General features: G+C 30.4%; 5 protein-coding genes and 1 long non-coding RNA gene across 10 annotated transcripts; all 6 read left to right on the forward strand.

Annotated features, from left to right (window-relative positions):
• The first annotated feature begins 9,636 nt into the window (after positions 1 to 9,636).
• Positions 9,637 to 16,286, forward strand: LOC137828579 (uncharacterized). Its single transcript, XM_068635210.1, has 14 exons — positions 9,637 to 10,276; positions 10,822 to 10,933; positions 12,789 to 12,901; positions 12,981 to 13,103; positions 13,194 to 13,366; positions 13,525 to 13,600; positions 14,320 to 14,406; positions 14,602 to 14,682; positions 14,775 to 14,807; positions 15,069 to 15,122; positions 15,228 to 15,269; positions 15,670 to 15,748; positions 15,834 to 15,904; positions 15,990 to 16,286. Exons 1-14 carry the CDS (start codon positions 10,073 to 10,075, stop codon positions 16,086 to 16,088), a joined length of 1,347 nt encoding a protein of 448 aa, XP_068491311.1. The 5' UTR covers positions 9,637 to 10,072; the 3' UTR covers positions 16,089 to 16,286.
• A 1,929-nt stretch (positions 16,287 to 18,215) lies between these two features.
• LOC137827920 (organelle RRM domain-containing protein 1, chloroplastic) lies at positions 18,216 to 35,592 on the forward strand. Of its 3 annotated transcripts, XR_011083799.1 has the most exons (11): positions 18,216 to 18,626; positions 18,705 to 18,802; positions 18,980 to 19,220; positions 19,309 to 19,406; positions 19,483 to 19,548; positions 19,851 to 19,940; positions 20,295 to 20,363; positions 20,456 to 20,562; positions 20,707 to 20,852; positions 21,338 to 21,485; positions 35,413 to 35,592. XR_011083799.1 is itself a non-coding variant. In XM_068634295.1 (9 exons), the coding sequence occupies exons 1-9, from the start codon at positions 18,313 to 18,315 to the stop codon at positions 20,791 to 20,793; spliced, it is 1,170 nt and encodes a 389-aa protein (XP_068490396.1). In that variant the 5' UTR covers positions 18,216 to 18,312; the 3' UTR covers positions 20,794 to 21,105. The 3 variants fall into 3 exon arrangements, 1 of the variants encoding a protein (XP_068490396.1); XR_011083798.1 differs by lacking the exon at positions 35,413 to 35,592 and having other exon boundaries at positions 21,338 to 21,814; XM_068634295.1 differs by lacking the exons at positions 21,338 to 21,485; positions 35,413 to 35,592 and having other exon boundaries at positions 20,707 to 21,105.
• A 575-nt stretch (positions 35,593 to 36,167) lies between these two features.
• LOC137827921 (uncharacterized) lies at positions 36,168 to 37,357 on the forward strand. Of its 2 annotated transcripts, none has more exons than XM_068634296.1 (3): positions 36,168 to 36,322; positions 36,404 to 37,023; positions 37,109 to 37,357. In XM_068634296.1, exons 2-3 carry the CDS (start codon positions 36,550 to 36,552, stop codon positions 37,307 to 37,309), a joined length of 675 nt encoding a protein of 224 aa, XP_068490397.1. In that variant the 5' UTR covers positions 36,168 to 36,322; positions 36,404 to 36,549; the 3' UTR covers positions 37,310 to 37,357. The 2 variants fall into 2 exon arrangements, with proteins under 2 accessions (XP_068490397.1, XP_068490398.1); XM_068634297.1 differs by having other exon boundaries at positions 36,404 to 36,945.
• A 76-nt stretch (positions 37,358 to 37,433) lies between these two features.
• On the forward strand, positions 37,434 to 38,098 carry LOC137827922 (uncharacterized). Its single transcript, XR_011083800.1, has 4 exons — positions 37,434 to 37,589; positions 37,668 to 37,771; positions 37,845 to 37,914; positions 37,985 to 38,098. It is a non-coding gene; the product is annotated as an uncharacterized lncRNA (long non-coding RNA).
• A 4,600-nt stretch (positions 38,099 to 42,698) lies between these two features.
• On the forward strand, positions 42,699 to 44,772 carry LOC137828113 (GDSL esterase/lipase At5g03610-like). The gene is made up of 5 exons (XM_068634557.1): positions 42,699 to 42,826; positions 42,930 to 43,124; positions 43,442 to 43,704; positions 43,802 to 44,111; positions 44,438 to 44,772. Exons 1-5 carry the CDS (start codon positions 42,766 to 42,768, stop codon positions 44,647 to 44,649), a joined length of 1,041 nt encoding a protein of 346 aa, XP_068490658.1. The 5' UTR covers positions 42,699 to 42,765; the 3' UTR covers positions 44,650 to 44,772.
• Positions 44,773 to 52,064: 7,292 nt separating this feature from the next.
• Positions 52,065 to 53,930, forward strand: LOC137828279 (GDSL esterase/lipase At5g03610-like). 2 transcript variants are annotated; one of them, XM_068634773.1, is made up of 6 exons: positions 52,065 to 52,222; positions 52,342 to 52,416; positions 52,502 to 52,675; positions 52,783 to 53,051; positions 53,152 to 53,461; positions 53,702 to 53,930. In XM_068634773.1, the coding sequence occupies exons 2-6, from the start codon at positions 52,356 to 52,358 to the stop codon at positions 53,923 to 53,925; spliced, it is 1,038 nt and encodes a 345-aa protein (XP_068490874.1). In that variant the 5' UTR covers positions 52,065 to 52,222; positions 52,342 to 52,355; the 3' UTR covers positions 53,926 to 53,930. The 2 variants fall into 2 exon arrangements, with proteins under 2 accessions (XP_068490874.1, XP_068490875.1); XM_068634774.1 differs by having other exon boundaries at positions 52,081 to 52,222; positions 53,705 to 53,930.
• Positions 53,931 to 72,089: the final 18,159 nt, after the last annotated feature.

Genomic DNA, 72,089 nt, shown 5'->3' on the forward strand with positions numbered 1-72,089 from the left:
GCCAACCTCGTGACTTTAAGGAGTGGCCGAGGCCGATAGGAGGTGCGGACGAGCTAGAGATTCTCTCGCTCTTTGATGCACTCCTGAGGAAGCTTCCCACCAGAAGGCTGATCAATGCTTATACCGAGTCGACACGATGGGCGACCGTTAAGGGTATGAGTCTTTACTTTTTTTATCGGTCGGTCTTGGTAGTTCACCTTCTAATTCTTGTTATTTTTTGCAGAAATCATGATGGAAGAATCCCTAGTTGGTGCCGACGTCTTGGATGCTTAGAGAAAACAGGCGACCAAGCAAAAGGGACGTCGAAGTATTGACACGCTGCCTACCATGAAGGGCACGGATTCCCGTGCTGACAAGGCCTCGACCGACCCTTCAAGAAAGTCCAAGAAAAGGTCAAGGGAGGGTGGTAACATCGCTACCACCACATGTTCCCCTAGCTCCTTGCCGACATCGCCTCCTCGTCGGGATGCGGTCGAGGTGGAATCGCGCTCTCCCAAGCGCGTGCTGAAGGCGGTTGACCCCCGAGACCGGGCATACGGTCGAGGTCTCTATGTCGCCCCTGGCCCTTCTGGGGTGACATGCTGTTCACTCAAGCAGTGTGCCTGGCGCTTCCCGAGGCCACCCGGGAGGTCATCCGAGTCGTCCCCTCATCGAACTTACTGAGGGGCGACTTTGAAATGCTTTGTTGTTCGATGGTGATGATCCAGCTGGGTTGTCAGGAACGAGACCGCCATGCCGAGGAGATATCCCGGTTGGATCATCAGTTGATCGAGGCGTTCGGCCACCTGAAACAATCTTTGGCTGCCAACTCCGATCTCTCAAAGAGGTTGGACCGGAGGTGGCCGAGAAGAAGAAGGCTCAACATGAGGTTGTTGAGGCTGGACGTTGCCTGGCAGAGGTGGAAGCCGAAATGGCGAGGGTGGTGGCTGAAAACACCCAACTGAAGAAAATGGTCGAGGAGAGGGATAAGAAAATATCATCCTCAACGACCGAGCTGACCACTCTAAAAGCTGCTAAGGACGAGGCCGAAGCAGAACTGGGTCGCAACTTCGATCATACTGACAAGTTGCTGAAGCAGAGCTTCCTTCGGGCCGTCCGTCAAGCTCATGTGCTTTATGGAGGGTCGCTGACCTCTGGTGCCTTCGATCTTGATCACAAAGTGTACCAAGGTCAGATCATGCCTATTGCCGAGATAAAGGCTCTAGTGAAGAAGCAAGTTGGGTCAACCGAAGGCAAGGGAGACGAAGACAATGAAGATTAGTTTCGCCTTCGACCAGGTTGTGGCCTCTTATTTTGTATTCTCTCTCCTCCGAGGTCGGGGTGTGGCCTCTCCCTCTTGCTCGTATTAATATATCAGTCTTTTTCCTTATATTTTGTATTCGGTCTTAATGAATTTAAATAAATTTTTCACAAGTTAAAAGTGTCGGTCTCCATTTGATTGGGCGGTCGACCTTCAATGCGAGTCTTTAATTTGAACAAGTTGAACTGACAGTCGACCTTTAATGTGGTTGTTTATTCAAACAAGTTGAATGGACGATCGTCCTTCATTGCGAATGCTTAATCGAACAAGTTAAATGGGCGATCGACCTTTATTTCAAGGTGTAGGTAGTTGGGACAAAGGGATGTCACAAGTATTGCCCAAGGCCTGAGCAAAGGTTTTCCTATGTCCTTGCGTAGCAACCGCCTTCTTAATTAGAACTAGTTCGTGTTCGAATTATTGGCCTTAAACAAGAGGGGGGAGAGGGTGAATTGTTTATAAAACATTTTCGCAAATATTAAAGGTAGATTAAAAGTCAATGAGGAATCAATGAATTAGAAATCAGTTCAGCCAATTTCAAAACTGTTTTTAATGTGATTGCAGAAAATCAACTGGTTGTTTTTTTGAAACAATCGATTATTTATATCAGCAATATTAAAAATTAAAGCAAAACCTATTTAAAGAGAGTAGGGATAAAGAGATTAACACAAAAAGTTTATACTTATTCACTCTTTACCAAGAGCTACATCCAATCATCAACAACCACTGAGAATTCACTAAGTAATCAAAAACCTTGATTACACAAAACACACCAAAGTGATGATCTTGAACCCTTCAAGAACACACATCACCTTTGGAAAATACACCACAGATTTTAGAACAACCTCTGAAACTGCACAACAACAATTCTTACAGAAATATAGTAGTAAAAAGAGAAAATAATGAGTACACCTAGGTACAAACACATATTAAAGCAAAATGAATACAACACAATCATATTCCCCTCTTAGAAAAGATTCAAATCTTTTAGCAATCTTGGAAAACTGATTTGAATAATTTCTCTTTAATTAATTCAAACCAGGAGTGTAAAATAACTTATTTAAACTCCAATAAGTTGGGCAAAGCATTTAATGCAAGAGCCAAAATAGTTTAAATCATTTAAATTAGATTAAAGCCACTTAACAAAATTTTGTTAAGGTTTTTAGAAAACACAATCGATTGAAAACACGAAACAATCGATCGAATTTGTTTGATAGCAAGGTGAAACAAAGTCAAGTGTTTTCAAATCCTTTTCAAAAAGCTCTAAGTGTAAAACATTCAGTTGAATCGAAATTTCAACATGTTGACTTTTCACTTTCCTTTGAAAACACATATTTTTGAAAAGAATTAAAATCAAACAACCTTGGATCATCAATTAGAATGGATTAACAAATTCAGCTACTATAGACACATACACACAACCAACAACAATGATCTTCATGCATTCCACTTGAATTTGGAGACATCAAAGCACCTTGTTCAACAATTCGTTCTCTTTCAAACAACCCTAAGGTGTAAAGAAACTGGCAGAGGCCTCTGCCATTCTTGAAGTTCCACAAAACTCCAAGAAAAGACCCCATTGACCCTACAGCACCACCGCCATCAACACTTGCACACGTTTCTTTATAAAACTCTTGACTTTACCATAAATTAGATTTGACAACATAAAAAAGGTGGCAACTTTTGTTGTGTGCAATGCATTGAGACCACCTCCAGCAACACGTGCACACGTTTCTTTCTAAAATCTTTGTCTTGACCACAAATTCGATCTGGATGCACAAAAAAAGTGTCAACTTTAGTTGTGTGCAATGCCTTGACACCACCGCCAGCAACACCCTCACACGTTTCTTTATAACCATCTTGACTTTACCACAAATTAGATCTGGCTAGATGAAAAAAGGGTAACTTTTTTTGTATGTACACCACTGCCAATAACACTCACACACGTTTCTTGATAAGAATCTTGACTTTACCACAAATTGTGATAAAAATCTTGACTTTACCACAAATTAGAACTGGTTACATGAAAAAGGTGACAACTTTTTTTGTGTGCAATAGAATTTCCAAGAAAAAGTTTTTTTTTGAAGAACAATTTTATATTAACAATCTTAATTATAAAGCAAGTATGAGAAATAACATTATAATTAATAATATTTTAGATTATTATGTTAATGAAATTTTAATTATCAAGTAAATTTGAAACTTATCATGACTAATAATATTTAAAATGATTATGTGAATAAAAATGTTAGTTATTAGAAAAAGTACAAAAACTTAAACATGATCATAAATAACTTTTAAAAAATTATGTAAATAAACTCTAAGATAATCAATAATTTTCAAAATCATTAAGTGGATCAAAATTTTAATTATCAAGTGAATTTAAGAGTAACATTATTATCAATAATTTTTAAAATTATTATGAAAATGTTAGTTATCTAGGTAAGTCTTAGACTTTACATAATAATTAATAAATTTTAAAATTATATGAATAAAACCATAGTTATTATTAAGAAGTGGACTTTAAGCCTAACTCAACCCCATAAAACCGGCTCAATAAGGTGAGGTTTGCACCCACTTATAAACAATGAAAGGCTCTAATCTCTAGTCGATGTGGGATCTCCAACACACCCCCCTCATGCCGAGACTACCAACTCGTGCGTGAGACTATATATTTTGGGTGGTCCGATAGCGGCCCGATAGCGGGTGGCACGATAGGCCCAACAAATACTCGCTAGGATAGGCTCGAAATGGCTCTGATACCATATTACGAAGTGGACTTTAAGCCTAACTCAACCCCATAAAACCGGCTCAATAAGGTGAGGTTTGCACCCACTTATAAACAATGAAAGACTCTAATCTCTAGTCGATGTGGGATCTCCAACAGTTATCAAATAAATTAAAACGGAAAAAATGATAATTAATAACTTTTAAAATCTATCATGTAAATGTGAGTTTTAATTACCAATAAAAGAGAAAAAATATTATATAAAAGTTGTTATAAAAAAAAACCACCCCAATATTTACACCCTACTTCGAGATGTAGGTAGTTTGAACAAAGGGATGTCACAAATATTGTAAGAGGCCTGAACAAAGATTTTCCTATGTCCTTGCCTAGCAACCGCCTTCTAAATTAGAACCACTTTGTTCTCTTTTAAACAACCCGAAGGTATAAAGAAACATTCAGAGGCCTATGAAATTCTTGAAGTTCCAAAAAACTCCAAGAAAAGACACCCTTGACCCTACAGTAACACCGCTAGTAGCACTCACACGCTTTTCTTTATAAAAATATGGACTTTACCACAAAGTAGATCTGGCAACATAAAAAAAAGGTGGCAACTTTTGTTGTGTGCAATGCCTTGACACCATTGCCAGCAACACGTGCACTCTTTTCTTCGTAAAAATCTTAACTTTACCACAAATTAGATTTGGCTACGCAAAAAAAGTGGCAACTTTTGTTGTGTGCAATGTCTTGACACCACCCCTGGCAGCACCCGCACACGTTTCTTTATAAAAATCTTGACTTGACCACATATTAGGTATGGCTACACAAAAAAAGTGGTAACTTTTGTTGTGTGAAATGCCTTGACACCACCGCTAGCAACACCAAACACGTTTCTTTATATAAATATTGACTTTACCACAAATTAGATCTGGCTACATGAAAAAGGACAACTTTTGTTGTATGCAATGCCTTGACACCACTGTCAACAACACCCACACATGTTTCTTGATATGAATCTTGACTTTACCACAAATTGTGATAAAAATCTTGACTTTACCACAAATTATAACTAACTACATGAAAAAGGTGACAACTTTTTTTGTGTACAATAGAATTTCCAAGAAGAAATTTTTCATTGAAGAACAATTTTTTTATTAACAATTTTAATTATTAAGTAAGTATAAGAAATAACATTATAATTAATAATTTTTTAGATTATTCTGTCAATGAAATTTTAATTATCAAGTAAATTTGAAACTTATCATGACTAATAATTTTAAAAATGATTATGTGAATAAAAATGTTAGCTATTAAAAAAAGTACAAAACTTAAACATGGATCATAAATTCAATATGATAATCAATAATTTTCAAAATCATTAAATGGATCAAAATTTTAATTATCAAGTGAATATGAGAGTAACATTATTATCCATAATTTTTAAAATTATTATGAAAATTTTAGTTATCTAGGTTGGGAAAGTCGAACAAGCTCGAGATTGAAAGTTTCTTGTAGCATTACATTGTAGCTAGCATTAAAAGGTCTATATGTGTCAAACTTGTTTATGCACCTTCTCTTGAAGCTCTGGCTAGAGGAGGAAAAGCAATTTGACCTTTAACTCGTTTTCTGGCTTCTGAGCTCTCTTCAATGTTGATGTATCTAGCCGCTTATTCTCGGAGGGTATCCATGTTGGTCGGAGGATCGACGCACAAAGAGTCTAAGAAAGAGCTTGGTCAAAAACCTAATTTCATATAATGCATTACAACACAATGCAAGTTGGGGATGTTCATGGATGCTTTGACAAACGTAGTCAATATATTATCGTGATGGCTTGGTGTCCCCTTTGAATGACATTTTGAAGAGACATGAAATATGTTACAATGAATTTGCAATCTTGTAAACCAAGTTGTAAACCTGTTCTAGAAGGTCTCAAAAAAGTCGATCGAGAGGGTAGGTAACAAGTACTACCATTTGAGAGTTATTCCTTTCAAGGTTGTTGGGAATAACTGACAATGTATGCGAAGATATTTGGAAAAAATTTTGGCTTGACTGAAATAAGCCTTGACGTGAGCTACCGGGTCCAAGGACCCATCATATTTTTCAAAGTTTGGCCACCGCCATGTCTCTAGTAACTAGACCTGCATTACCTCGAGGGTAAAATGATGAAAATGCGCTAATTCTTGCATGTGTCCCACCCTTAGAGGGAGGTGGTAGTGCTTTGAAAGACAATTGTTGTGGGCACAACCAAACTTCTAAAGTGTGTGATCAAACTCGGGTTCCCAGTTGTAAGGCATAAACTATCCTCGCTAATATGATGTAATTTGGAACTAAAGGAACTAGTGGAACGCTTGCAACCGATCTTCCTTGTATACTCGACAATGCTCTATTGTCGTCGTCATCCGGTTTTGAAGGAAATGTAGGACGAGACTTAACTTCCTACTTTGTGCAGTGTCGTACAGACGACTCTGAGTGATGGGTTGTTCTGTCATGTTGGAGCGAGGTGATTTGTTGGTGAAGAGATCATATTTCATTATGATGTTGCTTCTTAAGAGACTAAATTTCGTCTTGATGTTGGTTCCTCACCAATTCTATGTCCTTTTGTATGTCAGTGATAACTTGATGAACGACTGGTTTGTTCCTTTGGAGGACATTGCCAATGTGGGTATTGAGGAATTCTATAGCGGATGGGTCCATCTTCATGTAAGATGTTGATGTAGTTGTTTGGCTTATGGTGTATACCATAAAAGTTGTGGTATTGGAAGAGTTTTACCAGGGTCTCAAGGTGGACGCTAAAGGTTCTTATCAAGAATTAGTTGGAGTTGTCCAAAGTGGATGCCCGAGTTGTGTAATTGAACCAACTTTTTCATTGATTTAGTGATTGAAATCAAGTGATGGTCCACTTTCAGGAGGCTCTTTGATGCTAAGTCAATAAGAGTTCTAAAGTATAAATGATTGTAATGAGTAAAAATAGTGAAAATTATATATATATATATATATATAACTTGTGTCAGTAACTACCACCGTTATCAGATATTAAATAAGTTCACTAAGGAACATAAATGAATTACTTTCGTTTTAACAAAATAAACAACAACTACAAGAGGTTAATCCATATTAATATGAATAAGTATTAAGTGCTTCATATTTTTCAGTACAAAATCATACAAACATGAACTAATTATTAATCTATTTTGTTACAAAGGACCTACACGTCCCATCCTGATTTAGCGGCCTAATGATGAGTCTGATAAAATTGGACCATACTTACTTTTTTTTTGCCACTTGAAGAAAAACTTAAATGTTAGGGTGTGTTTGTTTCCATTGAGAATTTGAGTTATTCGTTGTTTCTTTACTCTGATTTTGAAAAACAAAGTCAAATTTATGGGGTTTTTTATTCCACAATTTAGGAAGGAGGGAGAATTTTGTGTGTTTGTTTCAAGAGTTTTGAGGGTGGGGGAATGGACGGGGGAGAGGGTGGATGATTTTTTTCATTTGTGGGGATTGATGTATGATTATTGTATTTTGCCAAAATATCTTTGTGCATGCATATTATTACAATATATAAATTAAATATTATATAAATTTATTTATTATTTATAATTTCAAAAATATTTAATTATTCTATTAATAACAACATATAATTATAAATAATAAAAATAATAAAATAAAAATAAATAAATTATAATATCAACAATATATATAATTATATAAAGTAATAAATGAATATAATAATAAATATTATTTTCATAAATTTTAATGTATTTAATAAATTTATTTCAATTTAACACAAAAATATTTTCTATTATATTTTTATTAAAAAATATAAATAATTATGAATATTATATATTAAAAACATTTAATTAATTTCAATTTACACACAAAAAATCATAATTCATTATTTAAATATTTTTTAATAACAAGGATAAATTTGTAAACTTACAATAAATCATCCTCACAAATCCATTCTATCACCCTTGAATCCAAACAATCTCACATATCATCACAGATCCTTTTTAATCCTCACAAATTCACTCTTTCCCCTCTTCAATCCAAAGACAACCTTAATTATGAAAGTTTTATTCTTCGTCTTTTAAAAGAAGTTGAAGCAATTGACATTTCCCCCCTCTCAAGCACGAATTGTCTTAGAAGGTGTGTTTCTTCATAAAATAATAATTATAAAATGGACTTTCTTCTTGAATTTTCTCTAAGTGTAATGCCATATAATGAATACGTTCATAAATTATTTGTGGTCTTTATTTCACTTGGTCGTAATACCTTAAGCTACCTAATAAGCATATACTTAAATAATTAGATAACCAGTTCTTAGAATTTAAATTATTTCGAATACTAATGATTTATGCTGGAAACAAGCATAGGTTAGTAAAGACAAAAAACAAAATATAAATATGTAAAAAATGAAGTCTGCAAGTGGTCAATGAAAATAATAACAAAAAATTACAGTATACAAAATAAACTGAATACAAGGAAAATCAAAACTGTGCATAATACGAATTCTTCATGTTTCGAAATTATAGTCTGTATTTTAGTAAAAAAATGAGTTGCATTACGTCATAGTTTTCGAAATGAAAGGGTGTTTCTTGCTGCGTGTTGCGTGCAAAATGGGAGAGACATTGAGTTTTGTCAACGTACGTTTAAGAGAGCATGTTTCTTGATATATAAATATTTTTTAATTGACTAAGTTAATCTCCTCCATTATTATATTTTTTAAACAAATAACTTCATACGGATTATAAATAAATAAAATCTTATATTTATCAGAAGAAGTATAATAATTTAGTAAAGAACAATACTAAATAGTACTCTTTTTTTTTTTTTTTTTTTCATTTTCTCCGTTTTATAACAATCTTCTTATGATCTTATACAGTATTAATTATTAAGTGTCTTGATTTTTTCAATTTACTAGTAATTATTTTCAAATATTTTGAGAAAAATGAATGAAATATATATAATTTTTTTGGTAGGAAATAAAATATACAAATTAATAATATAAATGCCAAACATAAAATAAAGTAAATATTTAGTCGTTAAGGAACAAGAAACATGTTATCTTTTATATAAAATTAAATTTTGTATAAAGTTGAAAATAGTCAAAGGAATATGTTTAAAAATATATATACTTTTTTTATTTAATCTGGATCACATCAATTCTTTTTTCTTTTAATTTTAGTTCGACTTAATTTAATTAGAGAAGTTTTCAAAATTCAATATGATTTCATTTTAAATTCCAATGATAAAATAGTTATCAATTCTTGATGAAAACATTTTGAGTCCATAAAATATATTTTGTTTGATTACATTTTTAAACTTGAATCATGCATGAGTTAGAACAATAGTTACTTAAAAGTATATTTAATTAACTCTTAAAAGTATATTTAATTAACTCTATTTTCCATAAATATATAAAAATTATGGGTCACATAATACATTTATGAGAATTAAAGTTATGAATATGAGTCACACCATAAATTTACTTTAAATTATGGTGGATCAATCTTTTAAATTTTCCAAACTTGTATTTATTTTAATAAAACAGTTTTTCAATTTTGATTTATTTAACTTTTAATTTTAGTTAGCTGGGTCTCTCCATTGGAATGACCACGACAAAGACTTTTGAAATCAACTGAATGTGTGTTTGTTAGATGCCACCCAACCACCAAGTTTCTTCTTTGTGGAATTCGTGTTCATCATCTCTTTCAATCTATACGATAAGCTTTGTAATTTATATGTTTTATTTCAACAATATTTCGTAAAATTTCAAACACTACTTTTGAAATTACAAAGATGTCGCGATACTACTTTATGACTTTAAATTATTTTCAGAAAAAGTTAATGTGTCAGTCTGTATAATTTTAGATTATTAAAAATGGATTTGATTTTTTATATTTTGTTGTTCAAAGTCTTGAAAATTATAGAAATAGATACAAATGATTTGAGAATATATAGTTGGGATAACGAATGCCAGTTCTCAGTTTTTGACACAACCATCCACTTGGTTGCATGCGGTGTCCCAGAAGAGGGTACAACGTTTGATGTTGCAGAGGTGCACAAACATGGCATGGTTGAGAGGCTTCAGAGAACTGAGGCCTATGCTTCACTTGCTGCTGCCACTTACCATCCATTGGATTGCTGAGGAGATGACAGTTTCTGTTCTTGTTGATGTCACAACCTCTGCTTTGTGCCCTGGAGACTCAACTTGCTCCAAAGCTATTTATATCAACGGGCTTCAACAAACGGTACCAATATCATCTTCATCATGCATCATGCATCATCCCTTGCTCTTTCTGCTTTTTCTTCTGTGTTCTTTTGGGTTGGTGGGGAATTGAACGGATGGGAGTTCCGAGGCCTTGGAATCATGCAATTGAAGAAAATTGGTATGCCATTAAAGTTTGCAAGGTTATCTTGCTGAAATGTTAGTGAGTGGCAATTTGTCTGATGAAGCATTACATAGTTTTATCCCAAGTTTGTGAGAAATGTATGCTGAAATTGTCACCAATCATGAGGTCTCATCACAACCCTATATTTATTGCCATCTTTCTTTGTTGAGCAGAACTGTGACATCTGCTTCACATTTTGACTGTGGCAGATTCGCCTACTTCCTCTATCTATACTCTTGTTTTACCAATAATTTGGTCCGTTTCATTTGACAGATTCTTTATTTTCCCTATACATCGTGCCCTTCTTGACACATTTGCTGTGTGTGTGAGGGGGAAATATAATGGGGAGGTATAATTTCATTTTTAATGGAGTTTTAGATTTAATGATGTAGTTTTTTCTGCAGATTGTTGGAGTTTTCAAGATGGTGGTACTTCCACTTTTGGGTCAGCTTTCAGATGAGCATGGTCGCAAACCCTTGCTCCTTTTTACCATCTCCACGTCTATATTTCCCTTTGGTATGTTCTTTGGCATCCAATGCATTAAGACTTTGAAAATTTACCGCCTCATTATAAAATAATCGGCAAAACCTTTTAGTTTCCTTGTTAAAGAAGTCCTTTATTATGCTCTGCTTTCAATCTCCTTTTGTAGTGTGTTCATAAAATTGATACCAAATTGAACTGACGGGGCTTATTAGAGATTACGTTATATGCTTTGCTTATGTTTAGTCTGTCGAAGTATTGAAAATTATTTGTTATTTTGTATGGTTCTAGAACTTCGTGTATTCTATATTGTCAACTTAATGTTGATTTGTCCACAAATGATCTAATTACAATTTCACCAGTTCATATTCAAAAGACGTACATAAAAATATGTGAACTCAACATTTTGCTCAATCTAACATGTTCGTGATGTCAAGTTGTCCATAACAACATTGTTTACTTCAAACTAGAATTTCAGTAATTGACAGAAAAATTAAATTGAGAGGAAAGTGAATGTTATAAAGGGTGGAGGCCGTAGCACATGAGTTGGTGGATAGAGATGAGGCTTTGAGACAATTGAAGCATCATTTGTTGCTTGCTCAACAGCAGATGAAAAAGTATGCTGATAATAAAAAGGTCTCTTACATTTGAAGTTAGAGAGTGGGTGTTCATTAAATTAAGGCCTAATCGACAACAAACAGTAGCCCAAATAATTATCAAAAGTTGGCCCCAAGGTTCTTTGGCCCGTTCCCCATAATTGGCAAGGTTGGAGTTGTGTCTTACAAGCTACAGTTACCTGATGCAACCAAAATTCATCCTGTGTTTCATATTTCCCAAATAAAGAAAGTTGTGAGAGATTATGATGTAGAATCATCCTTACCATTCGAGTTGGAAGATGAGTTAGACGAGATTGAAGAGCCTGAGGCGATTTTAGCTGCCAGAGTTAGTCACCAGGGCAGGAGCTTAGAGGATACAACTTGGAAAGATGAAGCTCTATTGCCTGATATTAGCCTTAAGGACAAGGTTGTTGTGTCGGGAGGCAATGACAGGACTTCTAGGCATCAACAAGATGCTTATGGGTCTAATATACTTGAGAAAACTGAAAGACTCATAATATGACAGATCTACATTTGGATAAAGAGAGTGGGGCCCAGTAGTGGAGACAATGAGAGTTGGTTAGTGAAGGGGTGAGGTGGCATTAGGGACGTGTAGTGAGGAGTCAGTATTTTGGGGAGAGAGGAGAGTATGGAGAATCAGGTTGGATTATTGTTAAAAATTTGTTAGGAGATTATTCTTATCTCTGGAAGGAATCTTAGATTCTATTTCTTTTCCTTACTTGCAGAGCCACTAAGCTCACTGAGTTTTCGAATTACTAATTGTTGGAGAACTAGATATTAGAGCCTTTCATTGCATATAAATGGGTGCAAACCTCAACCCTATGAGCCGGTTTTATGGGGTTGAGTTAGGCTTAAAGTCCACTTCGTAATATGGTATCAGAGCCATTTTTGAGCCTATCCTAGCGAGTATTTGTTGGGTCCCACGCATGAGCTACTGTCACTCTCGGCGTGAGGGGTGTGTTGGAGAGATTAGAGCCTTTCATTGTATATAAATGGGTGCAAACCTCAACCCTATGAGCCGGTTTTATGGGATTGAGCTGGAAGGTGAAAGATATTAATTAAATGAATATATGTTCTCAACAAGTTGTTTCAAACTTCGGACACATAATTACATCTTGAATAAGAAAAGGAATGTCATTAAACACCAATCTTACATTACCTAAGAGACCTCTTCAGAAAATGCATATAAACTTGTGATGATTTCTCTACTTCCATGTCAGTTTGTTTGTTTATGGATTTTTAATTACTGTCTTCACTGTATATGCTTAATGCAGCTTTACTTGTCTGGCGTCAGTCCGAGGAATTTGTCTATGCCTACTATGTGCTTCGCACAATTTCAAACATAATCAGTCAAGGCAGTATTTTTTGCATTTCTGTTGCATATGTGGTGAGATTTTTTCTTAACTAATTATAAACATAATACTGTAAACGAATTTTATTTGCACCCTGTATACTTTCTCTGTCAGGCAGATGTTGTTAACGAAAGCAAAAGGGCAGCAGTATTTAGTTGGATTAGTGGTCTCCTTTCTGCTTCACATGTTCTAGGGGATTTACTGGCTCGGTTTCTTCCTGAAAAGTACATTTTTGCTGTATGTCTGTGTTGTCAATGTTCAGATCATTCACAAATTTTCCATACTTGTCCTTTTGGAATGAATCTGATTTACAGTTCAACGTTTCAGGTTTCAATAGTACTGTTGATCGTTTGTCCGGTTTATATGAAATTCTTCCTTGTTGAATCCATGATACTGGCTCCGAAAAATGATCGAGAGTCAGGTTGCTGGGCTAAAATTGTTAATGTTCCCCAACAAAGATTCAAATCTATGAGAAGAGCTGCGGAGATAGTAATTTTCAGGTTACCTTTCTTTTTGGATGATAAGCATTATTTCTTTATTGTTACATTTAATTATGTATAGTTTTCTTTTGTGATGTATATATATATATATATATATATATATATATATATATATATAAGCATGAATAGTAAATACTGTGGTGTATTTCAATTTTCAGTCCCACTTTAAGGGGCATGGCTCTTGTCTCCTTCTTTTATGAGTTGGGAATGTCAGGCATAAGCAGTGTTTTGCTGGTATGTTTCAATCCCCAATGTATTGCCAAGCTATTTTATTTATTATTTTGAAGTCCTTATGCTGAGTCCTGGTCATCTTGACACTGTTAGAGATTTCCAAGCCATGATGAACCTTCTTCTCTTAGGTTAACTATTTTTGGGTAGTAGGTTTTTTTACTCAAGAAAACAAAAAATAGGGTATTTTTTACCAAGTTGTTAAGAGAGTGATTAATGACAATTCTATACTTTCAACTTAAACTATAGTTTGAGAGCAAGGTTTAATGTGTCAGTGATTTATGCACATTTCAAGACCAAAAAGATTTTAAGCAAGGGAGTTTGTTCCAGATTTTCCTAATAACCTAAGATTTTGGGATATTGAAAATTCCTTGACAGATAGTGTCTCAAGTACACTTTGCTTACCTTGCATGTGTCAAACTAACATAATTTTACCTTCAGCTTTGTCATTGAGACCGTGTCAATTATTTTCTACTAATAACTGCGTTGTTTTGCTTCTTATGTATATTTCTATTGATCAATCAATTACCTTTCTTTTTGGAGTGTCACCATGGTCTACTTGTTTGCAGGAAACTACAAAGGGTAGCAGATCACATATTGAACAATATATATTGATTAAAATGATGCATTCTATTATTTCAATTCTTAACTTTAGTGCTTGTATATAATTAACAAATTTCTTTTTTCTGACTCAATAGTTTGACAGTCTCACAATTCCTGTGCAGTACTATTTGAAAGCTGTTTTTGGTTTTAACAAAAATCAGTTCTCAGAACTTCTTATGATGGTGGGAATCGGTTCAATCTTCTCTCAGGTATAATATTTCCCAAATGTTTTTCTTCTTTTAATTCCCCCGTACTAAAATTGTACTTTTATCTGTTCAATGATATTCTGCTTGTCTAAAATTGTTTAAGTCAGTGATATTCAATCAGCCTTCTATGAGTGTTTTATAAGCTGATTATGCAAGAGTGCTGATTTTTTTAAGAGCTTACCCTCAGTTGGCTTCCAGATGTTGTTGCTTCCAATACTCAATCCATTGGTTGGAGAAAAAGTTATACTCTGCTCTGCCTTGCTTGCATCAATAGCATATGTAATTTATCTCGTGTTCCTTTGCTTTTCCCTTGCTTCCTGAAAGCAAACTTGCAGATACCATTGTGCTATTCATATTTTATTTCTGTGTAGGCTTGGCTCTATGGATTAGCATGGGCACCTTGGGTACGTAAAATTGGCATCTTTCTATGTGTTGTCTTAGCTTCACTGTTTATTTCATCACTCTTGCACTTCAACTTTATCACCTTATCTACAGTAAGCTTCTTAAATAACTTGGATAAAAAAAGTTATAACTGGGGTCTAGCTTGTGTCCGGTATTTGTTGCAGTATCATACAAATTCACACCACATACATGTCTGGCTAAAACTCTTACTATTTGCAGTTCCTTATTGTCTGTAATACTAAGAAATTAATGCATCAATGCAGGTACCATACTTAAGCGCCTCTTTTGGTATCATCTATGTCCTTGTGAAACCTGCTGTGAGTGGTTGATCTAGTTTCCTCATGTTTGACAAAATTATTCTCATTTTTATTTTACAATCAACTCTATGATCCTGGAATGGCAAATAATTTCTTGTTGTGCAGACTTATGCTATTATTTCAAATGCTACAAGCTCAACCAATCAGGTTTGCTCTCCCTTTCATGCATCCAACTAGTATTGAAATATTCATGAAAGCACAGCCATGCTGGAAATCAATCAACTAAAGCAAAATCTTCCCACTGATGTGTCATCTCCTGCTAAATTCTCTGTGAACGTAATTAGATCTAAAATTAGAAAAACAGTCATAAACTTGTTTTAGCGAACAATGGAAATAATCCCATTTTCACTTAGACATTGTAGCATCTACTAATCCTTTTTTGCCAACTGTGATAGATGAACTTTTCAAGCTAGAGGCAACACTGGTGGAGAGCAATAGTATTCCCATCATATAAAATGTTTATAAAAATATGTTCTTTGAAGATATGATTTTTAACACATTTTATATGATCTTCCTTCTCAGATTTTATGCTCTGACTTCACTGCAGGGAAAAGCACAAACTTTTATTGCTGGGGCGCAATCTATATCTGATTTGTTATCACCTATTGCAATGAGTCCATTGACTTGTGAGTTGAATACTGTCTTTGGTAGATGCTTATTAGGCCATTTGACTACTCTCAATGCTCACAACATACATAAATATTGTTTCAGCATGGTTTTTATCTAGCAATGCTCCCTTTGAATGTAAAGGTTTTAGTATTGTATGTGCTTCCATATGCATGGTAAGCTCTCTAAATTCTGTCTTCTCTTCTCTTGAATTGTACTCTCTTTTCTCTTACTAACTTTGAAATCTTTCAATTTTTGCAGATAATCTCTCTTTGTCTTGCTTGCATCCTGAAGCCAGATAGTAATTGGAGTAATGACATAGAGGGGAGCACAGAAACCCCTCTTCTGAATGACAACTAAGTGATTTATCAATTGACACATGCTTTGGCCAGTCTTGTATCCAAGGCATCCTTGCCTCAATAATTTCTGTTCCAAATAGCTATAATTTTTCTTTATTTTTTCCTTTTAAGCTATGTTGATCTTTAACAACTCATATCATCATTGAAACTGTCATTTTTCCCATAATATAACTATATACAGTGGAACGAGTTTGTGAGATTTGAATGGTACTACATTTACAAAAAAAAATGGATCAACATTTATTTATGATGAAAAAACAATTCTGGAATATTTTGTGCTTTTCCAATTATAATAATATAATATTCTACTTGTGTAAAAAATTTAATATGCTACTTAACAAAGTAGATTTAAGTAGGATCTGAACTTTTCTTTATAGTTATAAGCAAAAACTATACTTTTACTTTCTATATTTATATTTCTATTTTTCAAAAATACTATTATTTAAACTTAATTAAATCCAATTGGATTTGAATACACCATTTTTGGCTAAATCTGAATTTTGATACATTTTTTCAAATAAAAATTGTATTTTTCTTAGATAAATTAGATTTTATGAATATTGTAATTTTATCCAATTGCTATTTGACCTTGATTTTTAAATTTTGACATAATATTTCAATGGTGATGATGGGTATTATCTCATGCAGTTTACTTTCATATTTATCTTTTACTTCAAATTTCCATATTCTAATGCACTGTTGTTAAATGTTTTTGCATTATTAATTAAAAATAATCTTATGCTTGAGTTTTAATTTTATACATTGTTAAATAGTTAAAAATTATTATTATTATTATTATTATTATTATTATTATTATTATTATATATATATCAACTTAATTATACTTAGTTATACGTATTATTATTATTTCAAATATTTTATAAATTTAATTTAAATTTAAAATACTTGTGCAATACATATAATATTACTAGTATATTAATTGCATATTTAGAATTTTTTTTATATAGAAATTTATACTTACCGTCTTAAAATCTTCTTAAATAAAAGTAATATATTACAAAATAAATTATGTTGAGAAGAAAATACTTACATTGTGTGTTTGGGGTCCCGACTTTATTAATAATTGTTTCCTACTATAATAATCTTTATCAATATAATATCATGACTGAAAAAATAACACTTATATTTTTCTAATTTTTAAATAAAAACAATTTTTTTTTGTTTTTAATAAAGTAATTGTCACATTCCTTATTTTATCTAATAATAACACGAACACCATTTATTTATTATCATCTTTGAATTTTTATGTGTCAAATTTTATAAACTTTTATGAAATATTGCTTTCAAATTTTAAGTCAACGTTCATTATTATTATTTTTTTACCTGTAGATTTTGTGTGCATCTAACTTTTAATTAATTTACACACTTATTATAAAAAACAATTGAACTAACATAATTTAAGGTAAAACTGAAAAAAAATATATCATAGTTTTTCTATTAAAAAATATTATATTTATTGATCTTAGTAATAAGCTCTAAATAATATTTAAAAGATCGTTCTATCATCTTAGAGAAACAATGTTATTGTAAATAGAAAAAATGAAAGTTGTTTATATTGTTTCAAACGATGAGTCTTCTTAGTTATGACTTTAGTTTTGAATTATCTAATTTTAAAATAATTATTTAAAGAATAAATAAAAAAAATATTTTTAAATTTTCATAAATTTAACAAAATGAAAACTAAGATTACATGATTAAAAATTAAAAATTGTATATAATACAATGATGAATTAAAAATTAAAAATGTTACTCACTTATAAATTAAGTTTTTCAGGTTTTAAGATTATTTTCTATTATCAATTCAAAATTTCACATAATATATAATTAAAGAATTAAAATTTTAATTTAATATTATCTTAATAATGAGATAATTTATTTTTAGGTGATTTGATGATTCAAAGGGTGGTAGAGTTGACCCATGTGTTTAAATTTGTGTGAACAGTTTTGAGTGTTTAAAAAAATGAGGGTTATTTAATAAAAACTTCAAGGAGGTTTTTATTTTATTTTATTTTTAAATTATGTAAAAAATAATTATTCTTAAAGCAAATATATATTATGTTTCTATATACATTTCTCCTATTTCATGGGATTAACAATGTGAACTATTCAGTAGTAACAATAACTTGGGAAGATAAGCAACTGTTCCCAGTTGTTTCAATTTCACATGAACCAAAACCGTAGGAATATAGGATTGTGACACAAACATGGAACTTCTCTCTGTGTCTGTCACACTCTGCAAATGCCAAACATTTTCCTTTCAGAAACCAAAGACAACCCAAATTCATGAACTTCCAGTAAACTTAAGATTACCCTGCAAAATAAACCATTCCAATCTTTCTTCTTATTCGTGTAATTGGTCTATTACTAGGGTAGCAGCAACAACATACCCTTCCTTCAATTCTACCTCCACACAGAACCGCCATTGGATGGTGGTCATGGACACACCTCCTCAAGGGCTCAATTCAAAGCCAGAAGTCATTGATTATTATGCCAACGTACTACAAACAGTTATCGGCAGGTACTTGTTTAATGGCTTCTGCCCTTTCTCGGACTTTCTTGTTTAGCTGAAAACTGCTTTTGAATTTGGTTTCAACAGTGAGAAAGATGCTCAGATGTGTATATATGATGCTTCATGGGACACCCACTTCGGTTTTTGTTGTGACATTGATGAAGAAATATCCTCCCAGCTGGCCAGTGAGTTTTTCTTCTTCTTTGATTAACCAATTCATTGGTGATGGGATAGTCTTGGGAGCAAGGATAATATATATTCACAATTTCAGATAGGTGTTTGGAGTTTTAGTCATGTGGAAATGATGTCGCATTTATGGTATTTTTAAAATGAATTTGATTCTGATGCATGTATCTTGGTAGGTTTGCCTGGGGTGTTGTTGATTAGGCCTGACCCGGATTTCAACTCTTTGAAAAAGGACTATAGTTTATCTAGGGACCAGGCAGTTCACCCTTCAGGATTACAAACTGTTACCAATATGTTGTTCCCTGCTGGAAATCCTAAGCATTGGCTTGTTAAAATGGATAAACCTGGGGTTGAGGTTGTTACCAAAGCTCAAATTGTCGATTACTATGCTCAAATTTTGACCAAGGTCATGGGAAAGTAAGGGCAGTAAATTCTAATTCTAATTCTTTTGCTATTGTTATTGGATTTCCCCTTTCCCTAAAAGTAATGACAATAATGTCTGCAGTGAGAAGGATGCACAAATGTGTATATATCATGTCTCCTGGAAGACCAACTTCGGTTTTTGCTGTGAACTTGACGAGGATTGTGCTCAAGAGCTAGCTGGTTAGCCTTGTAGAACCTTAACCCAAGTGTCAAAGTTTAAAATACCTCATTAAATCAGTTGCTTGTTGCAGTGCAGGTGTGCCAGGTGTCTTATCAGTTCAGCCAGATAACAGTTTTGAGTCTGAAAATAAGGATTATGCAGGTTAGCTGTTTTGTAGATTCCCCCATATTTTTTTTTGCCTTGGGAACATCTTGTTAATATTACAGTCTTGCTTCAACAGAACTCCTTAGAGTTATGCGAGTGTGATTAGTGTCAAGCTGGTTTCATGCATGTTTAGTAAAACTAAGTTAAACCTTGGAGTAAGGATAAGATTCTTGCCTAATAGATGAGAATCTGGTTTCCTTTCCCCTGATGTTTAATTATGCCCATTCATGGTTGCCTACACTTCAGTATTAATCAGTGTCCATCGTCTCTCTGATTTTCTACTAACTATACATATTCAGGTAGTAACTTAGAAAATAGTTGGAATGTTTCCAACTCTTCTGAAGCAAGTCATGAAGAGCCCTTGAAAACAAAGAAACTTTTTGTGACAGGTATGGCCACAACATTTATTCTAGGTATAAGCCTGTGTTATCCTCTCGCATCTGGCTGTTCATATGATGGCTATTCAACTAAGAATTATATTTGAATTACTGTCAGGAACAAGTAATTTGGCACGTACCTTTACAAAAACTCAGCATGGTACAAAAAAATATTAAAAAAATCAATTTTTTAAAAGCACTTCTATAATAAATAAATATTTTTTAAAAATTATCAGCTGTGAGATGATTCCATGTTTAGTTTAATTGGCCAACCTATTCTTTAATTTGAGCAATTATTTCATGGGAATGTCATTTTTGGTTCTTGCAAGAGATGATACTACTTGGAATTATTTGTCTCTTCAACAGGGCTATCGTTTTATACATCTGAGAAAACCTTGCGTGCAGCATTTGAAGGCTTTGGTGAGCTGGTTGAAGGTAACTCATTTTCATTGCTCATCAATCTTTAGTGTCTCATGACAGAAACAAATTCATCCCAGCTTTTACTTTTAAATGGTAATGCTTGACAGTTAAAGTTATTATGGACAAGATTTCAAAAAGGTCCAAGGGTTATGCATTTGTTGAATACACAACAGAGGAAGCTGCAAGTGCAGCGCTCAAAGAGATGAATGGCAAGGTAGATTCATCTTTCTCACTTTCTTGAAAAGTTTTGTTTTGCTTTGAATCAGTTCCGCCTCATTACTGTCAAGAAATAAGAATGAGTTAATAATTCCGAAATGAAAGAGGCTTGGCGGTTTTAGAAATTTTAATCTACGTGCAGATTATTAATGGCTGGATGATAGTGGTAGATGTTGCCAAGCCTAACCCGCCAAGATACAACAGGAATCGTGCTGGATCGTCAAGTTGACAAGAGAAAAGCTCTATACTATTACCAGCTCTGCTGAATGATTTTAGTTCCCTTGAAAGGTTGTGTTTGTCAATCTTTATGCTTTCAATGCATGATTGTGTAAACTAGACTCATTCATGTTGGAATATCCACGACATGTCTGAATATCATGTAAATATTATATTTATAGGATTAATTAGTCTTCTATCTTAGGAGTTGTTTCTCAATATATTTTTTTTCCAATTTATTTCCTTACATGATTAGCGTAAGGAATCTTTTTATATCAGTTGACTTGTACTTGTGCTAGTAATACTACAGAAGTACTTGGTCTAATCATTAGCATAAACAAGTGGTGGTTATTTTTGTTTTACTTCACATAAAATGACTCCAGTTTCATATTATTGGAGCCTTCATTCTCTCTTACACTCACCACAGGCAAGGGATAACTACAGAAAAGGCTGCCTTGGCAATAGATGTAGCTTATCTGTAGTGCATTTTGCATTCTGTTTTCAGTGCTCACTCATGCCAGTGTTGTTGTTAACTTGCATCTTTTCATAACTTCTAGATAAGGGAGATAAATGCAATGCATACTTCATTCAAGTAGGCTTGCCTGGGAAGCATGTGTAACATCCCTGAATAAGTTACTTCTCTATGGTTTATCCTTCACCTCAGCCTCCATTCTGCTCGAGGAGTTGTCTTTGGTCTGCAAGCAGGTATCTAACAACTCAATCACATGTTCTAGATATGTTTTTAGACAGTAATGCTACACTTGCCCATGTGAGTGAAAATATAGAACTCTTCTGTTGGCTAAGGTTCCTACAGAATGTTAGAGTAAGACTAAAGCGTGCTGCAGTTGGCTAGCAATATTGTAGCCTCTACAGGAATCTGGGTTTCTATTGTTAGGCTTTTGGATGTTAAAGAGTTCAGTAGACAATGACATTTTAAGATAATGTTGGTTCAGATAGGTGTTTTAAGACAATAGTTGCTAAAGTTGTAACATAATATATTATGGAACTTTAGCTGTTTAGCCATTTGGACTAAATTTTAATATTCTATGTAAAACTAGTCATTATTGGAAAATATAATTGGTGTTTTGTTTGAAATATACCAGGAGGTAACCAAAAAGGATTAAAAGGGAAAACAAACTATATATAGCAAAAAGTAGGCATAAGCTAGCAAAAAATTAGAAAGTTAGCTGATAATTGAAAGCAATTAACTAAAAATTGAGATCTGTTAAGATGATTTTTAGATTGTAATTATTTAGTATGTTTATATGCCATTTTTATATAAATTTTATTTTTATTTTATGAATAAAAAAATATGTTTGGATAATTAGAATATATTTTTAATTGATTTTGATCTTTTAAAGACCAATTAATTTAATAATATTTTTTATTTTCAATAATTTCTTATATTTCCATTTTACTATTAATCTTATATTATATCTTAAAATATACACGTCTGTGCATTTCTAAATACCATTTTGTATTAGTATTGAGATAAAATAGATAATGGAAAATAGAATAGTTAAATCATAGCTTATGTAAAAAGGATAGAAAGTAAATTATTTTAATAAATATTTGAAAGATAGAAAATAACAAAATACAAGAAACTAAATGTTTGATAATAAAACACTATTGAAATAATATATTACGAAATATTATGTTATTAAAATAAGTTTGTTAATCAAATACTATGAATTCAGTTAAACATACTTTTAATCAATTATTCAGAAACCAAAGTCAACAATTATCTTTTATTTGTATTAGCTTGTTTTGTAATATTATTTGATGTCTTCATTACAGGTACTAAACCCATCTTAATCATACAGTATTACTTACTAAAAGAAACAAGATAAAAGTTTTCTGAAATAAGTAGATTGTTACATGCTAAGTAGCCTTCAATAATAAATGTTACACTAATTACTTTTTACTTTTCTGAATTGCTTTTAATGTTCAATTTTTATTCATGAGACCAATCCATTTCTTCTATAAGGAGAAAAATAAAATTGGGGTTTATTGAAAGCAATAAACACACCCATAAGATAACTGGTATGTAAAATTTAGATAACATAATTAAAGAAGTTACTAGTCCAACAATTGTTCCAGGCATTTTGCAGAATCAATAACTCATTGTAGACCCTGTCTAAAAATTATGGTATTACAATACTTGGATGTCAGAAATATCATTGGCTATGGTAGACAGAAAACGAGCAGTTACTTGCCTAGTAAATTGCAGAATTTTTTAGGACCACTGAATCTCTCCATGGTGGGACCAACTGAATTCAAAGAATGTCAATTTAGAGAAATTATAGTAATTGAAGATCTAAGAAAACCAGGAATGACAAAACAAACTTCAAACACATATTAGAGGTTATTTCTTGTTGTGGTTGACCTTCCTCTTGACCTTTTGAAAAAATAGGCTTGACAAAACAGGCAGTCCGGCCCATTTTGGCCCAACTCTCCATTGGTCCGCCAAAAATGTGGTGGGCTGAAAATAGTAATCCATCTCGTCATAGAGTGGGTTGGCAGGCTGGTCTGTCACTTTTTAATTTTTTGTAATTTTTTTATTTTAATTTATTTACTTGGTTATAATAATTTATATAATTTTCTGGACAATAAAATACAAGAAAGAATAATAAAATAAAATAAAATTTTAATATTTTAATGAAACAATATTTAATACTTAATAAAATAAATTAAATATCAACAATATTTCAATGAATTAAATTATGTATAAAGAAATTAATGCAAATAAAGTTATATATAAAATATTGATCACTACCAATTTTTATTTAAAAAATATGAGATTTCTTTTTAAAAGTGTAAAAAATAAAAAGGGCGGGCTGGTGGACCAGTTCACCCCGTCTCGCTTATGACCTGCCAGGTTGGTGGTTAGACAGGTTGGGCCAATATGAGTTAGCAGGTTTAAAAAGTGAATCCGTCCCACCTAAATTATGTCAGACCTGTTTTGTCGTCCCTATTTTTGAAAGTTGCTCATCTATTTTGATTGTCAGTTCCATTGTTACTATTGATGTTGATTTCTATTGTGTTGACATTGATTTGAATTGGAGCTATTGGTTTTGATTTAGATTAAATTTAATCTATTATTATTTTATAATGAATTATTATTATCTTATCATTGAAGTTGTTTTATTCCTTATATGATATTAAATCATGATGTTTAATTACTTGGATGTGTGACTTAATTATTCCAAGTGGACTCATGTTATACATTTTTCAAAAAAATATCTTAGTTTCTTGTAAAGATAATTTGATAAAAATTATGTGTAGTAATTAATGATTATTACACGTGATCCTATTAACTTAATGTATTATTATGTCAACTATAGATTGTTGAAGATTTGACTACAACAAGTGTAGATGATGCATATGTTGTAAGGAAATTTAAGATCAAAATAAGAGAGGTTGAAGTCTAATTATTGTGGTTACGATACGACATTTTTACAACCAATCTCTCTTATTTTGATATTCAATTGCTTCCCATGCAAAATATGCAACATCTACACTTGTTATAGTCAAATCTTTCAACAAAATGCAGTTGATATAATACATTCAATTAGTAGGATTACATGTTGTTGGAGATCCCACATCGACTAGAGATGAGAATATTTCATTGTATATAAGTGGGTGCAAACCTCACCCCATGAGCCGATTTTATGGGGTTGAGTTAGGCTTAAAGTCCACTTCGTAATATGGTATCATAGCCATTTAAAACCTATCCTAGCAAGTGTTTATTAGGTTTATTAGACCACCTGCTATCAGGCCGTTATCGGACCACCCATAATATGTTATCCCGGGGGACTGCAAATCCTTTTTCCCCAGTTCAAATCCGGGTGTCGCTTGATCGATAAGACACTTGAAATGAAAGATTATATTACGTTTTTACGAGCTGCCACTCTCGGCGTGAAGGGGTGTGTTGGAAGGAATAATAAAGACTAGAGATGAGAATATTTCATTGTATATAAGTGGGTGCAAACCTCACCCCATGAGCTGGTTTTATGGGGTTGAGTTAGGCTTAAAGTTCACTTCGTAATACATGTAAAAATAATTAATTATTGCAAACAATCCTTATCAAATTATCATTAAAAGAAGCTAAGATGATTTTCCTGCAAATGGTAACATCAATGATTGAGGCAACACATTGATTAGATCACTACATTTTGCAGGATATTTCAGTACATGTTCTAAAGCTCAAACATGTAATTACAATAGTGTACCGAGTCAACTATAATATAATGCTTTGAAGTACAAGTGTCGAACCCACAAGGAATAGATTTTGGTAAAATTTTATAGTTCAACACTCACTAAGTATCTAAACATGGTAATATTGAGATTAAAAAAGTGACTTTGCATATTGAATTAAAGAATAATAAAGCATTTAACACAGTTCTCACAACCCTTCTTGTTCTTGATTTTAAATCATGTAACAAAAGTATCCACCTTATTAATTCTCAATTTACTTCTCTTGTGATAGTCATATCAACTTCTTGGGGCAATCTCTGATCACCTTCATCCCAAGAATTTTCTTTGCAGGACCTAAGTCTTTCATGGAAAAAGACTTGCTTAAAGCATTCTTCAAACCAACAATCTTGGTTTTACTTTAACATATCATTGACATATAATAGTAGGATAACAAAGTTTCCATCTTCATACCTCTTGATGCACACACAATGGTCAGCAGTTGTCTTCTTGAAACTGTGTTTGGTCATGAAAGATTCAAACTTCTTATACCATTGTCTAGGTGCTTGCTTCAGACCATACAAACTCTTCTTCAGATGACACACCAAGTGTTCCTTGCTTGGTTCTTCATAACCTTCGGGCTGCTCCATATAGATTTCTTCTTTGACGTCTCCATGTAGGAAAGTTGTTTTGACATCAAGTTGTTCAAATTCTAGGTCTAGGCTAGCTGCTATACCCAATGCTACTCTTATGGAGGAATACTTCACCACTGGTGAGAATATCTCATAAAAACCATCTCCTTTCACCCTTTCACAACAATTTGATCTTTCTACCTTGGTCTCAAGCTTCCCTCTTCAGTTTTAAGCCTATACACCCATTTGTTTTTCAAGGATTTTCTTCCTTTAGGTAGCTCCACCAGATCATAAGTATGGTTCTCGTGTAAAGAGTTCATCTCTTCTTCCATGACTTTGATCCACTCCCCTTTCTCAATTGATTCCATAGCCTCTGAGAAGTTTTGAGGTTCACCATTATCTGTCAAAGTAATATAATCTTCTTTAGGATACTTTGATGGTGGCTTTCTTCTTATTTCAGAGCACTCAATTCAACTTGCATTTGTTGGTCTAAAGGATCAGGTTCTTGTTGTATTTGAGGGTCTAACATTATTTAATCATGATCTGGTTGTTCATTAGTCTAGTCAGGAACTGGGTGAGCAGGATCTGTCTGTTGGTCTATTTGATTAGGATCTATTTTTTTAGGAATCTCTCCCCCTGAATCAATGCAATATCTGGACTTGCACTGATTTTTCTCTTGAATATCTTTGATCGTTTGTTCCTTAAAGAACACAACATCTCTGCTTCTAACAATTTTCTTCTTTATAGGATCCCACAATCTATACCCAAATTCATCCTTTAGGGACCTAAGGTATATGCACTCATTGACCTCAACATTTATCTTTTTTCTTTCATCCTTTGGAATATGACAAAGGCTCTGCATCCAAATACTCTCAGATGATTGAAGGATGTCTTCTTCTTGTACCAAACTTCCTCTGGAATCTTTCCATCTAGAGGTATTGAAGGTGTAAGGTTTATGAGATCAACTGTAGTCTTTATTGCTTCATCCTAGAAAGACTTGGGGAGGTTTGCACCTTGTAACATGCATTTGACTTTCTCTTCAATAGTACGATTCATCCTTTCGGCTACTCCATTCAGTTGAGGAGTCTTTGGTGGTGTCTTTATCATTCTAATGTCATACATCTTGCAATAGGCTTCAAAAGGACCACAATACTCTCCACCATTGTCGGCTTTCAGACACTTAAGCTTTTTTCCAGTCCCACACTCTATTAGAGCATGAAATTTTTTAGATGCTGACAGTACCTGATCTTTGGTTTTCAATAAGTGCACCCATACTCTTCTTGAGTGATCATCAATAAATGTAACAAAGTAGTAGGCCCCATCAAGAGATTTTTCAGATGGTGCACAAACATTTGTATGTACAAGTTCAAGTACCTCTTGTCTCCTTAAGGGATCGCTTGATCTATGAAAACTAACTCTGCATTGTTTATCATAAATACAATCAGTACAGGATTCCAAGATTTGAGCCTTTATATTTAGCAAGTGGTTTTTGGCGAGCATCGGGAGTGCTTTCTCACTCATATGCCCCAATCATCTGTGCCAAACATCTTTGGAGTTTGTAGCAACACTTACTTTTCCAGAAAAAATTCTTCCTTGCATAATGTAAAGGGATCCTTCCTCTAAACCTCTGGCAATGACTAGGTTCCCTTTTTCTAGTTTTCACTTTCCAGTACCAAAATGGCTTATAAAATCAACATCATCCAACTTACCCGTTGAGATAAGGTTGAGACGCATTTCTGGAACATGCTTCACTTCCTTCAATTCAAGTTTGTTTCGTGTGTCTATTAGTAACACGATATCACCAATACCTACAATCTTGCTTGTAACATGGTTTCCCATTTTCACAGTACCATAGTCACCTTTCTTGTAATTTGAAAAGAAACCTTCATGTTGACTTACATGGAAAGAGGCACCAGAATCAACGATCCAAGACAAATCACCATATGCAACATTTAGGTAATTGTCTTCTCCAATAAAAAAAACCTTCATCATCAACGACGACGACTGTGGTTGGAATACAATCCATCTTCTTTGGATCAACTAAGTTTGGATGGACAGTTCCGGCTTTCTGATTTCTCTTCAGAAATATGCATTCAGATCTCTTATGACCTTCTTTACTACAATAATAGCATATTGTTTTTGTGTGAGATTGAGAATGACCTTTGGCTTTGCTCTTGTTTCTTCCACGGGATTCATTTCTCCCACGGGTTTCACGTCTTTCTCGCTTCAATAACATTTGCTTCATATTGAAAATTTGTACCTCTTTCTTTCCTTCTGGATGTAGAGCGTGACTACTAGTGTGTCCCAACTCTCAGGCAACGAACTGAGTAGCAAAAGTGCATGCAACTCATCATCAATCTTCATATCTATCTTTTTCAATTGATTGACAAGACCCTTGAATGAATTTAAGTGTTCCATCATACTTTGACCATCCGTGTAGTCAAATTTTCCCAGTCTTCTAACAAGAGATGCTTTATTTCTTGGAGTTTTCTTTTGAATCATAGATTAAAGTTTTGACCATAACTCATAAGCATTTGTGTATGTGAACACGTGCTCTAACAAAATTATATCAATATACTTTGAAATCAATGCAACAGTTTTTCGATTCAAAAGTTCCCAATCTTTATCACTTTTACCTTCTGCTTATCTATGCAAGAAATGGGCTCATGCATATCCTTACAATATAAGTGATCCTCCATCATGGGCTTCCAATAGGAAGAGTTGTCCGTTGTCAACTTGAACATGTCTCCATCCTAAATGGCTCATTCCATCTTGTATCAAAACCAAGCTCTGATGCCATTGTTGGGAAAATCAAAACTAATTCTCCCTCTTTGGTGTAGATACAAAATGAGCACTTGCGGTAACAATAAGCAAATAAAAGAAAATATAGCAAAATTGAATAATGACACTAAATCTCACCCAACAAGGATGAAATACAATGTCTCTCTAACATCTCACTACGATTTGTAATCTCACACTATGGTGGATCTCTATTCTCCCGTTTACTCTCTATGTTTCTTTTCTCACTTGCTTGCTTTTCTCTTCCTCACAACTTCCCTTTATATAGAGAATGAGAGGAAGACTTCTTCATAAAGAGATAGTGGATAACTAATGCTTATCACATTTTCAAGAGAGAGTTACAATTCCTAGACTTTTGGAATGGTCATCATTGAATATATTCAATGGATTAGTTATCAAGATTTATTAATCATGGTACCCATTAAAATAAGGAGGGATTCCCAACACTATATGCAAACATTTCTTTTTCTTTTAATCCCTTCTTGCTTTTGTTTTTGGATATTTGATCTTTTCTAGATTAGATGTTTCAACATTCAACTCAAGTAAGGAATTTATGAAATAATTGATACAAAATTGAATTAAGAATTGGAGTCAAATATTTAGAAATTAGTTGTAGATTCAATTGAAAAAATAAGCAATGGATTTACGATGTTATTGAATTGAATTTTCTTTTAGTTGAAGTCTGTTTCCTCACTTCTATTTTTTTTAAAAAAATCTATCATTTTTTAATTGAATAATTAGTACATTCAGAGATTCTTAAATATATTGCAAGCTATTAATGATACTATACATTGAAGCACTCCTTGTGTGGCACTAGGATTTCTTCTTCCCATGTTGTCTTTAAAAGAAAATGTGTATTTCGTTTCTCTTTTCTAAATTAATATATTTCAGTTTTTGTTCCTCTGTCATTTGTTATTCACATTTTGGTTTTCATTTTGTAGAAGAGTTTAAGGGTTTGCTTTGTTTTAAATTTAGGTTACATTTAATGTTAAAAAAACATTCCCAACTAAATTACTTTGGAAATAAGATTATTACTAATAAATTTTTAAGAAAAGTTTAAAAACAATAGGTTAATATATATGATCCATTATCCTGCTATTGTTTATAAACATTCATGATGGTCTTTTAAGTTTGTTTTTTTTGTTAAATATGAGAATTTTTTTTTTAATATTACTTTCTAAGGAAGAACATGATCAAATTGGATCAAAAGATCAAATTACAGATATTCTCACTAAGCCATTGAAGATCGATGCTTTTATCAAGTTAAGATATCTGTTGGGCATGAAGGTTGTTCCAAATCATAATTAAGGGAGGATGTTGGTTATTAATTCACATTTTATTAATCTTAAATTATTTACCGTTAGTATTACATTAATGGTCAGTTTATAGGGCTGTTAGTATTCCTATTTTATAGCTTCCAGTAAATGTAATTTTATTATATATATTATTGAAGTAAATCAAAATGAATGTATCAGTTCAACAGTTTTGCAATTTCATGCAATTACGTTCAATCAGTTTCTACAACTTTTTGCCTTTTGTTATTTCCTTCAATTAGTTTCTACAACTGGTATCAGAGTCAGTCTGTTATCATGAACTCTACCCAATTATCAGTCCCTATCCTTGATGGAAAAAATCACAATCGGTGGTGTGTGCAAATGAGATTTTTGTTTGATTATCATGAGTTATGGGATGTCGTTGAGAGTGGAGTGTCTGCATTAGCTGATAATGCAACTGAGGCGCAACGAGTAGCGCATCGTGACCAGAAGAAGAAGGACAACAAGGCTTTGTATCTCATCCATCAATGGATGAATGACGAGACGTTTGAACAGATAGAAGGAGCAACAACTGCAAGTGAGGCTTAGACCATTTTGTCAACCAATTATAAAGGTGATGACAAGATCAAGAGGGTGCGTCTTCAAACCCTAAGACGCCAATATGAACTGCTGCAGATGGAAAACACAGAGAGTGTTGATGTCTATATAAATAAAGTTCTTGCCTTGACAAATCAGATGAAAACCAATAGTGAAACACATTTGGAGCAGGCAAAGGTGGAGAAGATTTTGAGGTCTTTAACTCCCAGATTTGAATATGTTGTTGCCGTAGTTGAAAATGCCAATGACATTTCAACAATGATAGTAAGGTTAATGTCCTCTTCCCTACGAGCGTATGAGCAGCAGATGAATGACAATAAGATTTAAAAACCAATTGAACAGGCTTTACAAGCACAAGCCTCAATTGGTAGCTCCTATCATAAACACGGTAGTTCACGAGGCAGAGGACGGGGACGTGGTGGTAGCTATTCCAGTAAAGGTCATGGTGGCCAGAATCATGGAGGCGTTGAGCAAAACAACACTGGTTCCACTCACAATCCGAGTTCAAATAACTCTTGGCACGGAGGATGTGGTCGTGGAGGACGAGGAGGCATGTATAATAAATCAAATGTGGAGTGTTATAACTGCCATAAACACGACCATTATGCAAATGATTGCAGATCAAAAGGTGATAATCATGCTGCCAATTGTGTTAAAGAAGATAGTAATCACGAACAAGATGAAGAGGATCATGCAGTATTAATGGCAGCCACATCAAATGAAACTCTAAACAATTAGACTTGGTATTTGGATACAGGTTGCACAAATCATATGTGTGGTCAGAAGGAGCTGTTTGCATATTTGGATGACTCATTTTGCACAAAAGTGAAATTCGGTGATGGCAGGTTCGTTCTGGTGACTGGAAAAGGGCGAATTCTTATCACATTGAAGAATGGTGATCACAGGTACATCTATGATGTTTTCTATGTACCTGATATGAAAAGTAATCTTTTAAGTATGGGACAGCTGGCCAAAAAGGGTTACGTGATGCACATAGTTGAAAATCAATTCTCAACTTTTGATAAAAAAAGGTAGTTTGATTCTTAAAACTTTTTTTATCAAAAAACCGCATGTTTCTAGTAGATTTTCATATGGGTGATTTCAAGTGTTTGAATGCAATAGTGAATAATGAATCGTGGTTATGACATTTACGCTTTGGGAATTTTCACAGTTTGGAAAATCTCTCCAAACAAAATTTAGTGAATGGTTTACCCTATATTCATCACCCTGATCAATTGTGTGAGACTTGCATTTTTTTGAAAGAATCATTGGATACCATTTGTTAAGGAGCCTTGGCGTGCGAAATTTCCTTTAGAGCTTGTTCATACTGATGTTTGTAGCCCGATGAACATATCATCAATTGGAGGTAATAAGTATTTTTTAACCTTTATTGATGATTTTTCAAGGAAAACCTGGATTTATCTATTGAAAAACAAGGATTAAGTATTCCATTGCTTTAAAATATTTAAAGCATTTATTGAAAGATAGAGTGACGGACTAATTAAGATGGTGCCTAGTGATGGAGGGGGTGAGTACAAGTCTAATGAGTTCAAGAGGTATTGTGAAGAACTTGGGTTCCAGCATAACATAACTTGTCCCTACACACCTCAACACAACAGAGTTGCCGAGAGAAAGAATAGAACAATCATGAACATGGCGAGGAGCATGCTTAAAGCGAAAGGTATGCCAAATTATTTTTGGGCTGAGGCCGTAACATGTGCGACATATTTGATAAACAGATCACCCACTTGGAGTGTTCCTAACACAACTCCGATTGAGGCATGAAGCGGATTCAAACCTAATGTGCAGCACTTGAAGGTATTTGGGTCAATTACTTGTGCTCATGTCCCCAAGGCAACAAGATTGAAGTTGGATGATAAGGCAGTGAAGACCATTTTCATTGGATATAAGCATGAGGGATACAAACTATATAATCCAATGATAAAGAAGGTGATTGTTAATCGTGATGTTACATTTGCCGAAGATGAGGAATGACAATGGAATGCATCAGCTGAAATGGATTCGAAAAAATGATATATTTATGTTTTAAACGATGATGTGGAAGAATGAGTCACTCTACCTGCAGTTCAACCTGAAGCTGTAATTCAACCTGAAATCGCAGCTCCAATTACAACTATGATGGAGCGACCAAGAAGGTAGCAACGACTCCTAGCCGGAGTCTATCCCTCAAGACTTTCATAAATCTTTTTCTAAGTAATTTACTTAGATCACAATTAAGAATGAAAAACACAATTTTATGTAAGAAATCAATGCAAAGCAATAAAACAATTAAGAGAAAAAAATTGCTATCTAAAAATACCACGTATCTAAAAATGGCACGGTGAATTATTAAATTTACCACGTGTTTCCATAACTGAAGAATACGTGGCGTCCACCATGGATGAAGCAGTACACGATGATGTAGATGATGATCGATTGGAGGACATGATTCGTGATGTAGGAGCTGAGTCTTTTGAAAAAACGCATGGATATGGAAATATGTCAAGTGATGGAGAGACTCCATTGTATCCTGGATCAACTAACTACCCACGGTTGTCGGCGGTGTTAAGATTGATGAATTTGAAGGCAATAAATGGATGGACTGATAAAAGCTTCACAGAATTGCTTCAGTTGTTGAAGGATATGCTTCCAGAGGGAAATACTCTACCTAATCGTAATTATGAGGCCAAAAAGATTCTTTGTCCAATGGGTATGGAGTATAAAAAGATACATGCATGTCCTAATGATTGTATATTATACTGGAAAGATTTTGAATTGCTGAAAAGTTGTCCGAGGTGTGGGTTATCACGTTATAAGTTGAAACAAAAAGATGATGATACTATTGAAGATATAGAAAAGCATGGACCCCTAATGAAGGTTATGTGGTATTTTCCCATCATTCCAAGGATGAAGTGTTTGTTTGCATGCCCAAACCATGCTAAGAATCTTTGATGGCATGTAGATGAGAGGAAATGTGATGGCATGTACCGATATCCAGCTGATCCTATTTAGTGGAAGAAATTTGATGATGAGTTTCCAGAGTTTGGTAAAGAATCAAGAAATATCCAACTTGGTTTAGCTACAGACGGAATGAATTCGTTTGGTAATATGAGTATAAATCACAGTTCATGGCATGTTTTACTAGTTTATAACTTACCTCCTAGATTGTGCATGAAGCGAAAATACATGATGTTTTCTATGATGATATCCAGTCCGAAACAGTCAGGCTAAGTCCTTTAATTGAAGATTTGAAGTTAATGTGGGACCAGGGTGTTGAAGTATTTGACGGATTTGCTAATGAAACTTTCAATCTTCATGCCAAGTTATTTTGCACCATCAATGACTTTCCGACATATGGTAACTTATCAGGTTATAATGTTAAGGGTCACAAAGCATGTCCAATATGCGAAGAAGACACTGCTTCCCGACAATTGAAACATGGAAGGACAAGAGTATATTTTTGGCATCGGAGGTTTCTTAGAAGTCATCATCCTTACTGGAGATTGAAAAAAGCCTTTAATGGACACCAAGAGGCTAGTGGCCCACCAACTCCATTAACTGGTGTTGAGATTTACGAAAAGGTAAATAACATAGACCACACCTTCGGTAAGTAAAAAAAAAAAAGTCATTTGTGACAAACATTTGGAAGAAGAAATCAATCTTCTTTGATCTTCTGTATTGGTCAAGGTTAGAAGTCAGACATTGTATAGATGTAATGCAAGATTTGAAGTTAATTGGGTTGAAGTCTCATGATTGTCACATGTTGATGCAACAGTTGTTGCCAATAGCTATTCGTGAGATCTTACCAAAAATTGTTAGACATACCATAACCCGTTTATGCTCATTATTCTCTTCCATCTGTTGTAAAGTCATTGATCCATCAAAACTAGATCAACTTCAAAATGAAATTGTTGTTATCTTGTGTGAATTGGAGATGTTTTTTCCTCCATCTTTTTTTGACATCATGGTTCATCTAGTGGTGCATCTGGTAAGAGAGGTTAGATTGTGTGGACCAGTGTACTTAAGATGGATGTATCCTGTTGAGCGGTATATAAATTTTTTGAAAGGTTATGTGAAAAATCATTATCATCCAGAAGCTTCAATGATTGAAAAGTACATAGCTGAAGAAAGTATTGAATTTTGTTCAGAGTACATGTCAAAAGCAAATCCAATAGGTCTTCCTGCTAATTATGGCACCACAGGCGTTCTACAAGTAAATGTTTACGTGGTGTGAATATTGTAAGCAAATTTCGATCAAAAGTCTTGCAAGCATATTTGTATATATTGAATAATACAGATGAAGTTATACCTTACATAGAAGCTGATAAAACCATTGTGAAGGCAAATAACCCAAGACAAACAGAGAAATGGGTCTTGATGGAACATAATAGAACTTTCATGCCTTGGTTTAAAGACGAGGTGTTCAAGGATTCAACGGCCTCAAAGACCTAGACCTGGTTGGCTGCTGGATTGAAGTTTGATGTCATCTCATGTACAGCGTACAAAGTGAATAATTGTATATTTTACGCGAAGTCTATGGATGAAAAGAGTACAGTTCAAAATTCTGGTGTTACTCTTGAAGTCGAGTCAATGCAGTTTTCGACTTTGAAAGATACAAATCTAGTACTTGGATCAATGGCATACTATGGGTTTATAGAAGAGATATGGGAGGTTGACTACACTAAGTTTTTCGTTCCAGTTTTCAACTGTAAATGGGTTGACAATAAAAGTGAGGTTAAAATTGATGAATTAGGATTCACACTAGTGGACTTTCGAAAGATAGGGTATCAAGATGAGCCATTTATAATGGTTCAACAAGCATCTCAGGTTTTTTACGTGAAAGATCCTACGTTAGAACATTGGTATGTCGTTTTACACGGGAAAAAACAAAGGGAGGCCATAGATGATATTGAAAATGGTGACCCTCATTCATTCACACCAATGATAATTAATAAAGATGACGATGTACTTGATGATGTACATGCAACTCGTAAAGACCACAGTGAATGAATTTACATATGAACATTCAACCCACATGCAACCCGTAAATACACATTTAGAATTTTATGTATTATTTTTATATGATTTTCATTCCATGCAAATTAACTAATGTTTGTTACCTAATTTTTTTAACAGAGATATGGATGAGGATCAGACTCCAATCAGACCTTGATCCGAACGAGGCAGTAGAGGACCTACTAGATTGAAGCGTCTCGCATTGAAACGTGCTGCTAGTGAGAAGACACGTGTTGACATTGACGTCAACACTGAAGTGGCTTTTGGTCCTAAAGCAGATAAGTTTATGAGTTATCTTGGAGTTGTTTCTCGTGAGAGGCTCCCCATTTTGATTAATTCATGGGATGAGGTGTTAGAGATCGATCAGAACATGATCTGGGAGGATGTTCTCATAAGTTTTACATTATTATTGTTACCATATAATGCTTTTTAATATTCATTGATTAATTTTAATTTGGTGATGTTATTTTCCAAGCAAACTTTGAAATTCCTGATGTGGAACCACTTCGATCAAAGGTTATATCCAATATCGGACTTAAATTTTGTCACTTTAAGTCAAGATTGACTTCGAGATACGTTTTTGGCGACCTTAAAGAAAAAAATCCATGTTTAAAGTACAAACATATTGACGAGGAAACATGGCGTCTTTTTAAAGAAAGCCATGAAAATGAGGCTTGGATGGTAAGTGAAGTAACTTAACTATTTTTATTTATATAACATTAATAAGTTTATCTTATTTAATTCACTTTGTTTATTTCAATTATGACAGGATCGTCGGAAGAAAGCTCAAGAGATAGCTTTGAAGAATTTTACCCCGCACGTACTCTCTCGTTCGGGGGTATCGAAAACTTGAGAATCACTGATGGTGGAAAAGGAGAAATCTAGACAGGGGACGTCGTCTGAGAATGTGGAAACTGTGGTCACTTCTCCTCCATCACCACCTTTTCGCCATGTAAAATGGAAGAGGGCCCGAATTAAAAAGTCAGGTGCACCAAATTTTGAGCAATTCGGGGTTATCATCGAAAAAATTGTAAGTTATTTTTAGTTTTTTTTTTCATTTATTTTAAAACATTTATTATATTAAAAACTGATATGATTTTTGTTCCTCAAGGTCGTCATGATATCTTGGTTGAAGCAATTGGACGACCTGAACACTGTGGTCGTGTTCGTACAGATGGACAAGGGGTTGGAATTAAACTATATTTTGGAGTTTCACAACAACAGTCATCCTCCGCCCCTAAAGAGATCGAATCTCAAATGAAGACTAAGATACGTGGACAATTAATGGAGGAGATGAGAAAGGAGACTAATCGGATGCGGCTAGAGATGAGAAAGGAGAATGATCGAATGCGACAACAGTTTCTATCGCAACAACTTTGTGTTGAGCCGATTCAACCCCTTGTTAGTCTCACTCCCAAGAGCACAAAGGGAAGTTGTGCGACTCCTACAACATCAGGGGATGGTATCATTGGGAAGACGAGGGAATGTGAGCTACTGGTAGTGGCTGACAAGCTTCCTCAGGTGATGGCCCTTGGAAAAGTCTATGAAGAGGCCACCACCTTACATAACGTTCCTCTCTCTCCTAATGTGGCGAAGGTAACAGTTGAAAAAGTACGAGTACCTGATGCTCGTGTTCCACTACCTTCAAATGAGGTAACCACTGTGGCCGATGCATTTCAGACATTCGTTGCCTGGCCCAGACACCTCATTCGATTTATGTCACAACCTCGTGTAATAATTTCATTTCATTGGTATTAATTTATATTTATATTTATATATTACATATAATTTAATACAAATGTTCTTTATTTTGTAGAAACCTCTTCGGAAACCAAGTCCGAAGAAGAAGCATGAGGTTCCGGTTGACGATCCTATAGCTTCCTTAGCTCTAGGTGCTAGACAGATTGGTCATGATCCTTTTGAAGTTCCGTGGGATGATACATTTTTTCAAATAAACACTGAACTGCCATTATTCATGTACAACACAGATTTATTAGAATTTGTAGCTGGGGATTAGGAGCTCAATATAAATATAATTCAATTTTTTTATGATGTAAGTCTCTTTACCTATATTTCAATGCACTTTATGTTAAATTATTACAGATTATGCTTTAACTAATAACTTGTAAGTTTTTGCATGGAGTCTGTCTCACTGAGGAGAAGGAAAATGTGTATGGATTCTTAGATCCTACATATACTAATCTCGTTGGACCAAAGTCATATGAGACCCAAGCATACATCACTAACACCCTGGAAAAAGAGGGAAAACAAATTTATTTATGCCCTTATATTAATGAGTAAGTTTAATTATATGTCATCAATTATTACTATTTCATGTTTTAAATATTTACTAACTCTTTTCATGGATGATATAGGCATCATTAACAGTTACTTGTTTTATCAATGGTTGATAAGACTGCTGTGTGGTTCTGTTCCCTACACAAGAAGATACCCACAAATCTTAAGAAATCATTGATACGTAAGTACACTATAAACTTAACTTTGTATGTTACTAATTAACCATCTACTAACGAGGTTTTTGTATTAACCAGTTCATGGCGTGCATATAACATCCTAAAAGGTCGATTCAGTTCAAATAATTTGAATTGGATAAAAATAAAGGTTTGTAATATTTTCTTTCTCTTTTCATTGTTTATCAATATACTAACTTTTACTTTTTATTGAATTATAGTGTAATAAACAACCAGAAAGCTATGAGTGTGGTTATTACGTTATGCAATGGATGATTACCATTGTAAGACTAGATGTTAAAACTGGTTGGAAAGAGGTAACATGATATGTTAATTTTTTTTTTATAATTCTTAAACATATATGTATCTTAAAACTAATTTATGTCAACTATATTTTGAAATGCAGTTATTCACATAAGAAATATCAATGAGTTCGGAAGCCATATCATATCTGAGACATTTTTTATCAACATATTTCATAAATTTTTATAAATCTAGCATTTGTGAAGTCGTGATATTTCTAATATAGGATCTCCAACTTAGTACATAAGTTTAAAATCCAAATTTTTATTTTTCACATAAAACCTTGATAATCAAACTAAAAGGTATCACTACAACTTTAAACTAACAAAGATTTATATTTTACTCACAAATCTCACATACATACCTACTTTTAGGCATGCAAACAACTCAACGTGCAACCATCTAAAAAGAAATAGAAACTTACCTTTAAATAAAATTTTAATTGGTAATTTATCTTCTTGTCTCTCCTACATGTCTATAACTCAAATCTTAAAAAAGATGGATGAATCACTATGAAATAAATTAGAAAAAATATGGAACAGTTTTTTTTTAAAACAATAATAATTTTTATGAAATAAATTTTGAATGGTTAAATTTATCTATTTATAACTTTTTTGCTTAATTTATAAAATATTCACCCCAATTATAAATATACACATTTTAAGGTTTATTTTGACCTACAAAAAGTTTGTATTAATTTTTTTAGATAAGTATTACAGTTATAATTTTGCGGGAGTGTTACATGTGATATTAAATTAAAAAGTTACAATAAATAATTTAAAAAAAAATAAAATTACAGTTTCTTTTTTTCATATTACAATTAAAATAAAGATACAATTTTAGTTCTTCTAAAACATTAGTAGTTTCTGAAATTTAAAACAAGTGTGAAATAAATCTTTGAAATTTAAATTTGTTAGTTACATATAGTCTTTGCATTCTTTTAGAGAGCATAATTGTAAATTATAAAATTTAGATCTATACTTATTATATATATTATATATGTATAAAGGAGATTCTCTGTTCTAAATATTTTTCTTACTTTATTCTTATATTAATATTTAATTTTATTATTGTATGAGCATTCCGTATTTTTTTTATTTTTCCTAAAACATATTAAAACCGTTAATAAAAATAGTTTTGAATATAGAGTAGGTTTTTTTTTTTAATTTAATTTTCTGAAATATATCTCCATTTCTTCTATTTTCACTGACCGTAGCTTTCCAATTTGAATTTTTGAATTTTTTGGATTTTATCACTGTTTTTTCTCTCTTCGCTCTTTCTCACTTTATCTTTATTATTTCCAAATATCTTGAAACACAATAACATGACTTTCATACTCTTTCTATGTCTCTCATGCTCTATATGTTTCTCATACATACGAATACACATAAATCTATATTTCATTTAAATAAATATAAATATACGTATAATAATAGTAAAAATAAAAAATAAAAAATACGGATGCACAGACGCGAGAGTGTATGTGTTCCTGCTAATAATAATAATAGTATATTGTACATGTAAGAAATTAGAATGAGAATAATTTTAGGTATTTATTTGATGTTTTTTTAATTTTAAAAGTTATTATCACAACGCTTAATACTTTTAATGACTAAAATGATAATGAGAAGATAATTAATTTAAAATTAACTATAAATTAACTTTCATGATCAGTCACATCATGTTATTAATTTTAAGTCATTCACAATAGAGGTTAAACAATAACATTTGGTTAAAAATGAGAAGACTAAAAAAAGAAAGAGAACATGTTACATAATCCGTTCAGAGAATTCTCTAACGAAGAATAAGAAAGTCGAAAACCCAAATGAAGTGATAATCACATAAGTTTTTAATTAGGTTTTGTTTCACAAGCTTTCATCAATAAATATCAATGACTAATATTAACAATAAGAGCAATTATAAGTCGAGATATCTCAGCGTTGACGCTCACTTCATAATTAAATATATTATTATTTTATTTAAAAATTTTGTTTATATTAATTTTTATTAAAAAAATTATATAATGAAAGTAAAAGAAAAATTAGTTTCAAATAAACCAAATTTTTAAATAAGAGTGTTAACTCATAATCAGATACTCATCTTAAATGACATGTCGATGTTGGATGCTCGTATTGAACATCAACACTCGTATGACATTTGTAGAGTACGTATCCGTAAAGTGTCCAATTCAAAATATATTTGTTGGATTTTTGAGAAATCTAATACGGTTCTAACAAAATTTTAAAATATATATATATTAATTTTTTAAAAACTCAAACTTATTGTATAAATTTTTATTATGATTATAGAAATAAGAAACAAATCATTTTGAACCAGTTATGAAAAACATCTTTTCCTATTCCAAAAAATAATCTAGAACATACTTGTGTATATAAATTTTTATTATCAATTTATATAATTCATAATTATATAATATATAGATTTGTATCCTCATATTTCTCTATTAATATAATAATTTCCATTTTAGTGTTTAAGGTTAAATGTACCACGAAATTGGACCCAATCTGCTATAACTTATATATATAACTTATATATATTTATGTAGGTTGAGTTTTATTTAATGCAAAGCACTCAATTATAATTAGGTTATTAACTATGTCTTGGATTTAGCTAATAACTACTATTATGTATAATAACTTATAACTTATCGTGTTTAGTTATATATATATTTAATATACAACTTTAAGATATATTATTAAATTTTTTAATTTTAACTTTAGTTGAGTAATATATAGTTATTTTATAAATATAACAAACAAAGTCATTCCTTTTTGTAAATATATCTATATATGGTCAAAGAAATTAAAACAATAACAATGTAAAGAAAATGAACTCAAATTCAATATTGAGTGTTGAAGCAATGAATCAACACACCTTGCTGTATATATTCAATTTTAAATGGTGAATTTGATGTAAAAAGTAATGAGACAAAAGTTAAGATGAATTATATAAATTGCGTGAAAGCAACGTAGAAAATATAAAAAAAATAATGGAAACATGATAACGTTTTTATTAGTAATTTGTATACTTCACTCAAATTTTGAAAATTTTCCAGAGACTATAAAATGACAATAAATAATTAGATTTAAGAAAAATAATTTGAAAATAACATATTATAAATACATGAAAAAAATAGAAAAAAAAACTTTCATATTAAATTGTCACTCGTCATATTTCACATATCATTCTCGTATACAATTTCAATTATAATGTAAACAGATAGAACCTACCACATAAAACGTAACGTTAGAACCTATCTTAAATAAGACGTAACGCAAGATATAAAACATAGCTTTAACGAACGTTAACTTTAACCACTATTTTTAATGATAACATGAAATTTAGTATTTTTTCATAGTTCTTCTAATAAATTATTGTTTTCAATAATTAAACATGATATATTTTAAGTGACAAATTTGTTGATTTACCTAAATATATAGACAGATTATAATTTTTTTTACAAATAATACAAAATTATTTTAAAATAAAGTGAATAGTATTTGTCATATATAATTTTAATTTTTATCTTAAATTGAAAATTTTAAATGTAAAATCGTATTTTACATGAGATTTTTCATTCTAATTTTATATTTTTGTTAAATAATGTGAATTTTACACTAAATAAATCAATTATTTTGTAATTTAGATTGATTAAGTTTCTGTAACAAACTATCAAATTTCCCAAACTAAAGCAAGAGTAAGTTCTGAAATAATACATAAATTCATCTAATGTGTAATTTTTTATTTGAAGGATTTTTTAATAAAAAAGTCGAATAGTATAACAATAACATAAAAAAATTTAAGCATTAAATCTCAGAGTTACAAAGCCGGGTGGTTCGGATTGATTTGCAGAAGTTCTTAAACTTCCCTATTATTTAACTATTAAATATTTATCATATTAATTGCTATTAAATATTTATAATATTAATTGCTATTAAATATTTATATTATTAATTTCTATTAAATATTTATAATATTAATTGTCAATAATTAATGCTCATAAAATCAATGAATGTATAACCATTTTGGCTCATTCTCTATGAGGAAGCTGACATATTTGCCTAGAAAAAATGATAATTTTTTTAGTAGGAAATAATTAATAGTTTATTAATTATAATAAATAATTAAATTCTAGAGACTTCTATATGTTATTTTATATAATTTTGTAAGATATTCATTTTGTTACTCAAAGAAAAGGTAAATTATTAAGATATTATTCCTTTTATTTTGTTTCATCACCTATTATAATTAAACTATATAAATGACACTAAGATATAGTTATTTTCACAGTAATACCCTAAATAAATATAATTAACGGATTACACACATATTAAAACATTTAAAATTAAGAATCATTATCCATTAACAACACAAGTTTTTTTTCAACATCTCCTATAATTTCCAATACTATTATTTTAATATTTTTTAAATTATTTAATAATAAATTTACTTTTTATTATATTTTTCTAAAACAATCACAGAGAAATTGTAACATAAGAGTGTGTATACAACTCTCTAACTGTCAAATTATAATTTTTCTAAAATTAATAAAACAAAATGGGTTAGAAATTCACAGTTTAAATCTGTCTCTGCCTCACTCTGAGTATTTATACTTTACCTTGCCTTACCAGCCAACACATTGAAGGTGTCAATATTCCTCACCTTCTAAGAATCATCAATGGCAAACCAAATTCTCTCCATAATCTCTGTTCTCCTTTTTCCCTTCATCATTTTCACAGGTATGTATGTAGGTAACATAACATCACAATCAGAATCTATTCCCTTTTAAGCTTAATATTGGTTGGTAATAATCACAGCTATATATGCACGTCAATGTTGCAGAGGTGGAAGGGGCTAAGAAGTCAAATAGGGTGTACGACAGCAACACTGCAACAAAACTGTTTGTTTTTGGGGACTCCTATGTTGACACAGGGAATTTCGTGCATTCAGAATCATACAAGATTCCCAATGGAATCACTTTTCCTGGTAGTCCTGCAGGGAGATTCTGTGACGGTCGCATCATCACTGATTACATTGGTAACACTCCTTTTTCACTCTCTCTGCATAACTCAAAAATGGGTTAACAGGGCATATTTGGATTTGAATCAGAGAAATTTCAGTATCAATTGCATGACTTGTGCTCTAAAATTTAGCACACCAGATACGCCTTTGTTTCATTTTCTATTTGTTGTGTTCGTCAGATGGATCCTTTCACTTAGACTACCCAACTGTTGAAAGAGCATTGCTACAAAACCTAACTTTACTTTATAAATTTAATTTGTGTGCATTGCTTTTGTATGAAAAGTGTTAATTTTGGGCTGGATTTATTTTGACTGATATGATGTTGGTTGCAGCTTCCTTTCTGAAAATTGAATCCCCTACACCATATAGGTTGAGAAATTCTACTAATATGCAGCACGGTATAAACTTTGCCTATGGAGGGACTGGTATTTTCAACACTTCCATTGATGGACCAAACATGACTGTCCAAATCGACTCATTTGAGAAGCTAATCCAACAAAATATCTATACCAAAATGGATCTTCACTCCTCAATTGCTCTCGTCAATGCTGGTGGTAACGATTATACAAATGCATTAAAAACTGGTCGCTTTTTTGTAAGTGGTTAATTACAAACCTTTTTCTTTACCATGTTTTGACCAAAGGAGTCTATTTTCAGATGTTAACAACATTCTCTATCCTTGTCTTTTACAGGATTTGCCAGCCTTCACGGAATCTCTTGTGGAGCAAATTTCTGTAAATCTGAATCGCATTCACAGCTTAGGCATAAATAAGGTAGCAGTTGGGTTATTGCAACCAATTGGGTGTTTGCCTGCTTTAACTTTGATATCTTTCCGCACCGACTGCATTGGCCTTCTGAACTCAATCTCCAAAGATCACAACAAAAAGCTACTCGAAGCTATACAAAAGCTCAACAATCAAACAGACAATTCAGTTTTCATAACGCTAGACCTCTACAACTCCTTCCTCTCTACAATTGAAACAATGCAGAAAAAGCGTGCTGGTTAGTTCTCATTCTGCTCTCACCAAAGCACTATACATGCCCAAAATTACAGAGGACACAATTAAATATTTATTTTTCAAAGTTCTCTGTTGCTAATTAACAACACACTATTCTGTATTATTTGGTTATGTGGGAATTACAAAGTTAGATCCGCTTAGTAATTCATAGCACTATATTGAACTTATACTTAGTAATATATGTATGCAAGAATTTGATGGTACTCTAATCCTTATTTCATGTTACACTAATCATGACAGATAACATAAATTGCTTTTGTGCAAGCAATCACTTGTCTTTATGATGTCTCTTCTTTTTACATTATGCAGAAAACTCAACACTGATGAATCCATTGCAGCCATGCTGCGATGTAAAGAATTTGGGAGATTCATGTGGAAGTGTGGATGACAAAGGGGAAAAGAAATATAGTTTATGTGAGAACCCGAAAGTTTCTTTCTTTTGGGACAATGTTCACCCTTCTCAAAATGGTTGGTCTGCAGTCTACAGAATGTTGCAACCTTCTCTTGCCCAGCTTACATAGAGAACTTATAATTAATATAGGCAATATTTTAACATGCTGAACTTAGTAAAACATCATTAAATTACAATGTCTATGTTATGAAGTGGTAGATAATGAAAAAAATAAAATAAATGGTTGCTATTATTTGAAGAGCTTCTAGGGAGAAGATTGTGACCAAAATTCTTAGTTACTCGTGCTTTTCATAATTATCAACTATTTTTAGCCATTAGTAACTGATAAATATGTCGTATTATTTTTATATGTAATATTTATTTAAAAAATATTTAAATTTATGAAAGAGAAAGTTGTGAAAGATTTATGTAAGAGAACAAAGCTTCACGTGACAATTTTATAACGGTTATGTTTTTGAAAAAATAGTTCTACGAAAACAAGTGTACTCACATTTTTATTTCATTAAAATATATAATTTTATTATTTTTATGAATAATTATTAAAAAAAAATTATAATTTAAAACATATGCATATATACAATTTTATAAAAAAATAGTATTAAAAAATTATGTAGTCACTATTTAAAAAAAGGTTATTTTTTTATTTTAAAATAAAGAGAACTTATTCAGTTATTTATTTTAGTAAATAAATAAATTATTTTTTATTTATTAAAAGGTAAAATTATCCAATTAAAAGATAATATATATATATATATATATATATAGTGGAAACATGTGCTTATCCACATCTGTGTCCATTTTTTTCATGATAACAAAAAATAAAAACTTAATTTTTATCATAATTATTAAAATAAATACAAAATTATTAAATTTATAAAATATATATTCATAATAAATAATTATAAAACAAATTATTTTTATAATTTTATTATAGCTATTTAATTGAGTTTAAAACAGATATAAAACCTAAAAGATAAAGTAATAAAAGAAGTTAAATTGATAAGAGTAAAATTCTCAATGAATAGTATACACTAAAAACATCTACTAAGTGGCTACAAAAACATAATTATCTCATTAATACTAGTGAAAATACATGTATTTATTATATTAAAACATAAATATTTTTATTATTTTTACGAACAATTAATTAAAAATAAAAATTAATATAATTTAAATATATATATGCACATATGTATAATTAAAAAAAATAGTATTAAAAACTTAATGTAGTCATTATTTTTTAAAATAAAATTTATTTATTTATTTTTAAAATAAAGAAAAATTGTTTAACTATTTATTTTATTAAATAAATCAATCAATTATTTTTTATTTATCATAAGATAAATGTCTAATTGAAAGATGAAACTAAAAGAATTTACCAATGTATCATCTCTATACAGTGATATAGATAATTATTAAAATATAAAAATTTCATAAAAAGTAATTATAAGAGCAAATAAAATATTTTTTATAATTTTATTTTTAATAATTTTTATTTATTTTGTAGGTACTTTTTTATTCTAGATAATTATTTTAGTTTAAAAATAGTTACTTACCAGATAAATAAATTCGTAAAAATTTGTAATCACTACAAAGAGAAGTCCTTTATTATATATTATTAATATTTATAGATAAATCAAATTTTAATGAAGTTAATGAAAAATAGATTTTATAAAATAGTTAATAAAAGTAATTTTAATTTATGATGAAATTAATTTTTATCTTAAAAGTATTTACAGAATTTTTTCATACACATGCTATACTGTATATGTCTAACTATTTAAGCTTACTCAGGATTTTAAAATTAGTTTGTACTAGTTAAATGTGAGAAGATAATGTGGGTTGGCTTGTTTCACGTTTGACCTGTAAAATGTGGGTTAGGTTGGTCCGTTCTGCATGTTGATTTTTCTGTTCCGTCTCGCATAAGAGACAATCCACGAGTTTGTGGGTCAGTATGTATACGATTTTTTTTAAGAAATTCAATAAAAATGTTTGCTACTTTTTGTTACTGAAAAATTGAATATACAAATTCAATAATTATAAAAACATTGAATATAAAGGAATTCAATCAAAATATTTGCTACTTTTTGCATTATTATTGAAAAATTGAATAATTATAAAAAAATTTGAATATAAATTGATTATAATTGAATAAAAAATTGAACCTATGTATGCTACTGATATAAAACAGCAAATGCAAAAACCTAATTAATTAGGTTTTGAAATTAATTTGGGACAACGACACATAACACAACTTGTTTTTTTTTTTTTTTTTTGTGGATCAATAGGTCAGTCTGTCCCGTTCCATCGTTGGCCTGCACGGGCTATGGGTTATGCAGGACGAGCTTAAGCGGGTTTATTATTGAGCCCGCCCCGCATTTTTTGCCAACGGCCCGCAAACCGACCCGCATGGTCAACCCCACATTACCATTCCTAGTTAAAAGTGGAATCCATATACCATTTTTAAGACTATTTTTTCATTTGAATGCGAAGAAAATATGATAAAAAAACATAAATTACGATCTTATATTGTTTGGTTGAGAATGATAAGACATTTTGAAAGTTAACCAATGAAATGAGACCAAACAAGTCATAACATATGATCGATGTATGTCGATGGATTGTGATTGTAATAAAGTATTCTTTTAAGAAAAAAAAAGTAAAAGAGTTAAAGGTTTATTTTTAATTTTAGAAAATTATTATAGGGTTAGAAGGTATTTGCAACAATCAAACAAAAGGATTATGTGGTGTCATGATCGAGCCCAATTGTGTGGTGTAGGTAGATCAATTGTTGATCATTAATTTAGATCAATGTCTCGTGACAATGGATCTATATTTAGTCTCAATGTCATTTGTATGAGGTTAGGCGGTTATGGTATCATAGGTCAAGCCTGATTGCGTGGTATAAGTAGATCAATTGTCGATCAACAATATAACGCCTGTTAATAATAAATTCTCCTCTTTTAGGATGCGGTGATTTTGGAGATTGGCTTAAATGCCAGGATAATGTCTAATACTGCAAAAAGACTAGATAAAAAAAAAAAAAAGTTAACATAAAAGAATAAAGTATGATTGAGGAAGACTGATAATAATTCGACTAGGAATCCCTATATCTCTGACAAAAATGAATGTTATCGCTAAGATCATATTTCTTCTTAGCTACAACATATTTCCTTCACACATATCTTGTTAACTTTTATTTAACGTAAGAGTTTTCGTGTGAATTATATTATAATATTATAATATCTTCGTGATTTACTTACTCATTATCCTATGAAATTATTTTGTATAATTTTTTTTAATATTTAATAATATATTAAAAAATATAATAAAGATCAATTGTTTTATTTTAACTTAAAATTGTTTTTCTAGTTTCTAATTTCAAAATCTTTTGAGAGAAACAAAAAGGGGTCTCATTTGAGGGTAATTTCCCTGTCTAGTACCATTTACACTTTTATTCCCCTAACTAACACCCTTTTGTTTTTATTTCCCTATTTAGCACCCTTTTGTTTTTATTTTCCTATCTAGCACCCTTTTATTTTTTATTTTCCTATCTAGCACCATTTCAAAAAAAAATAAAATAATAATAATTTTTTTTTATAATTTTAATTTTGAATGGATTAAAAAATAAGTATTTTTAATGTTTAAAATAGTTAGAAATATAATTAATGAATAAAAAAATGAGTTTTTACAAAATAAAAAAAAAAGTAATAAATTAAAAATGTTTAGTTTAAAATTATTTTTTTAAGAATGAAGAAAATAAGAAATTAAACCCTACAACAACGTAAAGTTGAATCTATAAACATAAATTAGTATTTTTATTATTATTATTGATGATGTAATCATGTTAATTTCAAATAAAAAATACAGGACATAATTATAAAAAAAACAAAGTCAATTAGTATTAATTAATAGAGGACACACAAGTAATATTGAAGTGTCTACCCTAAATGCAAAATCCTAAAAAAAAAACTAATGCAAATGTTACACTTAATGCTTAAAAATGAGAAGAAAAAAATGCAAAAACAAATAAGTATAGAAAATAAAAACAACAATAATAAAATAAAAACAAAAAACAAAAATAAATAAACAATGACAGAAAAAAATAATAACTAAAAACATATAAGATATAAAATAAAGGAAAAATAAAATAAGATAAATATACCAGATATAAAAAAAAATCCAAACAGGATAAAGATAAGAAATATAAGACGATACTAAATAAGTAGATGTTGATCATAAAAAAAAAAAATGAAAGATGATCATTCATTTAATATTTTCTTCAATGATACATTAAATAGTTTGTGCCAAATGAAACATAATTAAGGACGAGAAAAGCACAATCCAATAATGTTAGGACATGTTCTTTTTGTGTGTCCTGGTGTTTGACAATATCAGTCCTTATTTGACTTGACTTAGGTCTCCCCTTTGAGGTTATTTTCATGTCGGGATTTGGGCATAATATTTGACTGGTGTATGCAGGTCAATACTCTTCATTTTTTAGTTCCATCAAATAGTCTTTCGTAACATGAAAGATTTGTTGCAATGTTGCTGTTTTTATTTTCTATATTTATTTATTTTTACATTTTTCTTCTTCTCATTTTTAAGCATTAAGTGTAGCAATTGCATTAGTTTTTTTTTTAGGATTTTGCATTTATGGTAGATAGACACTTCAATATTATTTGTGCGTTCAATATTAATTAATACTAATTGACTTTGATTTTTTTATAATTATGTTATGTATTTTTTTATTTGAAATTAACATGATTACATCATCAATAATAATAAAAATAAATACTAATTTATGTTTATAGATTCAACTTTTATGTAGAGTTTAATTTTTTATTTCTTCATTCTTAAAAAAAATTTAAACTAATTTTTTTTAATTTATTACTTTTTTATTTTTATTTTGTAAAAACTCATTTATTTATTCATTAATTATATTTTTAACTATTTTAAACATTAAAAATACTTATTTTTTAATGTATTCAAAATTAAAATTAAAATATAAAATTAATTATTTATTTATTTATTTTTGAAATAGTGTTAGGGAAATAAAAAATAAAAGGATGTTAGATAGAAAAATAAAAATAAAATGGTACTAGATAAAGAAATAAAAAAAAAATATTAGATAGAAAAATAAAAGTGTAAATGATGGTAGATAGTTTAATTCTCTTTATTACACTAAAAGATGCGCGGAGGGAGAGCCACGGTCCAAGGAGAAGATCTTCTGACTTTGTAACACCGACCGAGAATGAGAAAAAGGGAAAGAATGAATTATTCAATTTTTTGCAAAATTGGCCTTTCTTTCTCTTTGGATTTTGTTTTGAAGAAGATATTTTTAAATATCATATAAAAAAAATCATGATGTGTCAATGAATCAATGTTGACATAAATATTATAATATTATTATATAGGTTAAGTTGAAACTTTATTTATCACGTCAAATAAAAATTAACGTCGTATGTTATAAAGTACTCATTCTAATTATTTTTATTTTTATATTATTTATTTTTATACTATAAATATCATAAGAGTCTCAAATTTAGACTAAAAATGAATATTATAATACGAGGACAAAAATATTTAATTAATAAAAAATTCATAGTAATCACTACATTAATTATGATTTTATAATGATAATTCATAATACCATAACTAATTTTGTTTTTTAAAACAAGAACATGCGACAATAATTAAATAAAAAGCAGATATCAAAATTTTATCAAATAAAGATGATCTAAGATTTTCATAATAAGTAAAACAAATTGGATTTAAAATAACTACAATAACCCCTTTTATTGTTATTTTAAATAAATGTTTTATTTTAGACAAAATCTATAGCATAATCCAATGAGAAGTTGATACACAGATTATTATAATTAATTAACTATTTAATATTTTCATAATAATAACCAAATAGTAAAGAAATTCCAAATATTTATTCTTTATAGTTGTTAAGATGAGTGTGTTTATCAGTTGGATGTAACATACTTAACATATAATCTAGAAAATATTAATATGACTTAAGTCATTATAAGTTGATGGATTAAATGGATTTCTCATAGTTTTTAAAACAATTACTTTTAGAATAAAATAAGTCTAATCCAACTTTTCAATTATTTTTATTTTTTACTTTGCGTAATTCATATATGTGATACACTAAACTGATTCATAAATTTGAACTTATTTTCCGTCTCTACTACAACTACTACTAACTATAGTACAATGAATATTTTTATTTAAATAAGACAATAGATAATCTTTAATACAAAAAATTATTCTATCAACTTAAAGGTTATAATAACCTCACTAATTTTAATCTAATAAGGTGAAAAAAAAAGCTATTTAATTCAAGGAATTATTTTAATTTTGATTATCCTATAACATTCACACCCCTATTATTCTAATGACTTTGCATACACAATGTTAAAACAATAATTCTAACTCACAAAAATAATCCAATATTCAGAGAAGGGAAAGAAAAAAGTTCAATGTTTTTTTATCACTTTTTTCTTTTACACATCTTTATTTTTTTTTCTGGTTTTATCATAATTGATTTAAAGTTTAAATATGTTTTAGTTTGTAAAATATAGTTATATTTTGATTTGGTCCTAATTTTTTATTTAAATTTTAATTATTATATTTTTTTGTTTTAATCCTTTATATACAGTCCCTGTTATATTTTTTGTTTTAATCCTTTATATATAATCCCTGTTTTTCTTTTTCATTTTATAGTCTTTATAGCATTATGCTCATATATTGAATCTATATCTTTAAATTAATAGTAAATAAAAACAAATAAGGTACATATTACAAAAACTAAAAGTCAAACAATTTTTAAAAAATATTCAAAACTTATTTTATTGTTTTATTTTATTTTATTATCATGTTCATATTTCTTCATTTATCTATATTTAATATTAAAAGAAAAATCAAATTATCTATGGTAAAATTTTATAGATAATAAGAAAAACATTGTAATTAAAGTTATCTACATATTTTCAACCTACAAAATCCATATCATCTAAAGCTAAAGGATTTAAAAAATTCATACTCCCACTACTATTCAGAACCCAATTAATTATTATTATTAACAGTTTGCCCAAAAACACAGGTCCCATTACTATACATGCAACTTTTAACCCTTACACCAACCAAGTTGGTAGAACTCAATTAATTATATTTTATTCATATTCAACATTTCTTTTATTTTACTTTGCAAAAATTGTAAATTTGAATACATTTAAAACATTACAAAGAACATGTACAAGTTATCTCTTGACAAATTAGATGCAAAATTAGTAGCTGTCGATGAACGGACAAAACCAGTTACTATGAAACTTTGGTCTTGTCTGGTGCGACTGCAGATTGAGATTGTTGAGTACTGGTGGCCGACCAGTTTGTTTCAACAACCCTTTGAACAATAGTAAAAGCTATTATTTTTTAGTAAGATTGAGGGTGCAAGGGTTCTTTGATATGTGGCATTTTGGTATAAAAGCACTTGTATTCAGAGTGATCAATAAATTTTCCCTCATGTGCTACTTCCTTTTCTCTAATAAGAAAAAGTCCTATTACCTTCCATTATGAAGAAAATGGTAAGTTTGTGACTAGCTAGCTAGGCCTTAAAGTCACTTTTCGCACCAGAACCGTAGAGGTGGCACCTAATTAATCTGATTCAAGTTAGTCTCTCAGAATCTCTAGATACTTGTACATGCAATCCATATGAATGTATGCAACTGTATATATATGGTGTTATCTTTGTAGAGTTAATATTTATACTTTGCCGTGTCCGTGTCAGCCAATATATCAGCAATGGTGAAGCAAACTCTATCAGTAATGACTCTGCTGCTTCTCCTCTTCTTCATTTTGAGAGGTACACATCACATCACAATCAAATAATAGCTTAGGATTTCATTTTTCTTGTTCTTGATATATATAGGTATGTCATATTGTTGTAGAAGTGGAAGGGGATGAAAGGTTAGATGAGGTAAAACTATTTGTTTTCGGAGACTCTTATGTTGACACAGGGAATTCGGTGAACTCAATATCGTATAAGCCTCCTAGTGGAATTACTTTTCCTGGTACACCTGCTGGAAGGTTCTCTGATGGTTGTGTCCTCACAGATTACATTGGTACTTCATCTTCTCTCCATTTCTGCCATTGATTAATTACTAGTTTTAGAGCATCATGTGTACTTTTGTTAATGTGGTCATTTCTTATATTTTCATGATACATGCAGCTTCATATTTGAAAATAAAATCCCCCACACCCTATGTATTTAGAAATTCCTCGGAACAACAACATGGTATAAACTTTGCTCACGGAGGAACTGGTATTTTCAACACTTTAGCTGATGGACCAAACATGACTGTCCAAATTGACTCCTTTGAGAAGCTAATCCAACAAAAAATCTATACCAAAGCCGACCTTGAGTCTTCAGTTGCTCTAGTCAATGCTGCAGGAAATGACTATGCTACATTTCTACAAAGAAAACAAGGAAGCATACAAGTGAGTGGTTCAGCTATAATTCATTTCTTATAAGCATAGTCTTAGTTTTTATTTAAAATTATATATAAATATATGTTTTTCACATTTCTCTATGTGGCAGAATATACAAGCTTTTACTACATCACTTATCCAGCAAATGTCTTTAAATCTTAGACGCCTCCACAGCTTGGGGATAAATAAAATAGCAGTAGGGTTATTAGAGCCTATAGGGTGCATGCCTTTGATAACTATGGCAACTTCCTATGACAAATGCCTTGAACCTTTCAATTTCATCTCCCAAAATCACAGTCAAATGCTTCTCCAAACTGTGCAAGAACTTAACAAGGAATTGGGAAAACCAGTCTTTGTGACACTAGACCTATACAACTCTTTCCTCTCTGTACTTGCCACAATGCAGAAAAGCCGTTCTGGTAAGTTCTCTTGTGTTTCAAAAGGAGCAATGCTAAATTGTTAACAACTTTTGCCTAGATTTTGTTATTTTCAAATGTGTTACTCCATCATGTGTGTGATTGCATCACATGACTTTGTCATGCAATACCTTATTCTTACAGAAAACAGAAGACAAACAAGCTGTTCATTTTTTATTACGTAATTATTTAAAAGAAAAATAACATGTCTAGATGGTGACTTGTTTTTTCTCCATCAATCAGAAGACCCAACATTGATGAATCCACTGCAACCATGTTGTGAGGGAGTGAGCATGGAATATTATTGTGGAAGTGTGGATGAGAGAGGAAAAAAGAAGTATGGTTTATGTCAAAAACCAGAGGTTTCATTCTTTTGGGAGGGAGTTCACCTTTCTCAAAATGGTTGGTATAGAGTATATACCATGTTGTATTCTTCTCTCCTAAACCTTAATCAGACAAAACTTTGATCTTATCCTTAGCTTTGTAGAAACATTACAATTGGGTTATTGAGATAAAGATGGTAAAGGAGGATTAACAGGTAAAAGTTTAATTATTTGTAGTATTTAGTTTTAAATATTTTATTTTTTTATATTTTTTTTCTTATAATTAATTATAATTATTTAATCCTGAAAATGCAAAATATTTATTAAAATAATTAAGCTTATTTTAAACTAAGGTATTTCAATTTTTTTTAAAATTAACTTATATATATTTATTATTTAATATAAATAAAGTAATCATATATGTTACTTTTACTTTTTTATTTAATAATACACTTTTAATATTGCATTTTTATTTAAAATTTTATATTTTATTTAATACTTGTAATTTATTTTCTCCTTTCATTCTTATAGCCTTATAAATTTTTTTATCATAACTCGTTTTTATTCTTGTCTCATACACTTTAAAACTAGTATAAGATATTTGGCTTATGTTTCAAGTAACCGCAAATATTATCTAACTAATTTAATCTATATATATATATATATATATACTTTTAAATTTTTCATTTTGTTAGTATGATTTTACTCCTTGTTATTAATATAATTAATTTAGTACTAAAGGTATAAATATTCATTCAAAAAATTAGAATATTTTAAAGTACATAATAAACTAAAATTTATATTTAATATTTTTTATAAATAAGATAATCACATGTAAATTCCTTTAGTTTTTAATATATTACGAACGATATAAATTTTTTAATATATTTGTTTTAAATTGTGTAAAGAAGAAAAAAATAATTAGTTTTTAATATTACATATAATTTTAATATATTATAATTATTATTTCTTAAAAATGTAGAGATGAAATCTATTTATTGATATATTAGAAAATAAAATATTTTACAATTGTTGAAAATTATAATATCAAAATTAATTTAGAAAACAAATTATAAGTGTTTCAGTAAATTATAATTATATCTAATTAAAATAAAATGTTAAAAATAAATATTTAATTAAATGAAGTACGTAGAAAAATATAATAGTCTTAATTTATAATATTTTGTGATACTTTAAATATATTAATTAATTTTCTATTTTAGTATTGAAATATTTATAAGCACTACAACAAATGTTAGAAAATGACAGAATTTTAAAATTATCAAATATTTTTATAGAACTATAGACTAAAAGTATATTTTAATTAACTTTAAATATGTTGTTTCTACATTCTTCCTCTTTACTAATGCATATTTAATCAATTGTATCCTTAGCATTAACTATTTATCAATTGTCCAATGTAAATTGTATATGATATTACATGTTAAATCTTAGCAACATAGGGAACTTCATTCCTTTGAGTCAACTCAAAACTTTTAATTCTAGACTGAACAAATTAATATTTTACTTCAACTTTTTTGAATCAAATCTGAAACAAATAATTTAAACGCCAGCTTTATTTTAATGATTCAGTTCTGTGATTATTTTCTAAAATAAAATCAACATGGACAAAATCGATCATGTGTTTTTAAAAAAATATTGATCAGGTGTGTTATTTAAAAAACAATACTTTTTTTTTAAAACAAAAAATAAAAATTCAACCAATTTGTACCTTTTCTGATTTGGTAAATTTATTTAAGTTTTTTTCTCTTATTTCAATAATATTATGTGATATTAATGGAATTATCATATTATATTAAAAAAATATTAAATAATAACTAATTTTAAAGATAAAATATAATTAATTTAATTAGGTTAGATATTATTTTATAAAATAAAAATTATTGATATATGAAGAAATTTTTATTATTAATAAGAAATTATATTAATTTATAATTTTTTTATTAATAATATTTAATGATTTTTTAGTGTGACTTAACCTGAAGTTTTCTTCAAGAAGGCATTATCAAATGAGTAAATAATAAAATCAATCTTCTTTTTACTTGCTCTTACAATTCCTTTAATTGCTCTTATTTTCATTTTTATATTATAATAAATATATGTAACATTCCTAATTTTTACCCATATATAATAAAATAAAAGTAAAACAAATACTATCTACTTAACATATGAATATATATAACTATCTCATAATTGTATCTAAAAAAAATATCCCTCTTCATAGGGATTTTAATATATACATCAAAAGTTTTAAAACACAAATAGAGCATTCAAATTAAAATTTTCACATCCTCCAACTGCTTACTGCTCTATTACCTGCAATCTCATCTGCTCCCTTGTACAACACGATCATCACAGATAAAGAAACAAACACAAACAAATAACAAGGTAAGCTAGCTATAACAAAATTTTCTATATAATTTAAATTTCAAATTAATACACAAAATTCATAAATTCTCATACAATTTCTCAAACATTTCACATAATCATCAAGTGTCTATCACGTTCATCATCCACATTACTCCTGTCAGATTTCTACTGACTCACATACTCAGACACTTGACTCTACTTCCGGAAGACTCGTGTATTGAAATTAGCATCCAGAGACCTGCACCTGTCATACTACTGCTGTGAAACCCACACAGCCATACGCATAATTACCTCAATATCTCATCATCTCATCATCTTCATATGACAAGGTAAATCCATTTGATCTGCTCTAATCAGTTCTTTCAAACCTTAGACTCAGCCAAATGAACCTCCTTCGACTCTCACTAACCGAATAACTTGATCTATGTGATTCCACTATATTAGTAGAGTCAGGATCGTCTCATTCACAGGACACTCACAAATCAATACACCCTAATAACAATCTCAACACGGTATTTCCTTTCCTGAAAATACTATGTCTTGATCACACTTTAACCTCATTACATACATCATTTAACATATCAATGCATCACTCAATCACATCATATTTAAACTTTCTAAACAATCCAAATATATCTCAAACTTTACTTAAATACATAATTAATTCCAAATATATGCTCTTTAAATCAATCATCATTTAAAATCAAACAACCATTTTCTCATCAAACATCTCATTAAGTATTTCAGCAAAATATTCTAAAACAAGTTCAACTCATTTATATTATTATTCAAACACTTTCAATTCTCAATCACAAACACCTTCAACAACTTATTCACCTTAAAATCAATATAAAATATTCAAAGTCAACTATTTTAGTCAATATATTACTTTACTCTTCAAAAGAGACAATCATGCAAGCAAAAACAATTGGAATTGGTGACCACGTCACTCCCACATCCAGAATCTTCTAACCTAGGTTTTAATTAAAAGAATAAGACTAGCTTCCCTTACCTGGACTTGAGCAGATGCTCACTAAGAGCTCCAATCCACCAAAAGCTTAAGGATAACCTAACCTGCACCACAAAGTCCTGATCACAAATCTAACTATATCACTAGGAACCTGATCTAACAGAGACTAATTTTGAAGATAAAAACCTCACATGCAAACTTAAACTAAAAGGCACCTAACCAGATCAAAACTAACTCAGAAAATGACCCAAAAAATGAACTTACTCTATCTAAGATTCTAATCGGGCAATCTCGTAGAGTTCACTGCCAGGAGTCCGATGGTAGACTCCGATCGTCAAACTGATGAGCGAGGAAATCAGAATGTTAAAGAGAAGGGAGAGGAAAGAAAAAAGGGAACAAAAATGAACTTATTCTATCAAAGATTCTGATCAGGCAGTCTTGTAGATCTCGCTGTCAGGAGTCTAATGGTAGACTCCGATCGTCAAACAGATGAGCGAGGAGGTCAGAATCTTATAGAGAAGGGAGAAGAAAGGAAAAGGAAACTTCTAGAGAGATGGTGGTTCTTTTAAAATGAGACCTGAATAACTAATTTTCTATTTATATAGCTTTTTCACTTTAATAATAAAATATTCAGGTGTCATTTTAATAGTACCATTTCTACTCTAAGACTATTTTTCTCGGTCCTTACAATATACAAGAGTAAATTAAATAAAAAATAAACGAAATTAGTGATATTAATTTTTTTTTAAATTTAAAAAATAAAAAATAAAAAATGATTAATAATTATCGATAATTAACAAATATTGGACGTTTCATTGTTTTCAACCATTCTCTTTTTTAAAATCTTAAACAAACCAAACAACATCCTCAATAAAAAAAACAAACCATATGCATACAATTAAGACACAAGTCTTTAATAATTTTGTGATTGCGACTCTTGATAAGCGGCATTGTGCTACATGTGATTCTCACACTATAATTTCAACCCAAAATTAAATATTAAAGTAAGTGGAATTACAAGTAAAAATACTCAATGAAATTTATGGAGGTGAAAGAAAAGTATTGGGTATCTTTCCTAAAGCAGACAAAAGAATAAATAAAAAAAAGGAGTTATTAAAGAAGTAAATAATGTATAGAGACGCATTCAATGCACATATGCGTCATGTATTAGGATTGGATGTTTTATATACATTACATTGTTTAGACAAAATATATAAAGATTAAAGTAATAAGAAGCATATAGTAGTGTTTTTTCGGACACTATTCTTTAGTGAATTTTTCTAATTAAAATTAACATTAATATATATATATATATTCATTATATTTTAAATACACTCCTAAAAAATCATTAAATAGTAATCAAATTTAGAGATAAAAAATAATTAGTCACTATATCGACTAAATTAGATACTAATTTAGAGACTAAGAAACTATATTGACTAAATTAGATACTAAGAAATTATTGATATCTAATATGATTTCTATTATTAATAAAATATTATAAAATGGTTTCTATATTGGTATTTAAATTAGTTACAAAAAATTTTAGTTACTAATATTTTAGATTCTAAATTAGTCTCTAAAAGATTAATATAGACTATTTTTGAACATAAGTAGTTAGTAGTTAAAACTTTGGCAGCTAATACTTAAACCAATTTAAAATCTATTTTATAATTTTTTATTAATAATAGAAATTATTTTAGATACCAATAATTTTTTAGTTTATAAAATCATCTTTAATCTAGTCAATATAGTGACTAATTATTGTAACCTCTAAAATTAGTTTTTATATAATGATTTTCTTGTAGTTATACACTTATAACATGAAATAAATAATTTTTTTTATTTTTTTAAATAGTGTTTTAGTAAGATGCATAATCTAATGCATTTTAACATTTTTTTACAATAAATATTTTATTTATCAATTCATTAGCAGTGTGAAAACAAAATCTTGTGAAAAAAAAAATTCATCATCCAAATGATTTAGTGAGAAAATGTCACCATACTCAATTTCAATACTTTTGAAAACAACATGTTGCTTGTTTGAACCTAGATAAACATCATAATCCATGACAGGTTTTCGATCATCTAGGTCACAACTCCAATAAGTATCACTAAAGTTTGTAACTAAAAAATCCATGTAACTATGAAGAAGAAGTCTATGGTGTGTGGTTCTAGCAGCAATGTATCGTAGAATTTGTTTAACAATTGTTCTTGAAGCTTATATTGACTTTTTTTTAACGCTACAATTTAATTATGGAAGAATGATAGTCAAATATTGTAGAGATCCTGTAATGGAGTGACATAGTGATGAATCTTTAACAATAGCAGTTCATCCTTAGTGAGAAGTAAAGAGATCATGGTGTGGGTTGAGAAGAGACCATGGTGTGGGTTTAATGTATTTGACTTGAGATAAGTGAGGATTTCCATTGATATTGCAAGAGACTCCAATGCAAAGTAATGCAAACTTCCTAATCCTTCAAAGTGAAATGATTAAGAAACATATAAATTTGAGAATTAATGTTATGAAATGAGTTTCCTATGATGATAATGTCATCTACATATATTAAAACAAACAAGGTATTCATGTCCCATAACTTAATGAATAAAGAATGATCACCCTTAGTAGTTGGTTGAAAACCGAAGGAATTAAGAGTATGACTTAACTTTTGATACCAAGAGCATGGAGCCTATTTGAGGCTATATATAGACTTTTGTAATTTGCAGACGAGAGTAAGTTGGTGGAAATAAATCCTTGTGGTTATTGAATATAGAAATTTTCTTTTAAGTCATCATGGAGAAAAACATTGTTGATGTCAATTTGATGAATTGGCCAATAAGAGGATAGAGCCTTGGTGAGAATGATGTAGATGGTGGTTGGTTTTGAAAGTAGCGGTGTAATTAAAACCTTCTCTTTAATGAAAACCTTTGGTAAAAAGCTTGGCTTTGTGACATTGAAGACTACCATTGACATTGAATTTATTTTTGAAAACCCACTTGCAGCCAACTAAAGTTTCACCAGTAAGAAGGGCAATGAGAGTCCAGGTGTTATGAGTAGGAGTGACAAAGTGGGGTGGGTCGTGCGGGTCGGCCTGCGGCCCGCCGAAAAAAACGCGTGGTAGGTTGCTTATTTCAACCCGCTGGCCCGCTTAGGCCCGCCCGATAACCCGTAGCCCGCACGGGCCAAGTGCAGGGCGGGGTGGGTTGACCCGCATAACTTTAAAATGTATACTTTTTTTCTACACCCCATATTTTCTTCATGTAGCCTCATATTTTACATTCCGAAATTTTTAATAACATCTTACTACACATGTTTCTTGAAAATAATATTAGGAGATCATTTACTTAATGCATCTAAATAAAAAAAATTCAAAATTTTTATTTAAAAAATTATTTTTTAATAAATATTTCTTATGTGAGCTGGCTCGCAAGCCCGCGGGCCAACCCTTATGCGGGGCGGGCTAGAAAAATCAACCCGCAAATTCTATGCAGGGCGGGCCAACCCGGCCCACATTTTGCAGGCCAAGTGCGGGGCGGGCCAGCCCGCATTGCCACCCCCAGTTATAAGCAACAAAAGTAATGTATTCTTATTACATAGCACGAAACCATGCCGAATTTTGTACAACTTCTTTTGCAGTAGTTGGAATATGATAGAAAGAAACAAAAAATGTAAAAATTTTCAGTTTAAAACACCCGCTTTAGCTCAAGTCATTGATAAGTACATTTCTATCCTCTTTTAGAGTGTCTAGCATAACTTTCTTAGACTACAATTTAGAGTAAAATCCACTGTTTTATGAGATTGACATACTTGGATGAAATTGGACCATAATTAGATAATTGCTTAAATATGTTTTTTAAATATTTTGCTCTCATCTTGATCTTGACCATCTGCACAGATTTTGGACCTTATTAATTTTAACTCAGATGAAGAATTACAGTATATTGAAGTCTGAAAAATCTTGTTGAAGAAGGACTATACAATATCACATGTTTACCCATTAGATGGTGTCATCTGTTCACCCATTAGACATACTCCCTAGAGTGTCTAATGTTGGAAAATTGTTATGAAGAGAAAGATTCAACTTCGATCATCCTCAATGAAGATGTTGAAGACTTCCTAGTGAAGAATTTTGTCACTTTGAATATTGGAAGGCTTGGTTGTGGAAGGACTAGACACGAAAGCCATTAGACAGTCTTCTTAAAGCGACTAGAAATGGATTATAGAAAAGAAGATATTGGTTCGATGATTCTATTACATTGTGAGAAAACAAGAATTGAAGCAAACTCGGTCTTATGCAAGGATATTCTCTCGAATATTTGAAATTAAAAATCCCTTGTTAAACATGTCAAAAATAGAGCAAATATCATTCAAATATATTGTTCAAGCAAATCTTCTCCAAATATCTCTCGCAACAACATTGAGTTTAATTATAATCAATGGGCAAAATCGGAATCGAGTTTAGAAACAAAATATTTGGAAAAGAAGCAAAAATGAAATCTGGAACTACTTGGGAAAGAAAATATCTGCTTTAAAAAAATTGAAACAGGGAAAGGAAACATTTGAAAATTGTAAAACAATATCCTATGATAGCTTATGAATTTTATTTTGTGCAAATAAAATAATATTATAAAAGAGACTTTAGAGGGAGAACATGACACCGAGTTTCATAGCTGAATAATGTTCTTAAACCTAGATTTTTTTTTTCTTTTGCTTTCATTTTCCTCATAGAAGATTAAACAATTTTGGTTGATTCCCTTGTAATTTCCCACTGAATTATGAGGCAATAAAGTTTGTTCTTCAATTTTCTATAACAGTTTGTTTTAATCCTCTAATATTTTTTAAGTTGAGTTTCTGTCAAATGAATTATTTTTTAACGCTTGTTGAGAATTTAGTTCTTTTCTTTAATTAGAATTCTTGATTAGTTCGTTTAGTTAAAATCAATCTCTTGTTCGATTAATTCAAATGGTAGAAGAAAAACATCTCATGAGTAGACGTGGTGAGACAAGATATTGAATACATCAATAGACGTTTGTTTCACTAATAATATTCTATTGAATTTAATTGATGCTTGTTTGGTTAAGTTTGATATTTATATGAGAATTGAAGGACGATAATCTTGGAATAACCAATGAAAAATTTGTGGATGAATAAGCTTCGAATTCAACTTAATTTTTTCATTGTTTTTATTGTTTACTTTATTTTTTTTACAACAAATTAAAATGTCTCTTTTACTTTATTCTATTACTAATCTTATTGATTTGCATATAAGTTTTGAAATCCATTATAACTTTTCTCAAAGAATAATTAATTAAATATTAATATAATTAATTAAAAATATTTAATCTATGATTTAAAACTTTATAAATAAAACCCTTGACTTAATTTTTATACAAATATTATCTAACTAATTTTAGTATATATATATATATATATATACTTTTAAATTTGGTCATTTTGTCAGTATTATTTTATTCTTATTATTAATATAATTAATTTAGTATTAAAGATATACTATTTATTAAAATAATTAGAATATTTTTAAGTACACAATTATAAAAAATATATTTAATACTTTTTATAAATAAAATAATAACATGTAAATTTCTTTAGTTTTTAATATATTACGAACGATATACAATTTTTAATATATTTTTTAAAATTGTGTAAAGAAGAAATATAATATTTAGTTTTTAACATTACATACAATTTTAATATATTATAATTATTAATTCTTAAAAATAATTTTTTTCTTTAGAGATGAAAGCTATTTATGATATATTAGAAAATAAAATATTTTACAATTGTTGAAAATTATAATATCAAAATTAACATATAGAAAATAAATTATAAGTGTTTAAGTAAATTATAATTATTTATAATAAAATGTTTAAAATAAATATTTAATTAAATGAAGTACGTAGGAAAATATAATTATCTTAATTTAAAATATTTTTTGATACTTTAAATATATTAATTAATTCTTTATTTTGAGTATTGAAATAGTTATAAGCACTACAAAAAAATGTTAGAAAATGTCAGAATTTTGAAACTATCCAATATTTGTATAGAACTATAAACTAAAAATATATTTGAATTAACTTTAAATATGTTGTTTCTACATTCTTCCTCTTTACTATGCATGTTTAATCAATTGTATCCTTCACATTAACTATTTACCTATTGTTCAATGAAAACTGTATATGATATTACATGTTAAGGGAACTTCATTCCTTTGAGTCAACTCAAAAATTTTAATACTCTAAACTGAACAAATTAAGATTTCGCTTCAACATTTTCGAATTAAATCTGAAACAAATAATTAAAACGCCATCTTTATTTTAATGATTCAATCCTGTGATTAATTTTCTAAAATAAAATCAACATGAACAAAATGGATCATGTTTTTCTTAAAAGATATTGATCAGGTCTTATTTAAAAGAAATAGTTTTTTAAAACAAAAAATAATCATTCAAGCAATTTGTACCTTTTCTGATTTGGTAAATTTTAGGATTTTTCTCTTTTTTCAAGAGTAACAAGGGAATGGATGAAATAGTGATCTGACTACTACTTTTTTTGTTATTAATAACAATTAATCTTCCATATAAAATTACTATATTAACTAAGCTATGTATTATTTTGTGAATTAAAAATTTATTAATATATAAAATAATTTTTATTATTAATAAAAGTTTATAAGTTGATTTTAATTTTGTGTCTAACATTAATATCAGGTTTTAATTATTAATTATTTTAAGTATCAAATAAATTTTTATTCTAATTAATTTAGAATATAAAATAATTAATAACAAAATTTTTAATAATAAATGTTAAATATTAATTTATAATTTTTATTAATAATAGAAAATATTTTAAAAATCAATAAACTTTTAGTTTATAAAATAGTATATAATTATTATAATAATTAATTATTTTTTTCTAAAATTAATTTTTATATAATGATTACGTGAGATATATTTATTTTAATACTCTTTTTTGACAAATAATAAAATCAATCTTATTTTAATTGCTCTTACAGTTCTTTTAATTGCTCTTATTTTCATTTTTATATTATAATAAATACACAATAGTAAATTAAATAAAAATTAAACGAAATTAGTGATATAGTTAATAAATTAATGTTATTTTAAATTTTAAAAATAATAAATAAATAAATTTTTTTAATGATAATCGATAATTAAAAAATATTGGACGTTTTATTGTTTTCTACCATTCTCTTTTTTAAAATCTTAAACTAACCAAACAACATCCTCAATTAAAAAAAAACCATATGCAAGACACTTAAATCTTTAATAATTTTGTGATTGTGACTCTTGATAAGCGACATTATGCTACATGTGAATTCTTATACTATAAATTCAATCCAAATATTAAATATTCAAATAAGTGGAATTACAAGTAAAAACTACTCAATAAAATTTATGGAGGTGAAAGAAAAGTATTGGGTATATCTTTCCAAAAGCAGACAAAAGAATAAATAAAAAAAAAGGAGTTATTAAAGAAGTAAATAATGTATAGAGACGCATTCAATGCACATATGCGTTACATATTAGGATTGGATGTTTTATATAGATTCGAAATGTATAAAGATTAAAGTAATAAGACGCATAGTAGGTGTTTTTCGGACAATATTTATTTAGTGAATAATTTTTTAATTAAAATTAACATCAATATATATTTATTATATTTCAAATACACTTATAACATGAAATAAATAAAAAATTTAATTCTTTAAATGGTATTTTAGCAAGATGCATAATTTAAATATATTTTAACCTTTTTTTTACAGTAAATATTATATCTATCAATTCATTAGCCGTGTGAAACAAAATGTTGTGAAAAAAAATAAAAAAATTCATCATCCAAATAATTTGAGTGAGAACAATAAGGATTACAAGTGTCTAATTTCAGTAATATTTCATATTAAAATATAGATACTTATGAGGATTTATTGCTAATTTACATATAAAATAATCCCTAATTTATGAATTTATACTTTTAGGATTCAAACCTAAACATCAATACTTAACATATTTGAGTGTTAGAGATAGACTTGAAATGTTAATTGCCATTAAAGTATGATTGTGATTGATTTCTAAGTTGTCTTTATAAGTATGCGAGAGATCGATATAAATGAATTTTCTACGGGCATCAATTTCAATCAAAGAACTCAATATTAACATGCTAATCAAAATACATGAGAGTGAGAGAAATGAAACCCAATCCCTATTTTTCCAATTGAAGCAACTAATTCTTTGTTTGTTTTCTTATTGATCAGTGTCACCACAATCACTTCAAAACTATTTTTATTGTTCTGTTGTTATATTTTAGCGAATTTTGTACTCGATAATTCTTTAAATAGTATTTTAGCAAGATGCATAATTTAAATATATTTTAACATTTTTTTACAGTAAATATTATATCTATCAATTCATTAGCCGTGTGAAACAAAATGTTGTGAAAAAAAATAAAAAAATTCATCATCCAAATAATTTGAGTGAGAACAATAAGGATTACAAGTGTCTAATTTCAGTAATATTTCATATTAAAATATAGATACTTATGAGGATTTATTGCTAATTTACATATAAAATAATCCCTAATTCATGAATTTATACTTTTTTACATTTTGATGAGTTTTATTTGAATAAGAGCATTTTATTCACAAATTTGGTGTTAATTGCAGATTTCTAGGGAAGATTGGAGATTTGGATTAAAGATGAATGATTTGAGCTAAAAAGAGAAAGATAGAAGGTCCTAGAATGGAAAAAGATGCAGAGACAAATTGAGTCTTTTTTATGTTTTATCACTTAGCCCGTTAGCGCGATACATGAAACAACCTAACCCTAGAAAATTAGGTTAAATAGGGGGCTAGAGGTTCAACCCTAGTGTGCCAGATTGAGAGGAAAACACGATAGAGTGAATTGTAATCCAATTGGGAGAATGGAAGATGCTATAAGTATGTGTGGCTAATTCTACCCTTTTGGATTGGGAGTAATATGCTCAAACTCTTATGTATTGAGGTGATAGATATCTTATATATTAATATTCAGTTCTTGATTGATTATTGGTATTGTTGTTTTACTTTTAACTTTCCGTGACAAATTGAGAATCTTAAATATGAGCGAGAGGTATTTTTAGGGTTCAAACCTAAACATCAATACTTAACATATTTGAGTGTTAGAGATAGACTTGAAATGTTAATTGCCATTAAAGTATGATTGTGATTGATTTCTAAGTTGTCTTTATAAGTATGCGAGAGATCGATATAAATGAATTTTCTACGGGCATCAATTTCAATCAAAGAACTCAATATTAACATGCTAATCAAAATACATGAGAGTGAGAGAAATGAAACCCAATCCCTATTTTTCCAATTGAAGCAACTAATTCTTTGTTTGTTTTCTTATTGATCAGTGTCACCACAATCACTTCAAAACTATTTTTATTGTTCTGTTGTTATATTTTAGCGAATTTTGTACTCGATAATTCTTTAAATAGTATTTTAGCAAGATGCATAATTTAAATATATTTTAACATTTTTTTACAGTAAATATTATATCTATCAATTCATTAGCCGTGTGAAACAAAATGTTGTGAAAAAAAATAAAAAAATTCATCATCCAAATAATTTGAGTGAGAACAATAAGGATTACAAGTGTCTAATTTCAGTAATATTTCATATTAAAATATAGATACTTATGAGGATTTATTGCTAATTTACATATAAAATAATCCCTAATTTATGAATTTATACTTTTAGGATTCAAACCTAAACATCAATACTTAACATATTTGAGTGTTAGAGATAGACTTGAAATGTTAATTGCCATTAAAGTATGATTGTGATTGATTTCTAAGTTGTCTTTATAAGTATGCGAGAGATCGATATAAATGAATTTTCTACGGGCATCAATTTCAATCAAAGAACTCAATATTAACATGCTAATCAAAATACATGAGAGTGAGAGAAATGAAACCCAATCCCTATTTTTCCAATTGAAGCAACTAATTCTTTGTTTGTTTTCTTATTGATCAGTGTCACCACAATCACTTCAAAACTATTTTTATTGTTCTGTTGTTATATTTTAGCGAATTTTGTACTCGATAATTCTTTAAATAGTATTTTATCAAGATGCATAATTTAAATATATTTTAACATTTTTTTACAGTAAATATTATATCTATCAATTCATTAGCCGTGTGAAACAAAATGTTGTGAAAAAAAATAAAAAAATTCATCATCCAAATAATTTGAGTGAGAACAATAAGGATTACAAGTGTCTAATTTCAGTAATATTTCATATTAAAATATAGATACTTATGAGGATTTATTGCTAATTTACATATAAAATAATCCCTAATTCATGAATTTATACTTTTTTACATTTTGATGAGTTTTATTTGAATAAGAGCATTTTATTCACAAATTTGGTGTTAATTGCAGATTTCTAGGGAAGATTGGAGATTTGGATTAAAGATGAATGATTTGAGCTAAAAAGAGAAAGATAGAAGGTCCTAGAATGGAAAAAGATGCAGAGACAAATTGAGTCTTTTTTATGTTTTATCACTTAGCCCGTTAGCGCGATACATGAAACAACCTAACCCTAGAAAATTAGGTTAAATAGGGGGCTAGAGGTTCAACCCTAGTGTGCCAGATTGAGAGGAAAACACGATAGAGTGAATTGTAATCCAATTGGGAGAATGGAAGATGCTATAAGTATGTGTGGCTAATTCTACCCTTTTGGATTGGGAGTAATATGCTCAAACTCTTATGTATTGAGGTGATAGATATCTTATATATTAATATTCAGTTCTTGATTGATTATTGGTATTGTTGTTTTACTTTTAACTTTCCGTGACAAATTGAGAATCTTAAATATGAGCGAGAGGTATTTTTAGGGTTCAAACCTAAACATCAATACTTAACATATTTGAGTGTTAGAGATAGACTTGAAATGTTAATTGCCATTAACGTATGATTGTGATTGATTTCTAAGTTGTTTTTATAAGTATGCGAGAGATCGATATAAATGAATTTTCTATGGGCATCAATTTCAATCAAAGAACTCAATATTAACATGCTAATCAAAATACATGAGAGTGAGAGAAATGAAACCCACTCCCTATTTTTCCAATTGAAGCAACTAATTCTTTGTTTGTTTTCTTATTGATCAGTGTCACCACAATCACTTCAAAACTATTTTTATTGTTCTGTTGTTATATTTTAGCGAATTTTGTACTCGATAATTCATTGTTCCTTGTGGAATTGATATTCGTCCTTAGGGACAATTATTACTTTTGACAAACGCGGTACACTTGCCGTAAAAAAGTCATCAATACTATCAGCATCAATACTTTTGGAAATAACATGTTGCTTATGCGAAGTCCATGAAAGAGGGTTTGAACCATGGTAGATTTTCTATCATTTAGGTCACAACCTCAATCAACATCACTAGAGCTTATAACAAAAAAAATCTATTCAACTATGAAAAAGGAGTTTGTGGTGTGTGGTTACGACAATGTACTGTAGAATCCATTTGACAATCTTTCAATGGTGTTTTTGAGGCTGATGCATATATTGGCATACTTTGTTAACATTTGAGTCAATTCTAGAAAAATGATGGTCAAATATTGTAGAGATCCTGTAATGGAGTGGAATAGAGATGAATCTTTAACAGTAACACTTTCATCTTTAGTGAAAAGTAAAGAAGAGATCATGGGTGTAGGTTGAGGTTTGAAGGCTAGCATGTTAGCCTTCTGTAGAATATCTTTAATGTATTTGGCCTTGAGATAAGTGAGGATTGCCATCGATAATTCAAGAGATTTAAATGCTAAGAAAGTAATGCAAACTTCCTAGATCCTTCAAAGCAAAGTAATTGTATAACATATAAGTTAGAAAATTAATGTTATGAAATGAGTTTCCTGTGATGATAATATCATATACATATATTAAAACAAACACGGTATTAATGTCCCATAACTTAGTGAATAAAGAAGGATCACCTTTAGTTGGTTGAAAACCAAGAAGTAAGAGTATGACTTAGCTTTTGAAACCAAGACATTGGAGTCTATTTGAGGCCATATATAGCCTTTTGTAATTTGTAGATGAGAGTGAGATCGGTGGCAATAAATCTAGGTGGTTATTGAATATAGACAATTTCTTTTAAGTCACCATGGAGAAAGGCGTTGTTGATGTCAATTTGATGGATTGGCCAATGAGAGGATAAAGCCTTAGTGAGAATGATGCAAATGGTGGTTGGTTTAACAATTGGGTTGAAAGTTAGTAGTGTAATCAAAACCTTCTGTTTGATGAAAACCTTTGGAAAACACCTGACTTTGTGACGTTGAAGACTACCATTAACATTGAATTTAACTTTGAAACCCATTAGCAGCCAACTAAAGTTGCACCAATGGGAAGGGTAGTGAGAGTACAGGTGTTATGAGCAACAAAAGCATTGTATTCTTATTACATAGCACGAAACCATGCAAGATTTTGTTGAACTTCTTTATAGTAGTTGGAATATGACATGAAAAAGCAGAAGATGTAAAATTTTTCGGTTTAAAAACACCCACTTTAGCTCAAGTCATTGATAAGTACATTTCTATCCACTTTTAGAGTGTCTATCACAACTTTCTTAGATTTAAATTGAGAGTAAAATCCACTATTTTATATGAGATTGACATAATTGGATGAAATTGGACCATAATTAAATAATTGCTTAAATATGCTTTTTAAATACATTTTGCTCTCATCTTGATCTTGACCATCTGTAGAGATTTATATGGTTAAGTAAGATACCAAAATCATTCAATTGTTGTCTTAGCCATATGGTTTGAGCACAACAACTCCCTGCTGCAATGTATTCTGCTTCAGCAGTGGAGAGAGCTACACAAGCTTGCTTTTTGCATTGCCATGAGATCAAGCTTGATCCTAGCAAATGACAGGTTCCACTTGTGCTCTTTCTATCAATTTTGCAACCTGCAAAATCTGAATCAGAATATCCAGTTAAACTTAATGAAATATTACCTGGATACCACAAGCCAACTTCTTTAGTTCCTTGCAAATACTTCAAAATCCTTTTGACAGCATTGTAGTGTGATTCTTTAGGAGCAGATTGAAACCTTGCACACATGCACACTGCAAACATTATATCTGGCCTGCTGGCAGTGAGATACAACAGTGATCCTATGAGTCCTCTGTATTTGGTTTCATCAACAGAAATTCCAGCTTCATCATGATCCAAATGACAGCTTGTTGAGAAGGGTGTGTTGATTGGTTTACACTTGTCCATTTCGAATTTCTTCAGCAAATCCTTGCAATACTTAGCTTGACTTAAGAAAATGCCATCCTTGAGTTGTTTGACCTGCAAGCCTAGAAAATAGTTCAACTCACCCATCATTGACATTTCAAACTCACTCTTCATGACTTTCACGAAAGCTTCACACAATTCTCCATTGTTTGATCCAAAAATGGTGTCATCCACATATACTTGTACTAGAATTGTGTCATCTTCTTTCTTCTTGATGAACAAGGTCTTATCTTATGTGCCTCTGTCATAACCTTGAGAGATGAGAAAATCACTTAGCCTTTCATACCATTGCCTAGGAGCTTGCTTGAGTCCATAGAGAGCCTTTTTGAGTTTGAACACATATTTTGGATGTTGATGGTCTTCAAAACCTAGTGGTTGTGAAACAAATACCTCTTCATTTATATAACCATTTAGAAAGGCACTCTTCACATCCATTTGAAACAGCTTGAACCCTTTGATGCAGGAGAAGGCAAGCAGTAATCTAACAGCTTCTAACCGAGCCACTGGTGCATAGGTCTCATCATAGTCTATCCCTTCTTCTTGATTGTACCCTTTAGCTACTAGCCTAGCCTTGTTTCTGGTGATCACTCCATGCTCATCCATCTTGTTTCTAAATACCCATTTTGTCCCAATTATATTCATCTCAGGTATTCTAGGAACAAGAGTCCAGACCTCATTAAGAGCAAATTGATTCAGTTCCTCTTGCATAGCTAAAATCCAGTTGCTGTCCTTGAGAGCTTCGTTCAGATTCTTGGGTTCAACTTGAGATACAAAGGCCATTGCTTCACAGAAATTGTTCAAGGATTTTCTAGTTGACACTCCTTTCTCAATGTTCCCAATGACATTATCAAGGGTTAAGTCTCTTGGGGTTTTCCACTCTTTTGGCAAACCTGCAGCTGCAGTAGATTCTTGTATAGCATGTGTATCAGCAGTATCAAAATGAATCGATTCATTTTGATTTAAAACAGATTTAAATTCATTACTGTCAAGGTCATCAGCAACAGTTTTAGATATGCTATGATCAGTTTCATCAAAAACAACATGCATTGATTCTTCTACTATAAGCAACCTTTTATTGAAGACTCTATATGCATGACCATTCAAAGCATAAACAATGTGCACACCTTCATCAGATTTAGCATCAAACTTACCAAGATTTTCTTTGCCATTATTCAATACAAAACATTTACACCCAAATACCCTTAAGGTGGCTCACACTAGGTTTTCTGCCCTTATACAATTCATATGGGGTTTTCTTAAGAATAGGTCTTATTAGGGTTCTATTTAACACATAAGCTGCAGTATAAACTGCATCAGCCCAAAAATACTTAGGAAGCTTAGATTCATTTAACATAGTTCTAGCTAGTTCCTCTAATGATCTATTTTTCCTTTCAACTACACCATTTTGTTGGGGTGTCCTAGGGGCTGAAAAGGTATGTGCTATCCCATGCTTCTCACAAAACCTCTCAAACTTAGCATTTTGAAACTCTCCCCCATGATCACTTCGAATTGATTTTATGCAACAACCATTTTCATTTTGCAGAATTTTTGCTAATCTCTTAAAGGCAGTGTAAGCATCATGTTTATGTGCAAGAAATAAAGTCCATGTAAATCT

The sequence above is a fragment of the Phaseolus vulgaris genome, chromosome 7 (genome assembly GCF_000499845.2).
Source record: "Phaseolus vulgaris cultivar G19833 chromosome 7, P. vulgaris v2.0, whole genome shotgun sequence".
Classification (NCBI taxonomy): domain Eukaryota; kingdom Viridiplantae; phylum Streptophyta; class Magnoliopsida; order Fabales; family Fabaceae; genus Phaseolus; species Phaseolus vulgaris.

Bases quoted from the DNA above. Each gene is read 5' to 3' on its own strand.
- LOC137827921 (XM_068634296.1), top strand. From the start codon at position 36,550: ATGAAGACTAAGATACGTGGACAATTAATGGAGGAGATGAGAAAGGAG. The intron at 37,024-37,108 runs GTAATAATTTCA...TTTATTTTGTAG, and splicing joins GATTTATGTCACAACCTCGT to AAACCTCTTCGGAAACCAAG.
- LOC137828579 (XM_068635210.1), top strand. From the start codon at position 10,073: ATGTTGCAGAGGTGCACAAACATGGCATGGTTGAGAGGCTTCAGAGAA. The intron at 10,277-10,821 runs GTACCAATATCA...TTTTTTCTGCAG, and splicing joins TCAACGGGCTTCAACAAACG to ATTGTTGGAGTTTTCAAGAT. The intron at 13,367-13,524 runs GTTACCTTTCTT...TTCAATTTTCAG, and splicing joins GCGGAGATAGTAATTTTCAG to TCCCACTTTAAGGGGCATGG.
- LOC137828113 (XM_068634557.1), top strand. From the start codon at position 42,766: ATGGCAAACCAAATTCTCTCCATAATCTCTGTTCTCCTTTTTCCCTTC. The intron at 43,125-43,441 runs GTAACACTCCTT...TGTTGGTTGCAG, and splicing joins CATCATCACTGATTACATTG to CTTCCTTTCTGAAAATTGAA. The intron at 43,705-43,801 runs GTAAGTGGTTAA...TGTCTTTTACAG, and splicing joins TAAAAACTGGTCGCTTTTTT to GATTTGCCAGCCTTCACGGA.
- LOC137828279 (XM_068634773.1), top strand. From the start codon at position 52,356: ATGGTGAAGCAAACTCTATCAGTAATGACTCTGCTGCTTCTCCTCTTC. The intron at 52,676-52,782 runs GTACTTCATCTT...TGATACATGCAG, and splicing joins TGTCCTCACAGATTACATTG to CTTCATATTTGAAAATAAAA. The intron at 53,462-53,701 runs GTAAGTTCTCTT...TCCATCAATCAG, and splicing joins AATGCAGAAAAGCCGTTCTG to AAGACCCAACATTGATGAAT.
- LOC137827920 (XM_068634295.1), top strand. From the start codon at position 18,313: ATGGAACTTCTCTCTGTGTCTGTCACACTCTGCAAATGCCAAACATTT. The intron at 19,221-19,308 runs GTAAGGGCAGTA...TAATGTCTGCAG, and splicing joins TTGACCAAGGTCATGGGAAA to TGAGAAGGATGCACAAATGT. The intron at 20,364-20,455 runs GTAACTCATTTT...AATGCTTGACAG, and splicing joins CTTTGGTGAGCTGGTTGAAG to TTAAAGTTATTATGGACAAG.